A 72,089-nucleotide genomic window follows, 5' to 3' on the forward strand; every position below is an offset into this window, starting at 1 on the left:
CTCTGAGATGAAGAGGTTGGCACAGGAGATGAATTCGTGGCGGGCCGCATCAAACCAGTCAGTAGAGTGATGACCCAAAAAACAGTATTATTGTGGAACATTAATACTTTCTATTCAAGTTGTTGAAATTCATGTTTGCTTCTGAATGGGTAGCTGGTGGCAGGTGCCGGCGGCTATAAATTTGACGGTCTGTAGCCTCGTCGGGTGATGTTTGCGGATACGGGTTCCTATCGTCAATTTGTTGCTCAATACACCCTCTGCAACCCCTGTAAGTCCGTCGCAACATTTATGGGACACCCTGTACATCCGGACGTGTCCCGTGGACGCGGCGTGAAGCCAAGGAGCCGCCGACCGCGGAGAAATGCAGCGGCCGCACTAAGTGTGCCGCGCTCCCATCAAGTGGCCCATCGGCGCGGCCGCGCGCGTCTCGTCTCCAGCGCTGGAAACAGTCGAGGCCGCCGTGGAAAGCAGGCGGGCGGGCGGGCGGGCGGGCCGATGCCTGGCTGGGTGTCGACTCGACTTTTACCCGGGCCGGCGAAAGGCGAAGGAAAGGCGCAGCCAGACACGCGCTTTGCCGAGAACAGACGCAAAGCGGCCTGCGGGCGCCTTCACCTCTCCTCATCTCTCCTCACTTCACTCCACCTGCTACTGGCGTCTCGCCGTAAAGGCGCTCATTTCACGCTTCTCGACTGATGCGCCTCCCCGCTACCTGCTGCCACAGTTTGCTCTCTGCCGAGAGTGAAATTCGACGAGATACCTCTCTTCAATAAAACGTACGTGATTCGCAGCTTGGGACACAGTGTTTCTAGAACAGACTTTTCCGTTTAGTAATCTAAGAGAGTATTCTTGAGTTTTTTTTTTTTTTTTTTTTTTTTTTTTTTTTTTTTTTTTTTTAAGGAGGGGATGACACCGCCCCCACCACCACGGCATGCGGTATGGTACGATTCCCTTTCTTGTTGTTAGTAAAGGAAATAAATTTCCTGACTGAGCTGTTGATCATTTTGCATGATTGTGAATAAAGCCATCAAGATGCCTCAGCATATTAATGTGTTTATAGCGAAGATTCGGCTACAGCCTTCATCAGACCAAAACTAAAACATCGTGAAACAGCTTTCAGTGTCAGTTTCAATAAAGCTTATACTTAAACGGTTTGTCAAATCAAACAACCTGCTTAAGCATTAATTAGAATTAATTTAATACCTTCAGCTGCTGACGGGCGTTGATACACATCAACGGGAACAGGTGAAAATATGTACCCCGACCGGGACTCGAACCCGCGATCTTCAGTTTATATGGCAGACGCTCTATCCATCCCAGCCACCGAGGGCACAGAGCATAGAGCGACTGCATGGACTATCTCGCGCACGCCCCCCGCGAGACCCACATTCTCATCTTGTATGTCCACACACTACATTCATAGTGTCCGAAAGAATAGACACCATATCCATATAAGTATATAGTTCTGGCAATACCGGCCATGACCTTCTTCTTCTGTGCGGATGCACACGTATTCCCCGAACTCTTACGGGACTTGGTATGAATGTCTCCCATGAGTAATGAGTGTGTTGGTGTGGGACACTACGAATGTAGTGTGTTGACATACAAGGCGATAACGTGGGTCTCGCGGGAGGCGTGCGCGAGATAGTCCCTGCAGTCGCACTATCCTCTGCGCCTTCGGTGGCTCAGATCCATAGAGCACCTACCATGTGAGTAGGAGATCCCGGGTTCGAGTCCCGGTCGGGGCACACATTTTCACCTGTCCCTGTTGACATATATCAACGCCCGTCAGCAGCTGAAGGTCTAATTTCGTTCTAGACGGCTGCAGATCCTCAATGGTGTGGACACCATATCCATATGAGTATATGCTTAAGCATTGATTTAACTGATACTTACACTGAAAGTTGTTTTACGACTTTCGTGTTTTCCTTTGAGGATGACAGTTGAAGGGCTTATTTCAATAGTGGCACAAGTCCATTACCTCCAATTTTCTTCCTATAATGCTTCTGAAATTAATGATGCAAACAAACAGAAAAAAGGTTCATCTCTAGCAGGAAGCCATATGCTTGAATATTTCTGGTATATCAACTGCAGATTTTTCAGCGCTCATTTAACTTTGGGACTCTCTATCTCAAAATGAACAAAATGGACTTGTACCACTACTGAAATAAGCCCTTCAGTTATCAATAATTTTTGTTTAATTTATTTCGTATGGCATCAAGCATACATTACTTAGATTGAATAGCAATGGTGTTAATGGCAGTAAAATATACAGAAAGTACAACTAGCACAAATTAGATTAATTCCTGATTAGGAAACTCTTAGATTAAGTCAATAAGACAGTGTTATACACTTGAATAGAATTTAAAAGACCCTTGGATGAATTATACATAAAATAAAAACAACTTAATTTTTTATAAGCAGAATAGATATTCTAAGCCCGTAATAGATTCATCAAATATTTGCAAGAAACTGGTTATAGGCGGTTATCTAAAGTTTTCATCCAGGCTTCAGAAACCTCAGCCGGCCGAAGTGGCCGAGCGCTTATAGTCGCTACAGTTTGCAACCGCGCGACCGCTACGGTCGCAGGTTCGAATCCTGCCTCGGGCATGGATGTGTGTGATGTCCTTAGGTTGGTTAGGTTTAAGTAGTTCTAAGTTCTAGGGGATTGATGACCTCAATTGTTAAGTCCCATAGTGCTCAGAGCCATTTGAACCATTTTAGCCAGAGACCTCATGAATGCTGGACATAGTTCCAGCATGTTTCTGTAGAGGACATTCTGTGACCATGTGCTGTATTGTTTGTCGCTGGTGTCGGCAGACACACTTGGCACTTTCAGCGATTTTCCATTTCAGCTTCAAGCCCTGGCATCTTCCGTGCTTGGCGTGTACGGGATTTTGCGTGGTCCACAACCTCCTTGGTAGGCGGAATCCACGGGGGGCCCGTGTAGGATCGACAGTGAGATCTTCAGAGTCAGAACTGGCTGCGAACCACTCATCCCGACACGCTGTTTTTACCTGGAATCCGACATAAGTGAGCCTTTGCCAAATCTCCAAAGGATTTGCTAGAGTTAAGTCGTTGGCTTTCAGTGACATTACAGTCCTGGTGTAGAGGCAGCTCGGGATTTCTGGAAAATTTCTCCCATTCCCTTTTCAACGCAGCTTGGCGTCGTATCTTCGGTGGTTCTGTATTAGACAGAACAGGTAGCCATTCTGTGGGTGTGGACTACATTGTGCTAGACTCACTTCTCATGGTCACATTCATTTGTGTATCACCATGTCTGCTTGAGCATTATTCAACGATACTGGTAAGCAACATTCACCAACTAAACACACAAGTGAGAGGGCAGTTGTTTTCAGAACTGACGCCTCAGCTCCCCAACTTGTTCCAGAGAGTTTGTGTAATGTGTTGTTTCTGGTTCTCATTTTTGAGGCTGTTTCAGTTAGGTGTTTTCTGTACGTTAGGGAGCGATCCAGGGTCACGCCAAGATATCTTAGGAATGTATTATATTGACAGCAAGTGATATCTGAATGCAATTTGCGGTTTATAGCCAGCATGCTTGTTACTCAGACGGAAGGTCGGAGGTTCAGTTTTCTTTTCCTTTACTTTGAATCGCCATACATTAAAAAGCTCATCTAGACTTCGCAAATCCAGAGTGAGAGTCGTTTCTGAAGTTGTAAAACCATTAGATTGCGTCGCCAAGGCTGTATCATCAGCGTAGATAAATGTTCTTGATTTCGTATTTGGTAATCCAGCAGCATATAAATTGAAAAGTAATGAGGCCTATACGGATCTTTGTGGTAGTCCGTCATTTAAATCGTACACCTTGCTTACTTGACCATTTAGGTGAACATGGAATTTCCTGTTAATAAATAAATATATTAAGCAATATAAATGCCCATATTCACATAAATTCATCTCAGAGTAGCCACTACACCCAACATCCTCAATTGTTTGTGGTATGCCATATGCAATGCAATTTCTGATTTCCTCTGCAGTTTTTGCCTTTTGGGTCCCCCTGTTATTATAACGTTAATCGACAAAAAATATGATGATACTAAAACTGACGCGTTCCGGAAGAGCAGTTATCCATATTCTCATCACAAAGATCTTAATACCTCAACGAATAATATATAGTTATACACTCCTGGAAATTGAAATAAGAACACCGTGAATTCATTGTCCCAGGAAGGGGAAACTTTATTGACACATTCCTGGGGTCAGATACATCACATGCTCACACTGACAGAACCACAGGCACATAGACACAGGCAACAGAGCATGCACAATGTCGGCACTAGTACAGTGTATATCCACCTTTCGCAGCAATGCAGGCTGCTATTCTCCCATGGAGACGATCGTAGAGATGCTGGATGTAGTCCTGTGGAACGGCTTGCCATGCCATTTCCATCTGGCGCCTCAGTTGGACCAGCGTTCGTGCTGGACGTGCAGACCGCGTGAGACGACGCTTCATCCAGTCCCAAACATGCTCAATGGGGGACAGATCCGGAGATCGTGCTGGCCAGGGTAGTTGACTTACACCTTCTAGAGCACGTTGGGTGGCACGGGATACATGCGGACGTGCATTGTCCTGTTGGAACAGCAAGTTCCCTTGCCGGTCTAGGAATGGTAGAACGATGGGTTCGATGACAGTTTGGATGTACCGTGCACTATTCAGTGTCCCCTCGACGATCACCAGTGGTGTACGGCCAGTGTAGGAGATCGCGCCCCACACCATGATGCCGGGTGTTGGCCCTGTGTGCCTCGGTCGTATGCAGTCCTGATTGTGGCGCTCACCTGCACGGCGCCAAACACGCATACGACCATCATTGGCACCAAGGCAGAAGCGACTCTCATCGCTGAAGACGACACGTCTCCATTCGTCCCTCCATTCACGCCTGTCGCGACACCACTGGAGGCGGGCTGCACGATGTTGGGGCGTGAGCGGAAGACGGCCTAACGGTGTGCGGGACCGTAGCCCAGCTTCATGGAGACGGTTGCGAATGGTCCTCGCCGATACCCCAGGAGCAACAGTGTCCCTAATTTGCTGGGAAGTGGCGGTGCGGTCCCCTACGGCACTGCGTAGGATCCTACGGTCTTGGCGTGCATCCGTGCGTCGCTGCGGTCCGGTCCCAGGTCGACGGGCACGTGCACCTTCCGCCGACCACTGGCGACAACATCGATGTACTGTGGAGACCTCACGCCCCACGTGTTGAGCAATTCGGCGGTACGTCCACCCGGCCTCCCGCATGCCCACTATACGCCCTCGCTCAAAGTCCGTCAACTGCACATACGGTTCACGTCCACGCTGTCGCGGCATGCTACCAGTGTTAAAGACTGCGATGGAGCTCCGTATGCCACGGCAAACTGGCTGACACTGACGGCGGCGGTGCACAAATGCTGCGCGGCTAGCGCCATTCGACGGCCAACACCGCGGTTCCTGGTGTGTCCGCTGTGCCGTGCGTGTGATCATTGCTTGTACAGCCCTCTCGCAGTGTCCGGAGCAAGTATGGTGGGTCTGACACACCGGTGTCAATGTGTTCTTTTTTCCATTTCCAGGAGTGTATATACTGTGTCCTTATAGGAGCGATTTGTAGGGGACTGTAACAATTTCTTAGCTTCCTCACTGAATATTCTTCCTAGAAACTTTGTTATCAGGCTTTAGCGGCGGGACAGATTGTGTCGATTGTGAAGCACACACCATTCCCGGTTTTCCAGCACTTTCATAACGCTTTTCCTCCGGCCAAACCTGTCACCGTCCGTATTACCCTTCTCCGCACACATACGTGAAGTTACAATTGGCTGCCAGGTTATTAATATACAACACGAGCAGGAACGGTCCTAACACACTTCCCTGGGGCACGCCTCAAGTTACTTCTACACCTGTCGACAACTCTCCACCCAAGACGACATGCCGCGTCCTCCCTACCCACCTACCTCAATCCAGTCACGAATTTCATTTTATACCCCCTAGAGTCGTACTTTAGTTAGTAAGCATTGGCGTGCTACTGACTGAATTGCTCAGTAAAAGCTCCATGAGAATTCGGAAGGAAGATCAGGCTTTAACGTCCCGGAGACGGAGCACAAGCCCGCATTGTTTCAAGGGTAGGAAAGGAAATCGGCCGAACCCTTTCTACATCTACATATATACTCCGCTAGCCACCAAGCGGTGTGTGGCGGAGGGCACAATTTGCGCCAAAGTCAATCCCCCCCTCTGTTCCACTCGCGGATCGTGCGAGGGAAAAACGACTGTCTGAACGCCTCAGTAAGAGCTCTTATTTCCCTTATTTTTGAATGGTGATCATTGCGCGATTTGAAAGTTGATGGTAATAATATATGCTCTACATCCTCGGTGAAGATCGGATTTCGGAATTTAGTGAGCAGCCCCATCTGTTTAGCGCACCGTCTATCTGCAAGTGTGTCCCACTTCAAACTTTCTATGAGATTTGTAACGCTCTCACAATGGCTAAATGTACCAGTCACGAATCTTGCCGCTCTTCTTTGGACCTTATCAATCTCTTGAATCGGATCCAACTTGTAACGGTCCCATACAGACGAACAATACTCTAAGACTGGACGAACTAACGTATTGTAAGCTATTTCCTTTGTTGAAGGACTGCATCGCTTCAGGATTTTACCAATAAATCGCAATCTAGAGTTCGCCTTACCCGTTATTTGTGTAATCTGATCATTCCATTTGAGATCATTTCGAATAGTCACACCCAGATACTTGACAGACGTTACCGCTTCCAAAGACTGGGCATTTATTTTGTACGCGTACGTTAATGGGGATTTTCGTCTTGTTATACGCAATAGGTTACACTTACTAATATTGAGAGATAACTGCCAGTCATTACACCACGCATTTATTCTCTGCAAATCTTCATTGATATGTTCACGACTTTCGTGTGATACTACTTGCCTGTAGACTACAGCATCATCGGCAAACAGTCTCAGGCTGCTGTCAATACCGTCAACCAAACCGTTTATGTAAATCGTAAATAGCAGACGACCTATTACGCTGCCCTGGGGCACACCTGAAGTTACGCTTCTTTCAGTTGAAGTCACCCCGTTCAGGACGACATACTGCTCCCTGTCTGTTAGAAAAATTTCTATCCAACCGCATATGTCATCGGATAGACCGTAAGCGCGCACATTTTGTAGCAAGCGACAGCGCGGAACTGAGTCGAACCCCTTTTGAAAGTCGAGAAATATGGCGTCAACCTGGGAGCCGATATCTAGAGCATGTTGTTTATCATGCACAAAGAGGGCCAGCTGTGTCTCGCATGACCGCTGTTTCCTAAAACCGTGCTGGTTTCTGCAGATGAGCTTCTCAGAGTCTAGAAAGGTCATGATGTCTGAACACAAAATATGTTCCATGACTCTACAACAAATCGATATCAGTGAAATTGGCCGGTAATTATGTGCATCCGATTTTCTACCCTTTTTATAGATTGCTATGGGCTGGGCCTTCTTCCAGTCCCGTGGAACTTTCCGCCGTTCCAGTGGTCTCTGTTAGATGATGGATAAGAATGGTGCTATATTTGTAGCATAGTCAACATAAAATCTTACGGGGATACCGTCTGGGTCAGATGCCTTCCTGACGTCTAAGGATCTTAACTGTTTTACAATCCCAGATACACTAAACACTATGTCAGCCACCCTTTCGTTTGTTCGATAGTTGAAAGGGGGAATGGTGCTGCAGTCCTCTATCGTAAACGAGTTTTCGAAAGCTAGGTTTAGAATTTCGGCCTTCTGTTTATCATCATAAGTTACATTACCCGTACTGTCAGCAAGAGAAGGTATTGAATTATTTGTAGCGTTCATAGATTTCAAAGGAACCATCCCGGCATTTTCCTGGAGTTATTTAGGGAAATCAGGGAAAACCCAAATCAGGATGGACGGACGCGGATTTCAACAGTCGTCCTCCCGGATGCGAATCCAGAGTGCTAGCCACTGTGCCACCACTGAGGTTTCGGGATTGCAAATGGACGGCGTCGACATCTCGTCACAAGATGGTGGCAAGCTGTTGACATAATCCGGCTGCAATCCCGATACCTCATATTGTATTCATTGTACTGGGGAAACTTCAAGAATTACGCCAAGAACTAGAGCCTCTTCTACCCGACTGCAGTAATTCATAGCTTTCAAGATGACTTCTGAGAAAAACGCGAGTCGAGTTTCAGAATCGGTTCACAAAAGTTAAAAAAAATCATACTATATTCTCTTCGTGAATTGTCCTTGGAAGTCCTCTTGCTGGTCACCATGTAATATTTTTAGTATCACCTGACGTAATTCCACTACAGTCCGTTAAATTTTCTTACTTATAGAGTTGCGTACCGCAGTCCGTAAAAACAGAACCATTACGGGATCGCCTTGTTTCCCATCCGTCTGCCTGTCCGACTGTTAAAAGCCCTTTCCCTCAGCAACAGGTCTACGCATCAAGTTGAAATTTATGTCGCACACTGAGGTTTAAAGTCCTCTGGTGGTGTAACAAGTTCAATCTTCTAAGTCAATGAAATCAAAAGATACGGCCAATTATGCCGCATATTTTGATCCTCGCTCACTCATCAAAACTTATAGTGTGCTTTCCACTGATATAGAATAACAAAATATGGCAAGAAGTAAGATTTCATAGTACAACGAAAGGAAAAAATCCGAACATGTTAATTTGTAATTATAACACAAGAAATTTTTGTTGTTGTTTGTCTTCGGGCTGTTAGTCTGTCCGTTTGTCTGTTAAGACCCATTTTTCTGAGGAAGTGGTAGACGTATCAATTTGAAATTTATGTCTTTAGACCCTTGGCGGTGTACTAATGTAGGCTTCTACCTCAATGCAGCCAAATGACACGGCCATTTACGTCACATATTTAGATACTCGCGAATTCACTCAACACCTATAGGTTACTTCCTGTTGACCTAGAATGATGAAATTTGTCGAGAAGCAAGGTTTACCAGTACATGTAAAATAAAAAAGACCGAGAAGTGTTATTTTGTAATTATGTCCCAAGAAAAACGCATTTTCTTGTCATTTGTTAGCCGACTTCTAACTTAAAACATTCTCGAAAGTCTTGGGAGTCACGGGAGTGATATCTTGCCAGTAACATTGTCGATAACAGGTAAAAAATCGTCCGGATTTTCGATTTCCGGGATGAGCGAACTGTCTGTATGCATGATTAAGTTGGTACAGAACCCTTAGTACACGTGTCCTACTTGCACCTGACAAATCTTTACGCGTGTTTACGTTCACACTACGGACAAGATTTTTTTTCCGCTTTCCTCATGATAAGAAAATCAGAATAAGTAAGTAGCTGGACTCTTTCACGCAATCAGCTCACACCAAAAAATTAAAAAAAGGGAAGGTTTCTAAATTACAGTAATTATTGCAACCTGCAAGTGAATACAAGGTGGGTGCATTAAACTCTGTAGTGAGAGGCATATCCCAGCGGTATCCAGCTCCAGCGTCTTGTATAACGAGTGTAAATTATTTATGCCAAGCTGAGAGCGGAGGCGACGGAGCGTGGACAAGTTAGATTAGCCAACTTCTGGAGATCTTCAAGTGCTGCATAACAACAGCATTTTCTTCCCATCTTAAAACTTATCTGCTTCTTTGTGGGCGGTTCAGTCAAATACGCTAAGAGCACAATAGATCAAATACATGAGTGTGAGGCGATGAAGCAGTATCTACACTGCCATAATTTACAATGTTCTCTCTTCTTGTGAAGTCAAAAGATTTCCCGCTTTCGCCAAACGATGGCCCACGCACGCACACCATTACACTACGGGATGTTATCACTTCACTCAGTAAAGGAAGCATTTTATTGGCAGTCTCAGGCCAACCACATTCTGCTGCATGCATCGCAATACTAAATACACACGAGACTACGTTTTTTTTTCTAATGCCAAATTTGGTCTCTATTGAGCTTTATCGATACCTTCTCTTCTTTAGTCTTCTTAGACGTCCTCTACTACTACTACTACTATTATTATTATTATTATTATTACAGTCATGGGTCTCCTGACTGGTTTGATACAGACCGCCACAAATTCCCCTGCTACGCCAATCTTTTCATCTCAGAGTAGCATTTGCAACCCGTGTCCTAAATTTTTCTGGATGTATTCCAATCTCCAATCTCTGCAGTTCCCTCTGGAACCATGGAAGTTATTCTCTGATGTCTTGGCAGGTGTCCAGTCATCCTGTCCATTCCGCTTGTCAGTGTTTTCCTCGCCGATTCAGCGAAAAACTCATTCCTTCCCTTATCAGCCAACCTGATTTTCAATAGTCTTCTGTAGTCCTCATGCTTCGATTCTCTTATTTTCCGGTTTTTCCACGGTCCATGTTTCACTAATATACACTGCTGTGCTACAGCTATACATTCTCAGAAATTTCTTCCTCAAATAAAGATCTACTTTTGATGCTAGTAAACTTCTTTTGGCAAGGAATGCCCTTTTTGCCAGTGCTACACTGCATTTTATGTTCATCTTGCTCCGTCCATGATGGGTCGTTTTGTTGCCTAGGTAGCAGAATTACTTAACTTCTTCTACTTCGTCATCCCCAATTTGGACGTTATGTTTCTAGCTGTTCTAATTTCTTCTACTTCTCATTCCTTTATTCTTTCTTCGATTTACTCTCAATCCATATTCTGTCCTCATTAGACTGTTCATTCCATTTAATAGATCCTGTATTCCTTTTCACTTTCACTGAGAACAGCAACGTCATCAGCGAATCTTGTCGTTGATATCCTTTCACCACAAATTTTAATTCCGCTCTGGAACCTTTCTTTTATTTCCGTCATTGCGTCTTCGATGTATAGACTGAGCAGCAAGAGTGAAAAAACTACATCCCTGCCTTACACCCTTTTTAATCCGTGAAGTTCGTTCTTGTTCTTCCACTCTTATCTTTCCCTCTTGGCTCTTGCACATAATGTATATTACTCGTCTTTACCTACAACATACCCTTATTTTTCTTAGAATTTCGAACATCTTTCACCTTTTTACATTGTCGAAAGCTTTTTACAGATCGACAAATTCAATGAATGTTTCTTGATTTTTCTTTAGTCTTGCTTCCACTATCAAACCCAACGTCAGAATTGCCTTTCTGGTGCCCTTATCTTTCCTAAACCCAAACTGATAGCTTCTCGGTTTTCTTCTCATTTTTCTGTTTATTATTCCTGTCGGAAACTTAAACTGATGGCGCAATAACTTTCGCACTTGTCGGCTCTTGCAGTCTTCGGAATTGTGTGGATGTTACTTTTCCGAAAATACTCTTTCCAGCTATATGTTCTCTCCTCTGCATTTAACAGTGGAATGGCCGCCCCGATCGCTGAGTGGTCAACGCGACGGACTGCTATGCCAAGGGGCCCGGGTTCGATTCCCGGCTGGGTCGGAGATTTTCTCCGCTCACGGACTGGGTGTTGTGTTGTCCTAATCATCATCATCTCATCCTCATCGACACGCAAGTCGCCGACGTGGCGTCAACTAAAAAAAAAAAGATTTGCACCAGGCGGCCGGCCTACCCTACGGGAGACCCTAGCCACACGACATTTCATTTCAACAGTGGAATTCCCATTGCACTCTTAATGTTAACAACCTTTCTTTTCAGTTTCGCCTAAGGCTGTCTTAGTTGTTCTATATACTCAGTCAGTCCATCCGACAGTTATTTCTTTTTCGATATCTTCATATTTTTCATGTAACCATTTCGCCTTAGCTTCCCTGCACTTCCTATCTATTTCATTCCTAACAGACTTGTATTTCTGTACTCCCAGGTTTCCCTCAACATTTTTGTACTTCCTTCTTTCGTCGATAAACTGAAGGATTTCTTTTGTTACCCATGGACTCTTCGCAGCTACCTTCTTTATACCCACATTTTTCGTTCCCACTTTAGCGGTTGCATTTTCAGGGATGTCCATTCCTTTTCAATTGTAATGCTTATTGAGATATTCATTATCGCAGTATCTGTAGCCTTGGAAAATTTCCAGTGTATCTCTTCATTCCTCAGTATTTCTGTGTCAGATTGGTACAATGATTCTTCTTGACTAGTTTCTTAAACTTCGGCCAGATTAAGCTCCTGTTATTATTAAATCTAGAAACCATTATTTACGTTTATAATTATGTAATTACAATGTATGATATTTGCAAATAGTTGTTATTCCTAGAATAATGTGCACATGTTGTAATGCTGTAAATGCATATCCTCCTATTTCCATCTATTGTACTATAAATTTTTTTCCTTTATTTGTTACCTGAAGATATGACGTTTCTGTGTCTTTATATATTGTAATTGTTTTACTATTTGTATATAATATTTATGCATTTATTTCGATGTATAATTGATTTGTTGTGTAAATATTATTTGTATTTTTACGCTGGGTCTTGCCTAGGCAAAACTATGCTATCGAACGATTACATGGAAAGGTCGTGTGAAGAACCAAAGTGTGTAGGATCTTTGGTAGTGTTAACTCTGCCGCGTAGAGCGCGGGCAGAGCAGAGTCGGGCTGGAGTAGGGCGGTGGAGCAGGTGTGTTGTGTGACGCCCCCGCGAGTTGCCGCACTTTCGGGGTTTGGCAGCATGTAATTGCGCTCGACTTGCTATGTGAGTTTCTGACATGGTGTCGCGGACGGGAAGCATTAGCTAGCGCACATCAAGAGCCCGTTTCGCCTGTCGAGAAGAAGGCGCGCCAACATCCAGCTTCTGCCATAGCGATGGCCGACAATGAGTGACTGTCGCCACCTCCTCGATAGACGACTTCAAACCTTCAATCAACCAACAAGGAAGACTGGAAGCACGTAAAGTTTTAGAACTGTATGGCAGACCTCAGCTTTTCAAACTGTTAAATTTTTCTCACTAAATTACAGCAAAGTAGCATGAACCTTTGTTGCTCATTGTCCCAATTGCATTACCAAGCAGGGTCCCTTCCTTTTCCGGAATGAACCCGAGTGTCGTTGAAATTCAAACGCCAGCATTAAAGTAATATCATTCCATTTCACTGCTTTAATTTCAAAGTTCAGTTAAAGTATTCATAGCTGGCTACAATATTTAGATTACACAAGCACAAATTAAGAGTGCGAGTTTCGTTACCATATTTTAGCTTACCTGTGACTGCAGCTCAGCTTGGTACGTACTAAATTTTACTTTTGTTAATTAGAATCATTTAATTCAAGTTCAATCTCTTATTTCTAAATTGCGTAGATTCAAGTAGCTTTTGAGATGATTGTTGAGGTAGCCCAAGACTAACCTTATTTTATTGAATTTCGTAGTGCTTCAAAAACAAAGTTCATTATTAATTTCAGTCACTAAATTAACTTTCAATTTTCCGGTTTTATTAATTCTTTTGCTAAATTAAGTCAGAGTGTAGCGAAATTTATTACTTCTGAAAAACATTCAGTTTTCACACAACATGTGTCAACCTTCAGTTGCCACGCTTTTAGTGCTAATTATATGTGCAATAACCTTTCCTTTTCAGTTATTATAGTAGTTGACCATAGGACTGGCGACTGCAATTTTCCCCAAATCTCAAACATCTAATTAACGCGAATTAATTGTTAACGTAACGACCGCACATTTACTTTCTTTATTAACTTTACCCCTTTCCAAAATTAATTTCCACCAATTTCATTTCAATTTTTCCTTTCATTTAGATGTAACCCTTTCCTCCCTCTTTACCAACAAATTAACTTCGGTGACAATTGCTTTTCCCAAATTTCCATTAGGCGCACGCAGTTTAATTTTTCACTGTCATTGAGGTCGATAAGTGAGGGGGAGGTTACAATATACTGCGGCTCCCCCCATCGGAGGTTCGAGTCCTCCCTCGGGCATGGGTGTCTGTGTTGTCCTTAGCGTAAGTTAGTTTAAGTCAGATAAAGTAGTGCGTAAGCTTAGGGACCGATGACCTCAGCAGTTTTGTCCCATAAGACCTTACCACAAATTTCCAAATTGCACATGTACTGTTTTGCCACTTGTTCCTCTTCAGTGATTACGTAGATCGATGACTATCCGATGAGCAGTTGAGAATATCATTTGAACACGATGAACTGAAGCAGGAAGGCATCAGCGACTGAGGTAAGCGCGAAGAAGCAGTGGCAATTTGCTGCGAGCAGTCACTCAGTGCAGACACGATGGTCAAGAAATGAGACAGCGCAGCTGTACAGTTCTGTCTATTGTAGTTCAGAAGTCTGCAACGCTCGATTGTTATGAAGCAATAGACTCAATGAAAACGTCTACACTACTCTTCCATCAACGATTATGAGAGAATTATGTGTGACCGACATGTATATAGGAGCATGTGGACTATAGCCCTGGCCTTGTCTCACTTTCTGCTGCAGCCAAATGCCTTTGTACTGAGTGGTATACAAATATTGAATGGAATACAGAAATAGACAACTGTATTAAAGTAAAACAAAATGCTTATAATTCGTATTTACAAACACGGACGAATGCAGCCTGAGAAGTATATAAACAGTAAGGACATAAAACAAAAAATTAACAAATAGTACCATAGTGAATTCTGGGAACGGTTCGTTGCATATGTTGAACATGACATTCACGGAAGACAGGATATAGCGTTTAAACTAATGAAACACATGAATAAAACGGAGAAAGATATTGCAAACATTAATATAATAACAGAAAAACTTTGGAAGTAACACCCTATATTTCGCTCCCGTCTGGATCGTGAGGACAAGATTAATAATTACGGCACACACATACGCTTTTAAACAATCATTCTTCCTGTGCTCCACACGTGAGCGGATGTACCATTTTCCGCACAGTTCATAGCGGGTTGCAGAGTATGGATGTAGATGTACAAAATGTATGCTGTAAAGGAGACCGTGAAGAAATTTATTTTCTTAAATCTGATAATAAGTCTGTGGATCAAACAGACACAAAAGAATTAAAAGAAGCCCTCAATATAACGAAGAATAGAAAAGTTACTGGCCTAGATTGAATTAATGCTGCATTCCTCAAATATGGAGTATCATTTCAGAATTTTGCTTTCTGCATTTTTTAAATATTTGTTGGAAGAATTGTTCTATACCTGGAGAAAGGAATGCAACTCAAGTTATTCCTAAGTGAAGTGGGAAAGATACAGGAAATTATAGAAGAATTAGTTTATTAAATGCGGAATGTAAAATTTATGAGAAAATTGCTAACCACTGCTATCGCTGTCACTGACACATTAATTTCTGAAGAACAGTCATGCTTCAGGAAAGGATATTCGTGCAATGGTAATATGTTTATAAGAACACAAATAAATGAAAAATGGTGGAAATTTGGCTTGGTAATGCATTTACCATATTTTATTGATTGTGAGTAAGTCTTTGATAGGTAAAAAGACCCCTTTTGTCGAAAATATTAGAAATAGAAGTTTTTCTAAAGTCCTTATTAACAGCAAAATGTATCTATACGTAAATACGAAAGTACTTTCATTTTATGATTCAAAAATGTCGGACGAAATTTTAATAAACCAAAATACTCGAGAAATGTGTAGTGTAACGCCCACGTCATTTGATTTATATATTGACTACCTGTTTATGAAGTGGAAAGATGGAATACATTTATGAATTAAAATAGGATTCATAATGCCGCTAAATACTCTATTACATATTGATGAGCAGAGGATTATACAGTAAAAGAGAAGATAATTTACAAATAGCGTTATATAGAATCAGTCAAAACGCAATATAGTACAGTTTATCTCTACCGGCAGATCAGACGAAGATAATGGTTTTCAAAGGGAAGGGTCCAACCAGGTCGAAAACAATGATAAATGAGAAAAAATTTAGACCAACTATCCCACTTAAGTTATCTAGAATGTGATATTAGTTTAACAGTTACTGAGAGCCAGATTAATAAAGTTCAAGATATCTGCGGGACAACTGGAAGAAATTTGGGAGGAAAAACAAGAAATGAAACACAAATGCAATTCTATAAAGTGATGGCTGTGCCTTCTCTTGTATATAGTTCTGAATCATGGACAGCAACAAAAAAGTAAAATCACGGATACAGGTAGCAGAGGTGCCTCTTTGCCTGCCTTCCACGCCGACCGTGGAGCTGTTTCTTTGTTCTGTTGTTTGTAATGGATGCTTACAGGCCAGGTAGATTGTACGGAGACTGCTGCATACTGCCAGGTCGACAAAACCCTCGCAATTGATTCCACAAAGGCAGCGTATTTCTACAAGGCAGTAGTTGTAGGTATCTGTAGAGCATCAACTGATACGCAAATCGCATTGTCCCATTCAAGGAAAGTGACGCAACGCGCTCTTTTGAAATGTATTGGACTACAATGGTCAAAAAATTACTGACACACAGGATTCCAATCAAAAGAAAACACAAACAATGCCAGTCAGCAGTGTTCTGAAAACTTTTTTTTTTTTAACATATCGTTAACATTCTTCATGACAGCGGCTGCAGAAACCAACATATACACACAATAAAAAAAGTTTTGAATCACCCCGGTTCCCAGAACTCCTGATGATAGACGTTGACTATGGGTATTGTATCACAGGCACAGTCCCTTTGACTGTTCAGAGATGTCACTAAACCCACCCAAAGATGTAAACAACCATGCATGAGCAGCGCCTATTAGACGGAGGGCTCCGACAGACCATCAATTCCATTCATTCCACCAGGAAGGAGGTACACGGCTCGTATTGTCTGCAGTTCAACCATGCCTAGACGGTCAATACCGCGGTTCAATCGCGTCCGTATTGTTACTTTGTACCAGGAAGGGTTCTCAACAAGGGAAGTGTCCAGGCGTCTTGGAGTGAACCAAAGCGATGTTGTTCGCATATGGAGGAGATACAGAGAGACAGGAACTGTCGATGACATGCCTTGCTCAGGCCGCCCAAGGGCTACTACTGCAGCGGATGACCGCTACCTACGGATTATGGCTCGGAGGCACCCTGACAGCAACGCCACCATGTTGAATAATGCTTTTCATGCAGCCACAGGACGTCGAGTTACGACTCAAACTGTGCGCAATAGGCTGCATGATGCGCAACTTCAGTCCCGACTTCCATAGCGAGGTCCATCTTTGCAACCACGACACCATGCAGCGCGATACAGCTGGCCCCCACAACATGCCGAATGGACCGCTCAGGATTGGCATCACGTTCTCTTCACCGATGAGTGTCGCATATACCTTCAACCAGACAATAGTCGGAGAGGTGTTTGGAGGCAACCCAGTCATGCTGAACGCCTTAGACACACTGTACAGCGAGTGCAGCAAGGTGGAGGTTCCCTGTTGTTATGGGGTGGGATTATGTGGCGCCGACGTACGTCGCTGGTGGTCATGGAAGGCGCCGTAACGGCTGTACGATGCGTGAATGCCAGCCTCCGACCGATAGTGCAACCATATCGGCAGCATACTGGCGAGGCATTCGTCTTCATGGACTACAATTCGCGCCCCCATCGTGCACATCTTGTGAATGACTTCCTTCAGGATAACGACATTGCTCGACTAGAGCGGCCAGCATGTTAACCAGACATGAAGCCTATCAAATATGCCTGGCATAGATTGAAAAGGGCTGTTAAGGAGGACGTGTCCCACCAATCACTCTGAGGGATCTACGCCGAATTGCCGTTGAGGAGTGGGACAATCTGGACCAACAGTGCCTTGATGAAGTTGTGGATAGTATGCCACGATGAGTACAGGCATGCATCAATGCAAGAGGACGTGCTACTGGGTATTAGAGGTACCGGTGTGTACAGCAGTCTCGACAACCACCTCTGAAGGTCTCTCTGTATGGTGGTACAGCATGCAATGTGTTATTTTCATGAGCAATGGAAAGAGTAGAAATGATGTTTATGTTGATCTCTGTTCCAATTTTCTGTACAGGTTCCGTAACTCTCGGAACCGAGGTGATGCAAACCTTTTTTTCATGTGTGTATTGTTCAAGAGTACCGTTGTAGTTTCTCTCCGATGCTATTCACTTTGTGCTCTGCACAGTAAACAAGCTAAGAAGCAATATCAGAAGGGAGTTAAAGTTCAGGGAGAAGATAGAAAAACTTTGAGGTTCACCGATGACATTATCGTTCTGTCAGAGGCGTCAAAGAACTTGGAAGAGCAATAGAATGGAATGGATAGTATCTTGTAAAGAAGTTATAAGATGACCATCAACACAATTAAATGAGGGTAACGGAATGTTGACGAATTAAATAGTCGGTACAGATGGAATCAGATTATGAAATGAGACACTAAAAGTAGTAAATGAGTTTTGCTATTTGAGCAGCGAAGTAACTGATGACGATCGAAGTAGAGACGAATACACTGATTATCCAGAACATTATGACCACCGTCCTGCTACCGATCGTCCAGGGGCACCTGGCGAGGAATGACTGCTAGTCAGACACACGCACGGTCCTGTAGTATCAGTGAGTGTGCTGTATGTGTTTAGAACGGGGAAAGCGCGCGATGTATCTGAATTTGCTGAATTTGACGGAGGGCAGATTGTGATGATCGGGAGGCTCCGCACGAGCATTTGAGGAACTGGACGAATTGCCAGGTGTTCCAGAAGTGCTGTGGTGAGTGTCTTCATCATGTGGCGAAACCAAGATGAAATCACCTCCAGACGTCGTGGTATTGGGCGGCCATCGCTCATTACAGATCTCGAACTTCGTATGCTGGTGAAACAGGACAGGCGCCGAACTGTAGCAGAACTAACCTCAGACTTTAATTACGGGCAGAGTAGGAATGTGTCTGAACACGCAGTGCATCGAACACCTCTAATGATGGGCCTCCATAGCTGACGACCCATGCATGTGCTACTGTTAACACCACGACATCGGCAACTACGGCTGAAATGGGCACGTGACCACCGGTACTTGTCGTTGGAGCAGAGCGTTGCATTGTCTGATCAGTCCCAATACTTTCTTCATGCTGCCGGTGGGAGGGCGCGTATCCGTCGTCTTCTAGGGGAACAATTCATTGACACCAGCACTGCTGGATGGTGATAAGCTGGTGGCGGCTCCATTAACGTGGGCGTCCAGGAGTCCAGTGGAGCTCATGCAAGGCACCACGGCGGCCAGGGGATAACATACACTGGCTGCGGACAACGTACACCGCTCCATGGATGTTTCCCGACAGCACTGACTTTTTCAGCAAGATAATGCGCCATGTCACAAGGCCAGGAGTGTGATGGAGTGGTTCCAGGAAAACAGTGTCAAGTTCCAATTATTGTGCTGCCCCCCACCTCCCACCTTGCCAGATGTGAACCCAATGGAAGACATCTGGGATGTGATAGAACGTGGCGTCAGAGCTCATCGCTCCCCTCTCCGGAATTAACGGAAGGTCAGGTGACTTGTGTGTGCAGATGCGGTGCCAAATCCCTCCAGCGACCTACCAAGTCCTCATTGCTTCGATGCCACGACGCGTTGCCGCTTTTATCCTTTCCAAAGACAGACATACCGGCTATTAGGTAGGTGATCGTAACGTTCTGGCTGATCAATGTACACTTTAACACAAAAAAGGCGCCCCACGAAGGAAATATCCGAATAGGACGGAAATTGGTAGATGTGATACGCATTTACAGAAAAACAAATGACAGCAGTTTGAGAAAAGTTGGACGACTTATTCGAGAGAATGAGCTTCACAAATAACGCATTGGTTCACTTATGGCCCTAATGCAAGCAGTTATTCGGCTTTGATTGGCAGGCTTATTGGGTGTCATCCTGATGGACATTGTGCCAATTTCTGTCCAATTGGAGCGTTAGATCGTCAAATTCCCGAGCTGGTTCGAGGGACCTGTACATAATGGTCCAAACGTACTCCATTTGGGAGAGATCCGGCGACCTTGCTCACCGAGGTAGGGTTTGGTAAGCACGAAGAGAAGTATTAGAAACTTTCGCCGTCTTCGGGCGGGCATTTTCTTGCTGAAATGTAAGTCCAGGATGCTTTGGCATGAAGGGCAACAGAAGAGGGCGTATGATGTCATCGATGTACCGCTATAATGTAAGGGTACGACGGATGACAACCAATGTGGTCCTGCTATGAAAAGGGCCCTGTGATGACCGACTGATTCGTATCCGACCGCTGTCTGGAGCTTCTCCAAACACGTCTTCGGCCTGTAATCTCAGTGACTAGAGTAGAATTGTCTTCAATGATGAATCCCGTTTCGACTGAGCCTCGATGACCAGCGAAGACGTGTCTGCTTACGCCCCGGACAGCAACGGGGTACCAGCCTGATTGTCGCCCACCATACGGCCCGACAACGAGGAGATTTGATCGGGGGTGCCATTTCTTTTCGTAGCAGGACACCCTTGATTGTCATCCGCAGGATCCTTAGATCACAACGGTCGGTCGATTACATTCTACGCTCCGTTTTGTTGCCCTCCGTGGCAAGCCATCCCGGGCTAACATTTCAGCAAGAAAATGCCCCCCCCCCCACCCCCCCGTTACACGGCGAAGTTTTCCCATCCTTGTCTCCGTGCTTACCAGACCCTACCTCGGCCAGCAAGCTCGCCGGATCTCTCCCAAATTCAGAACGTTTGGAGCATTATATACAGGTCCCTCCAACAAGCTCGGGATTTTGACGATCTAACGTTCCAGTTGGATAGAATTTGGCACGACATCCATTAGGAGAATATCCAACATCTCTATCAATCAATGTCAAGCCGAATAACTGCTTGCTTAAAGTCCTTTTACCGGCGCGTTTTTTGTAGCAAATCAGCAAAGATAATTTTTTGCTATCTTATTACAACTGTGGTGAACTAACTATATTTATTTTTTTATAATTTTATTATTCTCATTTAGGACCAAAAACTGCAGCTGTACATATACCACCATGGCACTCTTGTGAGGCATTAAAACTATGGTGGTGAATGGATTTTCCACCTTCCTTTTGTCAGCTGTTACGATTTGCCATTACACGTAAAAAAATAATGGACAGTGGTTTTTGTTTTTATTTTATGCTTTCTTTTACGTTATTTAAAAATATTTTTTACCGGTATTAAAGTTTACTTACCACAACGTGCAAACAATCCTAGAAACTTTGTCACGTAATAAGGGTATGAGCTGGTCAGGTCACAGTAATGTATATTGCAGTAGTGACAAAATTTGATCCCACGACAAACTGATTGTTGTAGCAGTTTTCATACACGTGGTGCAGTGTACTACCACAAGATGACGGGTGTAGACAGAGGTGGTAGAAGCTTCAGGATACCCGTAAGTCGGTGCTAAGTATCCTTCCCAAGGACCAGAAATGACAGATTAATTTTGTGGTAAGTACACTTCCCAAGCCCACTCCAGAAACTACTTTGATGGTAACCATATTTCCCGAGAACCATTAAAGCAACGTTGTTTGGTTGGCTGTATGTATTTCCCACAGTCCCGAAGGCTATATTTCACAAGAAATACAAACCACAGCTGGTGCAGCGGACTGCCACTAGATGCCTGGAGCGTACAGAAGTGATAATACATATTCTCTTAAAACCTGTAAAGAAATACGTTTAGTGGGAACGGAAAGTACAGGTATACACCCCACGACCCGCGAAAGGGTTAAGGGCCAGAGATGGAGCACCGCGTTATTGACTTGCTCAGTTTGTGAAGCTTCTTCTCTTGGAAAAAGCACCGAATTTTGCTGAAATTGTAGCCATTTGTCTGTCTGTAAGTCAGATCTACCGATTCCCAACCCATTCGGATAATAGCTTCATGGTACGTCTTTTTTTGTCCTATAGTGTGAAAAGCCTTCCTGAAAAACAGGATTTTATTAACATCTGATACAAATGAAAGTGTTACGAGTATAGCCTTTTGCAGAAGTAAAACGTGGAAGATAAGCAGTTCAGACAAAGAAATGATAGAAGCTTTTGGAATTATGTGTGGCGGAAGGATGTTGAAAAGTATATGAGTAGATCGAGAAACTATTGAGGCGGTAATGAATCAAGTCAGGGAATAAAGAAATTATGACGCAACTTGAGTAAAAGAAGGAACCGGTTGATAGGACACATATCGAGGCATGAAGGATTTGTCAGTTTGGTAATGTAAGTGAGTCTGTGAGGTAAAAACTGCAGAGGGAGACCAAGACTCGAGTACAGTAAGCAGGTTCAGATGGACGAACGTTACAGTTGTTACGCAGCGCTGAAGATGCTTTGCACAGGACAGACGAGCGTGTCGATCTGCATCAAACCAGTCTTCGACTGAAGATCAGAACATGGAAGAGTAAGCGAAGTACCGATTACATGGCAGATTTTAGACGTAGCTTCAACCACATGTTGAACAAGTTCACCATATACGTCAAAAGCTTTCCTCCGCAAACCACTTTACTGTCAGTGGCGGGCGATAATTCGTGTCACACCAACATGTCCTCCACTCGCCCTAATTACTTAAAGCACTCCCATCCCTCTGCTTAATGGATTGGTGTACGTGCTGGGCCCTCTGCTACTGTAGTATCTACATTACTGTGACGTCAGGACGAAGGCAGCCAAGTCCGACCCGTCTGGTTGCTGGCAGCTGACACCACACGCTACCGCCACACGTGTTTGAAGTGTAGCGTTTCAAGGCCCGCCACAACATGCACCTCAATCCTTGCATATGAACTGAGGGGCTACGTAATGGTGCTTTAACGTCGTCTATAGTGTCACTAACCGGTGTTTTTATAGGGTTTATGCCCAAGAAAGACAAGTGTGTTGCTGCTTTTCATCACTGTTGTTCAAAATGTGTGTGAATTCCTAGGGGGCCAAACTGCTGAGGTCATCAGTCCCTAGACTTACACACTACTTAAACGTAAATTAACTTATGCTAAGGACAATACACACATACCCATGCCCAAGGGAGGACTCGAACACCCGGCGGGAGGAGCCGCACTATTCGTGACATGGCGCCTTAAACAGCGCAGCCACTCCGTCCGGCCACTGTTGTTAAACTTGTCCGTCGAAGACGCTACAAAGGAAGAGAACGAATATTTAGATACACAAATGGGAGTTAAAGGGAACAGATATTGATGCTGATGTTTGCAGACATAGCCTTTTTGGCCAGGTGTAGGGGAGATTTAGAAGATCTGTTCAAAGTAATAGACGACATACGGAGCACGGAATATGGCTTGAAGATAGACAACGCTTCTGGAAGGGAAATAGTAGCAAGGATAGTAAGGAGTTGCTTACGACGAAAGCTAGGAACGAAGCAGTTGTGGAAAAAACAAAATTACATAGCTTTGCCGCAACAAGGAAATGTCAGAAAAAGGCACGAGGTGAGGAAGACGTTCTTCAGTAAAATAGCTCACTGGTATCTGATACCGATATGGAAATGAGGAGGAACTTCATGATATTGTATGTGTGGGACATAGCATTGCATGTAAGTGACAAGTGGGTCATCCAAAATGTGCAGTTTCGGCAGATGATGCAATTGTGTTTAACGAAGTACTGTCTGAAAAAAGCTGCACAAATATTCTTTATAGGTTTTCAAAGTGATGCAAAGATTGGCAACTTGTTTACAACGTACTGAAACGTAAAACTGCGCATTACACAAAATGAAGAAACACACTTTTCTATGGAAGGAAAAAACGAAAGATCGAGAGCGAGGGAGGGGCAGCGAACAGGTGGATGGATAGAATCAAGATTTCCGGTCTACTCCTCATTAGGCTCTAAGAGGAGCTGGTGACCGTCTGGGACGGAGACGCGATGTCCAGGAATGAGCATAATAGCTTATGACGATGATGATGATAGTGATGATGTTGAAATCACAGTTAGACTCAGTAAACGCATACAAATAATTAGATGTAACCATTTGTTGGGATTTGGAATGGAATGACGCAAAGACTCAGCCCTATGTACGGCTGTTGGCAGACTTCTTTTCGTTGGGAGAATACTGGGAATATGCAGTCAGTCTAAAAAGCAGACCACTTACAAATCATTTGTGTGTCCCATCGAAGAGTATTGCTCAGAACCTGAGCCATATAGGACTTGGAGGGATATTGGGATACACTACTTGATACACTACAGGATAAAAGTAAAAATACTGACGTATGTAGGCACATAAACGTGGGCACGACTGTAGTGGATACAATCGAAGCAAAACTATTGAGATGGTATGGGCATGTATGCCATTTGGGACGAGGACAAGTGGTCTAAAAAGATGATGGACTGGACTCCAATTAATACAAGAGGATACCCGAAAACAACTTGAGAAGGTCAAGTGAGCAGAGTTATGTCAGAGAAGAATTTACAGGCGGAAACTTGCAAATGTAGAAGACTTTGGAAGGTAGGATGCCGGCAAAAAGTGGAATGTTATATTAAATCGCAATAAAAATTGGGAATCTGAACGTATGCAAAGAAGGACACCACGAATGGTCACAGGTATGTCTAACTCACATGAATGCTGAGAAGCCTGAATTGGTAGACCCAAGAAATTAACCCGAGAAAGCCTAGCTGCAAAGTTTAAAGCACCAGTGTTAAGCGAAGAAACTAGACATACTCTTCAGCACCCAAGGTTTTGCCCCCGCAGAGACTGCGAAGACGTGATGAGAGCAATCACGGCGGGCGCAGAGGCGTTTGAGTAGTCAGTCTCCCCGCCTCGTACGAGACTAGAACTGAAAGAAAGCTTACGATGTGCAATTGAACGTACCCTCTGCTATGCACCTCAAAGTCGTTTCCAGTGCAGGTATATTGATGCAGATGTAGAAATCAAGAGAGGAAGAAATACTGAAGCATTACAAATGTGATTCTGTCCAGAAAAGTTAAAAGTTTAGTTGACAGAAAAAATAAAAAATGAATTACTGAAAAGAACAGGGGAGGGTAGATGTCTACGGAGAACACTTAACAGAAGAAAGGACAAATTAGTGGCGCATCGGCTACGATATCAGGGAATACTTAGCCCGGAAGGAGCAGTACAGAGGAAAAATACGCTGCCTGACAAAAAAAAGGGGAAGCATCCAGAAAACATGGTTGGATATCAATGTAACTTCGTACACGCACACACCACTGGTATGTTACGATTATAGAATGACATATAGAACAACCATCAGAGTGCATTAAGTGGTTATTGTTGTTTGCAGGACTAGTAGGGTGTATAAGGGGTGTCAGATGTTCTGTGATATCTGAAGGACACAGAGATGGCACGTACTCGTGTGAGACAGCGCTATCAGCAAGTGACAGTTTGAAAGGTGCCTCATGCGTGACTGCATTTCGCCAGTTGGTCGAATCGTGTAGTGTCCAAATTTTTGGCGCGCTAGGGTGTGGCAAGACTAAAGAGAAATCTAGACACGTTCATAGTATTTGTCGACCTAGAAAAAACATTCGACAAAGTAAAATGGTGCAAGATGTTTGAAATTCTGAGAAAAATAGGGTAAGCTCTAGGGAGAGACTGGTCATATACAATATGTACAAGATCCAAGAGGGGATAATAACAGTGGACGACCAAGAACGAAGTGCTCGTATTAAAAAGGGTCTAAGATAAGGATGTAGCCTTTCGCCCCTACTATTGAATATGTACACCCAAAAAGCAAAAGTGGAAATAAAAGAAAGGTTCCAGAGTGGAATTAAAATGAAAGGATATCAATGATACGATTCCATGATGACATTATTACCGTGAGTGAAAGTGAAGAAAAATTACACGATCTGCTGAATGGAATGAACAGTCTGATGAGTACAGAATACGGATTGAGAGTAAATCGAAGAAAGACGAAAGTAATGAGAAGAAGCAGAAATGAGAACAGCAAGAAACTTAACATCGGGATTGATGGTCACGAAGTAGATGAAGTTAAGGAGTTCTGCTACCTAGGCAGCAAAATAACTAATGACGAACGGTGCAAGGAGGACATCAAAAGCAGATTATCAATGGCAAAAAGGGCATTCCTGGCAAAGAGAAGTCTACTAGTATCAAACAAAGGCCTCAATTTGAGGAATAAATTTCTGAGAATGTGCGCTTGGAGCACAGCATTGTATGGTAGTGAAATATGGACTGTGGGACAACCGGAACAGAAGAGAATCGAAGCATTTGAGATGTGGTGCTACAGATGAATATTGAAAATTAGGTGGACTGATAAGGTAAGGAATGAGGAGGTTCTGTGCAGAATCGGAGAGGAAAGGAATTTGTGGAAGACACTGACAAGGAGAAGGGACAGGATGATAGGACATCTGTTAAGACATCAGGTAACGATTTACAGGGTACTAGAGGGAGCTGTAGAGGGCAAAGACTGTAGAGGAAGACAGAGGGTGGAGTACATCCAGCAGATGATTGAGGACGTACGTTGCAAGTGATACTCTGAGATGAAGAGGTTGGCACAGGAGAGGAATTCATGGCGGGCCGCATCAAACCAATCAGAAGACTGGTGACCAAAAAAAAGCATGTGACTGTGGCCCGATGTTGGACTGCATGGGAACGTGAAGGCACGCAAGCCCGTCATCAACGTTCCGGTCGACAACGCAAGCAGGATCACCTTACTGTGCACCAAGTACATTGTAACAACTTCATATCTGAGCGTGCCACAAAGAACAACTGCTGGACTCGGTGTAACATTTTGTGTCATTGCGCACTATCGGTTGGAGACTAAGGAATTACCGTCCCATGCGTAGCCTGCCGTTGACGCCACAACACAGAAAGCTTAGTTTAGTGTGAACTGCTGACGAATGGCGTTGTTCTGTGTTCAGAGGTGAACTGCGGTTCAGCGGTATCACGGGTGAGCATCCTTGGTGTATATGGCGGTGACCTGAGGGGATCTCCCAATTTTCCAATGTTTTTGAGAGAGAAAGAGGTGTTACTCCTGGTGGCATTGATTAGGGAGCCATCGAGTATGACTACAAGTCACGTGTGGAAATGACTGATGGTACCTCACGAGCATCCTGCGTACTTGTATGTCATTTCTCAAGTGATTGTTTCATGGTCCCATTTTTCAACACGGCAATGTTCAACCACGTACGGCACGTTATTCCATGAACTGTCTGCTTCATGTAGTGATACTCCAGTAGCCAGCAACATTGCTATATCTGTTACCTGCAGAACATGTAAGTGACCAGCTAGAACATAACTCTGCCCCAGTATCTGTCTCCAAGGTACCAAGGGCTCGTTAGAACACTACAACAGCTGTGGGCCAGCTTGACTCAGGAGAGGCTACAACGGCTTTACGGCACTCTTACCGACCGACTCAGTGCGCAGGTCCAGGCCATAGAGGGTAAAACGTCATACTGGCAAGTGTACTCATTCTGTGAAATGCTTTGCAAACTGGACTATATTGTGATCACCGAAATAACATCACATACCCTCTTAAAGGCAACAGAGGATCAAGTACGTAAAAATACGAGGATTAGTTGAAATCCTTGGGTAACACGGGAGATACTGAATGTAATTGATGAAAGGAGAAAATATAAAAAATGAAGCACGTGAAAAGGAATATAAACGTCTCAAAGATGATATCGACTGGAAGTGCAAAGTGGCTAATCAGGGATGGCAAGAGGAGAAATGTAAGGATGTAAAACCATGTATCACTAGGGGTAGATAGATAAAGCCTACAGGAAAATTAAAGAGACCTTTGGAGAAAAGAGTAACACCTGTATGACCATCAAGAGCTCAGATGTAAAACCAGTCCTAAGCAAAGAAGGGAAAGCAGAAAGGTGGAATGAGTACATCGAGGTTCTATACAATGGCGATGTAATTGAGGACAATATTATCGAAATGAAAGAGCATGTAGATGAAGATGAAATGGGACATATGATACTGCGTGAAGAGTTTGACAGAGCACTGAAAGACCTGAGTCGAAACAAGGCCCCGGGAGTAGACAACATTCCATTAGAACTACTGATAGCCTTGGGGGCGCCAGCCGTGACAAAACTCTACCATCTGGTGAGTAAGATGTATGAGACAGGCGAAATACCCTCAGACTTCACGAAGAATATAATAATTCCAATTCCAAAGAAAGCACGTGTTGACAGGCGAGAAAATTACCGAACTATCAGTTTAATAAGTCATAGTTGCAAAATACTAACACGAATTCTTTACAAACGAATGGAAAAACTGGTAGAAGCCTACCTCGGGGAAGATCAGTTTGAATTCCGTAGAAATATTGGAACACGTGAGGGATTACTGACCCTGCGACTTATCTTGGAAGATAGGTTAAGGAAAGGCAAACCTACGTTTCTAGCAATTTGTAGACTTAGAGAAAGGTTTTGACAATGTCGACTGGAATACTCTCTTTCAAATTCTAAAAGTGGCAGGGGTAAAATACAGGGAGCGAAAGGCTATTTACAATTTGTTCAGAAACCAGATGGCAGTAATAAGAGTTGAGAGGCATGAAAGGGAAGCAGTGGCTGAGAAGGAAGTGACACACGGTTGTAGCCTACCCCAGATGTTATTTAATCTGTATATTGAGCAAGCAGTAAAGAAAACAAAACAAAAATTTGGGGTAGGAATTAAAATCCACGGAGAAGAAATAAGAACTTTCAGGTTTGCCGACGACTTTGTAATTCTGTCAGAGAGAGCAAAGGACCTGGAAGAGCAGTTGAACGGAATGGACAGTGTCTTGAAAGGAGGGTATAAGATAAACATCAACGAAAGCAAAACGAGGATAATAGAAAGAAAACGAATTAAATCAGGGGATGCTGAGATAATTAGATTAGGAAATGAGAGACTTAAACTAGTAGATGAGTTTTGCTATTTGAGAGCAAAATAACTAATGATGGTCGAAGTAGAGAGGACATAAAAATTTAGATTGGCTGTGGCAAGGAAAGCGTTTCTGAAGAAGAGAAATTTGTTAACATCGAGTATAGATTTAAGCGTCAGGAAGTCTTTTCTGAAAGTATTTGTATGGAGGGTAGCCATGTATGGACGCGAAACATGGACGATAAACAATTTAGATAAGAAGAGAGTAGAAGCTTTCGAAATGTGGTCCTACAGAAGAATGCTGACGATTAGATGGGTAGATCACATAACTAATGAGGACGTATTGAATAGAATTGGGGAGAGGAGGAATTTGTGGCACAATTTGATTGGAAGAAGGGATCAGTTAGTAGGACACGTTCTGAGGCATCAAGAGATCACTAATTTAGTATTGGAGGGAAGAGTGGAGGGTAAAAATCGTAGAGGGAGACCAAGAGATAAATATACTAAGCAGATTCAGAAGGCTGTAGGTTGCAGTAGTTATTCGGAGATGAAGAGGCTTGCACAGGATAGAACAGCATGGAGAGCTGCATCAAACCAGTCTCTGGACTGAAGACTACAACAAGAACACCCTCTAAAATTTCATTTCGTTTCCTACGGCGATGTAGTAGGGCAAAGTAAGACAGTAGTATGGAAAACAGACAATGGAATATGTTGGTTGCAACAGTTACGTGAATACAACAGTCTCATAATACATTTACTTTGTAATGAAGTCTGAATGTGACTCGATTGTTCTGTTGGAGTCACATTATCAATCCAGGCCTTAGCCTTCAGTCGACGTAGTGTAGGAGGTTCGGACTCCTTATTATGCTCCCCTCCCCCCCCCCCCTCCCGCCCTGTAACTGGAATGGTAAATCCGCTGGAGGTCCTCTAAGAGGACCACGCCAAGTAAAGCACTGTGGTGTCCAAGTACGAGAATCTTCCCATTGAGAAGTGGTTGACATATTTCGTATTATTCTGTTCACGGACGGTTACCATTCGCCACCTTTTGATTCATAAGGCTTGGGAAACCTTTTACTGCTTACGGCAACTTTTATTGAGGTATAGTGAAAGTGGCGCGGCACAACTTGGCTGCCTTTGGCGGCTGTAGAGCTACAGATGGTGGCGACGTGGGCGTCTGCCGGCGGCGGAAGTGTGCGGCCGCCTGCGGCTGCGTGGGAGGGCGGAAGACGGCGCGGCGCCTGCCGGAAGGGCGCGCCCTCTGAGGGCCCCGGAGGGCCTCCGCGCTATCTCCTGGGGGCGAGGGGCGGCAGATAGGGGCTGCCAGTTCACTCCGCCCTTTCGGAGCAGCAGCGCCGAACCTGCCGCGTTCAAGTGTTGCAGGACAACTGTGAAGGGCGTGCCGAACCATTAGCGTCAAAACCACACAGATGGCACAGGATTCTAACCTGAGTAAACTGAGATAAAGAACCAACTGACCTAAACGAATACAGCTAACTTGCTATTATTCGGATTAATGCGAATCCGAGACTGCACGGACAACCGGAAAAAACACACGGATAATAGGAAATTAGCACGCGATTCAGTCCGAGAGGCTACAGTTCTTCCAGTACAGGCCAGCTTCATCGAAGTTATAAATCGGTCCCAAAAAAACCTCTTCGGCCTAACTCAATAACTCTTCGCAAAAAGGGAAGAGCTGTGTTTTAAAAAAAGTTACTTCTGACCTGAAGGCCATACAGCCGTCTGTCAGTGTTTTGGAATTTGATACTATAAGTTTATATTTATCTCAAATTTTAGTAATTACTTTAAAATTAATATATTACGAAGGAGAGTTGCTATAATATTTGACAGTGGTTGACGAGATCTGATTAAACGTTGTATGAAATCAATTTGTTGGTTTGCGTACACTAAATTCGAAAAAAAGTGTGATCGATATCTCCTACTGTTTTATTCCAGCACATCCACAATAAGGTTCATCTCGAACACATATGCGGTAAAGATGGCTAGGTAATGATCTATAATTAAGTCTCATGCCAATTATGGAACTTCTTATTCGCCTTAATTGTGTGGAACCGGCGCTTCGAAGGAATGCTTGGCTCCATTTGACCATATTATTTCCATTTGACGCCTATTGACAATTCTTCATCTCGTTGGCATCTTATTCTTCTATATACCGTAGTCATCCTGTCTGATGGCGGTAATAGAATGGTTTTAAAAGTGCCATTTTGAGCGATGGCTTCCGCTAAGTCATCGACCATTTCGTTATATTTACACAGAAGTGACAAACGTCATGGAATACCTCCTAATATCGTGTTGACCCCCTTTTGCCCAGTATAGTGCAGTACATCGACGTGGCACGGACTCAAATCGTTGGAAGTCCCATGTGACCTTGTGCACGCAATACTACCGCCGTTTGTATATGTGCGTATACCTATCCCATGACTTTTGTCACCTCAATGAATCTTCGGAAGTCGTTGCAGAAATATTGAGCCCCGCTGCCTCTATAGCCGTTCATAATTGTGAAAGTTTTACCGATGCAGGATTTTGTGCACGAACTAACCTCTCGATTATGTCCCAGAAATGTACGGTGGCATCCACGTCGGGAGATCTGGGTGGCCAAATCATTCTCTCGAATTTTCCAGAATGTTCTTCAAACCAGTCGTGGACATCTGTGGCCCAGTTACATGGCGCATTGTCATCCATAAAAATTCCATTGTTTGGGAACTTGAAATCCATGAATGGCTGAACATGGTCTCCAGATAGCCGAACATCCGGAGGATCCAGTCTGTTCCATGTGTAAGTAGGCTGTTTAGGTTTTTTTAATGGTAACGACACGTAGCGCTCTGTATGAAAATCACTGGCTGTGCTGTGTGCAGCCTGTGGCTGGGTGGCATTGTTGGAATTTGCCATTGTAGTGTTGGGCAGTTGGCTGTTAACAGCGCGTAGCGTTGCGCAGTTGGAGGTGAGCCGCCAGCAGTGGTGGATGTGGGGAAGTGAGATGGCGGATTTTTGAGAGCGCATGATCTGGATGTGTGTCCATCAGAAACAGTACATTTGTAAGAATGGATGTCATGAACTGCTATACATATTATGACTTTTGAACACTATTAAGGTAAATACATTTGCTAACTATGCCCATCAGTAGTTAGAGCCTTCAGTAGTTTGAATCTTTTATTCAGCTGGCAGTAGTGGCGCTCGCTGTATTACAGTAGTTCGAGTAACGAAGATTTTTGTGAGGTAAGTGATTTGTGAAAGGTATAGGTTAATGTTAGTGAGGGCCATTCTTTTGTAGGGATTTTTGAAAGTCAGATTGCGTTGCGCTAAAAATATTGTGTGTCAGTTTAAGAACAGTCATGCATAATTTTTCTAAGGGGACGTTTCACATGTAAACGCAGCCTACACTATTATGGAACCACCACCAGTTTCCACAGTGCCTTGTTGGCAGCCGGCCGGTGTGGCCGAGCGGTTCTAGGCGCTTCAGTCTGGAACCGCGTGACCGCTAGGGTCGCGGGTTCGATTCCTGCCTCGGGCATGGATGTGTGTGATGTCCTTAGGTTAGTTAGGTTTAAGTAGTTCTAAGTTCTAGGGGACTGATGACCTCAGATGTTAAAGTCCCATAGTGCTCAGAGCCATTTGAACCAACCTTGTTAGCAACTTGGGTTCATGGCTTCCTGGGGTCACACTCGAACCCTACCATCATCTCTTACCAACTGAAATCGGGACGCATCTGACCAGAAGACGGTTTTCCAATTGTCTTGGGTCCAAACGACATGGTCACGAACCCAGAACAGGAGCTGCAGGAGGTGTCGTGCTGTTAGCAAAGGCACTCGCGGCGGTCGTGTGCTGCCACAGCCCATTGACATCATATTTCGCCGCACTCTCCTAACGGATACTTTCGTCGTACGTCTCCCATTGATTTCTGCGATTATTTCACGCAGTGTTGCTTGTCTGTTAGCACTGACAACTCTACTCAAACGCCGCTGTTCTCGCTCGTTAAGTGAAGGCCATCGCCCACTGCGTTGTCCTTGGTCAGAGGTAATGCCTGAATCTGGTATTCTCGGCACAGTCTTGACACTGTGGATCTCAGAATGCTGAATTCCCTAATGACTTCTGAAATGAAATGACCCACGCGTCTAGCTCCAACTACCGCGTTCAAAGTACGTTAATTCCCATCGAGCGGCCGTAATCACGTGCGACACTTTGTCGCATGAATGAAATGAGTACAAATGCCGGCTCCGCAAAGCACTACCATTTTATACCTTGTGCACGCGATGATACCGCCACTCGTATATGTGGATATAGCTATCCCATGACTTTTGTCACCTCAATGTAGTGTTAGCGCGTCCTTTGACCCACATAAATTTTACCTTCTTTCCGAGAATTTCGTTTTCCATGGTAGCTTTCAAGATGTCCATTATCACTGGATTAGTTTTCTTCAGAAGGGCTGGTGTCAGCATATCTTGGAGCAAGCTTCTACAATCCATTAAAATCAAAATGTTTCTTAAAGTGAGGTTCTGCAAGTAATTTAAAGCAGCGAGTATAGTTGTGACTTCTGCAGAAAATCTAGAAGTTTCACTGGGAAGCGAAGACAGTTCGTTGCAGCCTGTGCTTGGACATACGAACGCGCAACCCACTCAGCCATTATCTGCGTTTTTGGAGCCTTCAATACAAATCATGAAATACTTCGGGAAATTATCACCAATCCAGGTTTTTAATAATTTCTCTGCTGCCGCGTTTACTTTTGTTGGCAAGTACAAAATGCCAGCTGCTGAAGGTATTTCAGCACTAAGTTTCTCGCCCTTCACAGCAGTTTCTCAAATCAAGCAACGATGTTTAAATCGAGTCAGACAGCCTGTTGAAGCGTCAATTTTTTTTTTTTCAGTGTTCATTCATGGAGTATTCCTGTTTTCTCTATTCACGCTGGATCCGATACCGGAACTCTTTCTGTTCTCCCCTGCTGGAAACAGTGCTCCATCTACTAGTAGTTGAAGTTTTGGAGCACTTACGCTGTGATTGTTCTTCTTGATTGTCAGCTTTGGCTGCAAAATTCAACAGCTTTTCTATATTTATCTTTAAGTCTTTCTTTACTTGCGTACCTCATAATTCTGAGAAAGTTACTCCAGATTCGCGTTTTCTTACATGTTTATGACTTTTAATTTCCTCTCGGTTGTTAGAAAATGACGTTTCCATTTATCTGTCGTCCTCCTAGCACATATAAACAGTCTGTAACTTCAGTAACCGCATGAAATTTAATCTTTATTAACACTCATTGTCAATGATTCTTGTTACAAGGTACAGTATTACTGAAATCGGTCCGGTGCTACAAAAGTACGAACAACACCGTATTCGTACCTGTGACTTGTAACAGTATGCTTCCGTTTAGTATCAACACAGAGCAAGAATTCTGAAGGAAACCGCTCCAGAAGAAGACCTAAATCATTTTCTTTTACAGTTGGCTTTAAGTAAAGTCGCCATTACCGACCTTTAGCTTCTAGGAAAAGAGCTAAGCGAAGACACAGTCTGCAAATCGGCCGTGGACGTGTTACAGGGGCAAAGTCCCCGCATTTATCTGAAGGTGAGGTGGTAAACAACGGAAACATGTCCGACAGCAGGATGTCCGACAGCAGGATAGGGGTACGCATCGTCTTCCGGCGGTAAAACGAATCACGTGCATAATACTGTATTCTAGGCGAAAATATTCGTTCTAATTATAAAAGAATTTTATTTCTTTGAAAATGGCTGACATAGTTTACGGATAACCCGCAAGCCGGATGAACTGCACCTCGAGAATCGAGAGCTAACTGTATTTACATTTTTCAGAAGTAGCGTTTCAAACCTCTAGGAGGTACTAAAGAACTATTTTTTTTATTTACGACTAGTTTCATCGACGGATACTATAAATATTGTGTGGAACGGCAGTTCACCAACAACAGACACACACAGGGGAGATATAAGAGCCCAAAGCATTGAGCGTCGTGACTCAATAAATACTCCAATTAATCGCTGTCGGGTGTACGAAATCGTTCTGCGTATGCACTATATTGGCTCTGGATAAGCGAATACAAGCTTCAAGGCCTTTGTTATACTAAAATTGAAGCCTGTTTTCGTGCAACCGCTGTTGGCTTCAGTCAGGTGACCGTGTGGAGAGATGAGTACACGCCAGGCGGTACGACCGCCGACAGCAAGATTGGAGCTCTTCATACCAACCAAAGGTGGCCTCATCCGCTGTCGAGCCAGCAGCGTGGAGTGAAGTTTTTCTTCACCTGACTCAGCTAACACGTTGCCTCCTCCTAAGCATATCTCGCAAAAAGACCGCGAAGGTAAACATTAGAGAGGATTACCAGTAATCGTTCTTCCCACTAACCATTCACTACTGGAACAAGAAAAGGGGGAAATGGCAGTGGTAGTACCCTCCGCCACACACCAGACAAGAAAGCGAGTTAATACTGCATTGTCATCCAGTTCCGAACAATTTTGAAAATTACGACTCTCTAGCTCATCGGAAAGTTAGTTTAAAATCATCTGCAAAATTTGTACCGAATCGACAGGGAGACAAAAGTGACCTTTCAAAAAGTGATAAAAATAATCCTTTTCAGACAGGAAGAGCAGCTTCGTCCACTTGTTCTTGGTGGTAGCAGAACCTCTTGGTGGTAGCAGAACCCGAATAACCTTTCCGCGGACCGTAATTTCACCGTGCCAGAAAGAAAGGTACTTCAATATACCATTATGTTGCTTTAGCTTGCTATGAGTGCACCTTAAAAATTTGTCAGTTGTTGTATCCTTCCGACGTTAGTGTGCCTGTTTCATCAATCAGTATGCAACGACAGGTAGTTCGGCAATCAAATCAACAAAGATCAAATGTCTGTGTTTTTGATGTAGTAACCCTTCCACCCATCTTTCGTTGGTCTGCCCCTTAGACCAATTAATTGCTCATGCATCACTCAGTACTTCGAGCGACAGTGGCAATATGGTGAAACAAACAAAAGATGGTTGCCAGATTAATGTTACTTGACGATTCCTCTGAAAGAGTAGCAGGTCACATTAAGCGAGATAGCATTCGTAGAAATGCTTTGGATCAAATGGCATCGATTTGATCCTACTTGCAGGGTAGTACAGCAATATTGTAACCGTGGATAGATTCCATAACCGCAATATTGGTGGGGATAACAACATGCAATCTATTATTTGGGTTGACCGTGCAAGAAAATTAACGAACACAGGTATCCTGGTAAAAAAAGAGCGTATATTCTTAACGAAATACAGTGCACAGGCTGTGATGATAAAAAGACACAGAATTCCGTTGGACATGGGCGAAGTCACAAGGAGAACTGCCCCAGGGTTTGCTATGCCCGGAGAGTTTAGCTTCTTTCACAGTGCAAAGTGGTTTGCTGCGGTGACAGTTGCCTCAAAGTGCAGGGACCCCGCGTCGGGAGAGGAGGTTCTTTTTCGGAGACGGTCGCACAAAACGCCTTCTCCCTAACAGTTTCCGTCTGGATGCGACCTCTTGTTCGACCACCAAAACCGTTGGACTTTCTTCGGAGGCTGGCTTCAGAGAATCATATGTAACGGCTCCTTCCATGTTGCGAATCCGTTAATCTTGTAAGCACGTTTCTCCCATAGGAGCGACTGAAAACTGTGCCTCTGTAAAGTTTGTCGGCATGGTCGATTTTGCACGAACCCTGCGACTAACATTATCGTTGATCTCTTCGCTGTCAATTCCTGTACAGCCAAGCGCCCATTGTGCAAACTCACCCTGTCACGTGACCTACAGCCTTCAGTCGCCAAATGAACGCCTTGCTGTCCCTGTGTGATCTCCCTCGCTCCGTCATTGGCTGGTTTAAAACTACTTCTACAAGTACTTAATAGAGCCTAATTAGCACACAGGTGAATCAAAATATTGTTAATCATGCTTCATTCCATTTGCAGGGATACATAAAAGAAATCGTCACAAAAAATTGAAAGTTGTTTGTTTTATCATTTCTGATGCACCATAGTTTCCACTGTAAAACTAAATTTTCAGAAGAGACTGATGATTATTTTGCAATACACTGACAAGGGAGGACACAGATACCAAGTCTATACCGAATTACTACATATAGCCAACAAAGGAAGAAAACTAAGCCAGTTAGAAGCACTTGAGATAAACAGAAAAAAATGGTTCAAATGGCTCTGAGCACTATGGGACTCAACATCTTAGGTCATAAGTCCCCTAGAACTTAGAACTACTTAAACCTAACTAACCTAAGGACATCACACACACCCATGCCCGAGGCAGGATTCGAACCTGCGACCGTAGCAGTCCCGCGGTTCCGGACTGCAGCGGCAGAACCGCTAGACCACCGCGGCCGGCTGAGATAAACAGACATTTAGCTTAAAAATTCCCAACTGGTTCTAAATGATCAGTTGAAGTTGAGCACATCCTCACTTTTAAGTTTCACATGATGCAGTCAACCAACCAAGTACCCACAAACCGCCACACGACACATACTGCTACACAAAATTAAAACACAATAGAATTTCCTATTACTTACCTTGCCCATCCTACAAACTTCAACAATGTAACTCGTAACATCTTAATATTGATGTTTTAGCTATGCATTGTGTTTATCATTTCCCACTGCATAAAAATGTAACTTACAATATAAATCATGCTTTTGCGAAACGTAAGTTATTAGTTCTCAGTTAGATAGCTCTCAACCAATTTCACGGCCTCACAAACTATGGCGTCATAACCATACAACCCGAAATACTGTAATATTGTGTATTTTAATTATTGTGTATAATACTGTCCACTGCCTGAAGTTTAGTTTACAATGTTCAAATAACATGTTTGTTGCACAACATAAATGAAGAGTGCTCCGTTTAACAGTTCCTCTGCCAATGTCAAGACCTCACAAAATTTAGCATCATAGCCATTACACCTGTAATACTGTGTAGCTTAACGACTTATTGGGCTTAAGAATATCCATTGTATAAACTGTAATCTCTCTTGTTAAAAAACAAGTTTGATGTGCAACACTCTATGCAAGTGGTTTTATCTTTACTCAGTACTTTTGGTGACCTAAGAACTAGTACTCCTTTCAGACGGTAGTCGATTCTTTCCTGAAGACGACCCAATAAACCGAAAACTAGTTTGAAATAAACAAGAACCAACAGAACAAAACCAGTGTACTTTTTATTCAACCTTAAATATGGAATTGTTCTACCAAGAAGTAAAGGAACAATTCATAAATAGGACACTGGCACATTTACAATACACTGCACTTCAAGAATCACGACTAATTAGCTCCCCCATCATTGAGAAAGTATGCCGTTTCAACAATACCAAACCCACACGTAAGTTCGAAAGGGAACAATGTCTTTGCTTACAGGCCTGATCTCTCGTTTTGTAGCAACAGCCTTGAAATTCGGAAAGGCTACAATTCTTTTCATAGCTCTCACTGTATTCTACAAGGTGCGACTGGAAAGTTCGTTGAATGGTCTCAGAGAATTAAGAGCACACGAGCTACAAATAAAATACCCTTACTGGGCTTCAGAGTAATCACCATTACCTTAAACACACTTCTGACGTTAATCGTAAGGCCGTTCGAAATTTTCAACAAACATCTCTTATGTAACTGCTCGAAGTACTGCGATCTACATTTTCATCTGCATCGACGCGTTGTAGGATATCCGCAACGTCCTGTCCTCAGCTTTATCACTCAGTTCAAGGTAATTGGTTCCAAGCACCCTCCTTATTCTTCAGATTTGGCACCAGCTGATTTACTTTTTTTTCCTCCACCTTAAATTAGCCCTGAAAGGCTTATGTATCTCAGACGTTGCATGGGACCACGGAGTTTCTAGATATTCCACAAAAAGTGCAGACAGTTTCCAGCATCTTTACAGCCTGAGTCACGAGTATTTGTAGCTAATGGTGGTTACTTTGAAGACCTGTAAACATATTTCATTTGGTAACTCTCGTCCTCTTCATTCATAGAACGTTTCAGAGGGACCTTGTGACAGTTCTTGTAACATAATACTTTGAATGACACTGTTATCTGACAGCACATCGTAATTAAACACATCAAAAACAGTTTTGCATCACCTCGGTTCCGAAAGTTCCGGAACCTATACTGAAAATTGGAATACAGATCAACATAAACATCATTTCTGCCCTTTTCATCGCTCATGAAAATCACACATTGCATGTTGTACCACCTTCAGAGATGGTAGTCCAGATTGCTGTACACACTGCTACCTCTAACGCCCAGTAGCACGTCCTCTTGCATTGATGCATGCCTGTACTCGTCATGGCATACTATCCACAAGTTCATCAAGGCACTGTTGGTCCAGATTGTCCCACTCCTTAACGGCGATTCGGCGTAGATCGCTCAGAGTGGTCGCTGGGTCATGTCGTCCATAAACAGCCATTTTCAATCTATGCCAGGCATGTTCGATAGGCTTCATGTCTGGATAACATGCTGGCCACTCTAGTCGAGCGATGTCGTTATCCTGAAGGAAGTCATTCACAAGATGTTCACGGTGGGGCCGCGAATTGTCCTCCATGAAGAAGAATGCCTCGCCAATATGCTGCCGATATGGTTGCACTATCGGTCGGAGGATGTCATTCATGTATCGTACAGCCGTTACGGCGCCTTCCATGACCACCAGCGGCGTACGTCGTCTCCACATAATCCCACCCCAAAACAGCAGGGAACCTCCACCTTGCTGCACTCGCTGGACAGTGTGTCTAAGGCGTTCAGCCTGTCCGAGTTGCCTCCAAACACGTCTCCGACGATTATCTGGTTAAAGGCATATGTGACACTCATCGGTGAAGAGAACGTGATGCCAATCCTGAGGGCGTCCATTCGGCATGTTGTTGGGCTCATCTGTACCGCGCTGCATGGTGTCGTGGCTGCAAAGGCGGACCTCGCCATGGACGTTGGTAGTGAAGTTGCGCATCATGCAGCTTATGCGCAGTTTGAGTCGTAACACGATGTCCTGTGTCTGCACGAAAAGCATTATTCTATATGGTGGCTTTGCTTTCAGGATTTCTCCGAGCCATAATCCGTAGGTAGCGGTCATCCACTGTAGTAGTAGTTCTTGGGCATATCATCGACTGTTCCTGTCTCTCTGTATCTCCTCCATGTGCGAACAACATCGCTTTGGTTCACTCCGAGACGCCTGAACACTTCCCTTGTTGAGAGCCCTTCCTGGCACAAAGTAACAATGCCGACGCGATCGAACCGCGGTATTGACCGTCTAGGCATGATTGGACTACAGATAATACGAAGCGTGTACCTCCTTCCTGGTGGAATGACTGGAACTGATCGGCTGTCGGACCCCCTCTGTCTAATAGGCGCTGCTCATGCATGACTGTTTACATCTTTGGGCGGGTTTAGTGACATCTCTGAACAGTCTGGGACTGTGTCTGTGATACAATATCACAGTCAACGTCTATCATCAGGAGTTCTGGGAACCAGGGTGATGTGAAACGTATTTTGATGTGTGTATATACCGTTTCGTTTTCTTTAGTATTGCTCATAATATAGAACACTTGCATGAAGCTTAAATGAAAATACTGCTTTCTATTTTATAAGGTCTTTACCTATAAGTAGATTTCCTGTCCTACTTGGAGCGGGTATAGCAGAATTTACCATGAGTCACACTGGTGATACTGAGACCGATGGAAGAAACAGGTGGTTCCTGTTGTCCATGACAGCCATAAGCGTATTCCAAAGCGTCGTAAACGTGAGTAAACAGTCCAGGGAAGCGAGCCAGGTGAAGTCAATCACTCAATTATCAATGACGCGTATCGAAGACTCCAGAGTAGAGTTGCACTCTACCAAAACTACGGTTCCATAATTTTGTTGCACTACATAAATGACGTAGTAAATTGTAGGATTACCGGTAATATTGGTAGCAGTTTTAGGGAAAGAAAGAGAGAAACTGCGAGCTGACTATTTCTTTGTTTGATTGTTTCTTTACTTTTGCACATAATTAGAACCGTACATCATTGATTGTTAGTCTACTGTGCATAGTATATCCTTAAAGAATAGAATTTGTATTTGTAAGTTATAAAAATAAGTAGATCGTGTAACTTCTGCGCTTTTACGTAACCAAAGCAATTACTTTTGATGCAAGTGCAGTTTACATGAACAAACATAAAAAATATTTACAATTATTGTTGTTATTTTGTATTCAATAGAACGTTGTTCATTATTATCAAAGGCAAAAGTTTCCTGTTATTATTGATAAGTGCGAAATTTGTTATAAAATAACAAAAACATGTTTGATATATAAAATGGGCGAGGTACTGAAGCTATATTTGATATATTTTCCTTTGTGTTTTTATTTTATTTTACCTTATTGTTGAGGAAATTATGTTTTCTTGTGCTATATGATAAATATGTATTGTTTCCTTTATTTTTACTACCTCTGTTTCACATCAGAAATCAACAACTTTCGAATAAAACCTGTTTCAAATACTGGCAAGTTAATTTTGCTATAAATACTGTTTACAGGATAACCATGTAGAACAGAAATGTTCCATGGGTTATGTGCCCCTAAATACAGCCTCACTCAATTCACAGACGATTTACAGCTTCCAGTTGTTAGTGGGATCTAGTTAAGACAATGACGGCGTATTTAAGAAAGCGTCGTTATAAGATAACGCCTGATAGGTATGGAACACACCTAACATACAGGTAACGTGGGTACAACCTTAACTGACTAAAGCTAATAGGAAAACTACCGCAGTCCACGCTTACTTATGATAGTCTACAATAGCATATTATAGCTTTACAACTCTGATCCAGAGAATGGCGGGCACTGCGAGGGCGCAGTATTTACGAACATCGTCGCTCCGTGGATGGGCTCACGTGACCTTCCTGCATAGGCAGCGCCGCCATCCGTAGTATCAAGATGCGGCCGTGGACTGAAGACCGAGAATCTGTCACCTGTTATCCGTATCGATACTCAGGCTGGCCGGGGAATCCGAATCATTGCCTGATATTAAAGCGAATAGGTAACGTTAAGTAATGAAACAACCTGTGTTGTTTACTATCGTGTATGACGAGATTTATGAATAGACACATAAAGTAGTTTTAACGGGAAATAGAGTCTGCGCCATTCACTGGTTGCGAACTGCAGAAAAACACGACGGGCATTCAATAAATAGTGCAACACTTCTTATTCTCCTCAAATTTCGGCTGAAAACATGCGAAATTTGTTTTGAGATATCTTGTAATATTGCTAATGCCTCTAAAGTTTCATGCAGTTCCGACAGACGGTGGCGCTATAGTAGCCTCCAAAATGGCGTCTGTAACGGAGGTGCGTTGCAAGAAGAGAGCTATCACTGACTTTCTTTTGGAAAACCAGAGCATTGTAGAAATTCATAGGCGTTTGCAGGATGTCTACGGAGACCTAGCAGTGAACAAAAGCGCGGTGAGTTGTTGGGCTAGGCGTCTGTTAACATCGCAAAAAAAAAAGTGCAAACCTGTCAGATCTCCCGCGTACCTTTCGGCCGCACAAAGCTGTGAGTCCTACAGTGTTGGAACGTGCGGACACTCTCATCCGAGGTGATTGACGGGTCACAATGGAGCACCTCATTGCTTGACTGGACGTCTCTACTGGCAGTGCTGACGCACACATCCGCCGGTTGGTGTACTCTGAGGTGTGTACCCGCTGCGCTCCCCGCTGCCTATCAGGAGACCATAAAGAGCGAGGAAGGACCGTCTGAGCGGAACTGCTTGCACATTACGAGGCTGATGGTGATAATTTTTAGTCGAGCATCATCCCAGTCGATGGAACAAGGATTCTTCACTTCGAACTGGAAACATAACAGCGATCCATAGAGTGGCGCCACACCATTCTCCTCCAAGGAAGAAGTTCAAAGCCACACCCTCGGCCGGTAAAGTCATGCGGACGTTCTTCTGGGCTCTGAAGGGGTCAATCTGTTTGATGCCGTCCGACGTATTGCAACGATCAACTGTGAAGTGTATTGTGCTACTCTCAGGAAATTGAAGAAACGACTTCAGCGTGTTCGCCGCCACAAAAATGCAAACAAACTTCTCCATGATAAAGCAAGACGTCATCGAGTCTGCGCGCCCAGGAGGAGCTCACAAAACTTCATTGGAATGTTCTTCGTCATCCACACTACAGTACGGATCTCTCGTCTTCCCACTTCCATCTGTTTGGCCCAGTGGAGGATGCACTCCGTGGGAAGCAGTGTGCCGATGAAGGTGAGGATAGTGATGTAGCAAGATGTTGGCACTGACGTCGACCAGCAGACTGGTACCAACCGGGCACAGAGGTCCTCCCAGTGAGATGGTTTATGGCCGCCGCATAGAATGGAGTTTATGTTGGAGAATAGAGTTTTGTAGCCAAATGAGTCGAGAATATTAGGGACGACCGCGGTGGCCGAGCGGTTTTAGGCGCTCAGTCCGCGGCTGCTACGATCGCAGGTTCGAATCCTGCCTCGGACATGGGTGTGTGTGATGTCCTTAGGTTAGTTAGGTTTAAGTAGTTCTTAGTCTAGGAGACTGATCACCTCAGATGTTAAGTCCCATAGTGCTCAGAGCCATTTGAACCATTTTCGAGAATATTGTAGTGTCCTGGAATGAGATTTCCACTCTGGAAGGTAGGAGACGAGGTACTGGCAGAAGAAGTAAAGCTGTGAGGACGGGGCGTGAGTCGTGCTTGGGAAGCTCAGTTCAGCCGTAACTCAGCGTGTTCGGTTAGAGGGTTAGCTGCCCTCTGTAATAAAAAAAAAAAAAACTGAGTTGGCGGATCGACGACGAACTGAAACGGGTGTCTTGCGACGTCCGCCCCGAGCAGATAAAACGAACAAAATGAGATTAAAAAAAAAAGTTGGTAGAGCACTTGCCCGCGAAAGGCAAAGGTCCCGAGTTCGAGTCTCGGTCCGGCACACAGTTTTAATCTGCCAGGAAGTTTCATATTATAGTGTGCTGGAGTCCTGAATAAAACTAACCTGCTTTCAGAAAAAAAATGTGTTGCATTATTTACTGAACGCTCCTTGCAGATCTGTAGAGCTACTGAGAGCAGTTTACTCAGTAACGTGAACGCTCGTGATTCCTCGGTTGCAGCACTGTGCGTTACGCAATCTCTCGTCGCCCGCACTTGGCTCGTTCCAGATATGGGCGCCACTTTGGTCTATGACGGACTGCGACGCTTTCGCTCCTAAAGCAGACGGCATTATGGTCCACTGCGGGCGCTAAACTCGCCACACAGAGAGCGTTGCGCCCCCCTGTCTGCCGCTTTACGGCGAGCGGCCGCTTAAGGACGTCCCGTGTCGACAGATGGCTTCCCCGAATAAGGCGCGAGTTAGCCAGCCGGTAATTTGCGTCTCCGGGAACGGGACGGGTGCCGTCAGCCGTTGCCTGGGGGAGCAGCACCTGGCAACGGGAAAGGCGGGAGCCGCGACGACGCAGCGGGCGGATACCACAGCGCCGCGCGGCACGGTCTAGAGAGCGCCGCTGACGCCCGGCCGCTACGGCTGCACCTTCCTATTTGGTCGCGAGCCGAGGCGCCGTAGGCCCTTTAAGGGGCGTCCTAAGAGGCCCCCGTCTGTAATTACACGCCGCATATCGGGAGCAGCTCCGACTCCATTCCCGGACACGGACCGTACGCGTGGTAGCGCGTCGCTGCCGACGGACGCTCCAAAGAGCTTCAGCAGCGAGAACATTCCACTCGTTTCTGATTTCGCTACGTCACAGAAGATAATGGAAAAGGGGGAGGGAAGAGAGAGCAAACCGTGAAAGAGGCAGAGGAGGAACTGAATTTGGAATTCGAATTAGAATCAGATGCGGAGTAGCTTGAACTACCAGACTTAGAGGAAGTGAAGATGCATCGAAAACTTAAAGAATAACGAAGGAGTAGGAAAAGACGGCATAGAGACGGTACTATTAACATTTTGAGGGGAAGAATTGAATCTGAATTTGATTTATTGTTCATTTAGAGACGTGTTGCCTTACATTTTACTTTGAAGAGCCAATGAATCTAGTACATCTGCCTAACGTCTTGTAGGGCCGCCGCGAGCGAGCAGACGTACCGCAACACGACGTGGCATGCTCTCAACTAATGTCTGGAGGGTACTGACACCGTGAATCCTTCAGGGCTGTCCATAAACCGCAAGAGTACGATGGGATGGAGATCTCTTCTGAACAATACGTTGCAAGGCATCCCAGATAATCTCAAAAATGATCACGTCTAGGGAGTTTGGAGGCCAGCCACTCTGTAGAAATTCTGCACGTGTGGGATGTCGCATTGTCCTGCTGGAATTGCACTAAGTCCATCGGAATCCACAATGGAAATGAATGGAAGCAGTTGACTAGACAGGATGCTCGCGTACGTGTCACCTGTCAGAGTCGTATGTAGATGTTTCAGGGGTCCCATATTACTCCAACTGCACACGCCCACAGTATTAGAGAGCCCCCACCACCTTGAACAGTCCCATGCTGACACTCAGGGTCCATGGATTCATGAGGTTGTCTCAATTTCCGTACACGTCCATTCGCTCGAAACAATCTCAAACGAGTCTCGTCCGATCAGGCAACATGTTTCCAGTCATCAACAGGCTAATGTCGGTGTTGACGGGCCCAGGAGAGAAGTAAAGATTTGTGTTGTGCAGTCATCAAGCGTATACGAGTGGGCCTTCGGCTCTGAAACACCCCCGTTATGTCCTTTATTGGGTTTTGTGTGATTACCGAAGCCCCCAAACAGTTAATTATTATAACTATATGACCGTGTGCTCAATGGATGAAAGGCTATCGGTTTTTCTGCTGTGGTTTCGGGGGTATTCCAACCAAGTGCGGCTGTTCTGAGACGGAATAGCTAATGACTGAAAGTTTGTCTATCATAAAAGACCATAAAGGTCGCGATGTACAAACTGATATGTATTTTCTACTGACACACAAATTCTGTGGCAGTTGCTGCCTTCGCCTTCCACGTTTAATTACGGTTATATCTTTTTACTGGTTGCTGATTTGAAGTACTTCGTCACACGCAATGATGATGGTTAACATTCACAACAATCCTCACTGCAATCCATGGTTGTTGCTGGCCGACGCGGTTGACGCGAAACACGTAATTCGGCACTTGTCACTTTTGGTTTCATATCACTCGCGAATCGAATCGGCGAGGGTCGACCCTACGACGATCAGGGGGACGCGCTCATTTGTCATACTCCGGTGAATCTGCCGTTTACTACTCACTCGACCACCAGTCTTGCCCGCCTCTCCAGCACTACTGCCCCCTCGACACTAGTCTCACTGCCTCCTGCAGCGCTCGACAATCGATTACTGTCTGCTATCGACCTGGGTGTCGGATACTAATATCTATGTTCATGGGATCACAGATCCCTTACAGCTCCGAAAGCCCATATCGATCATTTTTTGAAGCACATCATCTTTAGGCCAGTGACTGTTATAAGTTTTTATTACACTATTGCAATTTCGGCCTTAGGCCATTATCAAGTGATATTATGGCTTACATTACGTTGACATGGTTTAAAGCCATAATATCACTTGATAATGGCCTAATGCCGAAATTGCAGTACTGTAATAAAAACCTATAACGGTCACTGGCGTAAAGATGATATCCTTCAAAAAAATTTTTATGACTATGAATCCCAGCTACAACAAGTTTATTCATACCGATCATGTTCCGTTGAATGGTTCGCACGCTGACACTTGGTGATGGCCTAGCATTGAAATCTGCAGTAATTTGCGGAAGGGTTGCACTTCTGTCACGTTGAAAGATTCTCTTCAGTCCCCGTTGTTCTCGTTCTTGCAGAATCTTTTTGTGGTCGCAGCGATGTCGGAGATTTGGTGTTTTACCGGTACACTCGTGAAATCGTCGTACGGGTAAATACACACTTCATCGCTCGTCCGCCGACTGTGACACCACGTTCAAACTCACTTAAATCTTGATAACCTGCCACTGTAGCAGCAGTAATCGACCTAACAACTGCACAAGACACTTGTTATATATGCGTTGCGGACCGCAGCGCCCTATTCTGCCTGTTTACATATCTCTTTATTTGAATACGCATGCCTATACTAGTTTCTTTGGCGCTTCAGCGTATTACAGGTCGTTTATTTTACAACTTTTCATGCACATTACAAAAAATACTCCATATTACAAACATCAATTATTGTTGTCGGCAATTGCAATGGAAGTAATAATAAATTAAAAGTACATTAGATATTGAAAGAAGAAAAAACACAAAAATATTCAAATTTTAAGAAGATATGATTATATGATGATAGACGACAGGATAGACTTGGATAGAAAGAGAGAGAGAGAAATGCTACCCTATCTGAGCAAGCCTGGTCTGAAAGCCTCAGAACTGCTTCGGGCCTTGCAGTCCCTGTTCGCTACAGTTTACTTTACGGATTAATATTTCTAAACACTGTTTACAAAAGCACTATTACTATTATGTACATTGTGGAAAGCGCGGTGGTGTGTGAGTGTAAAGCGTGTCATTTCTTGGAGTTATTAATTAACCTTCAGTTCCTGTATTATGTGTCTTGAATTTTACCCACTATGTTGCTTAACTGTTCGTTGCAAGTGCTACATCCCAACAGCAATATAATGACCACGGGATGGGTATGCCTGCTGTTTATACTTAATCTGGAACAGATATACAGGGTTGATTGCATTGCACTGTTTATTCTAATATAGTTTAATTATTCCAGATGTAGTGTAAGGTTGTCGGCGGTACGTGTTGATGAAAATATTCGCTGTTTAAGTGAGTCTTTGTTTCGGTACTGCTGTCTGTGTTGGTGTATAAATTGGAACTGCTGTGTTAAATGCTTCTTGTATGTTGCAGTCTTCTGTTATACGGACTTGTCTGTCTGTATTCGTCATGTAATATCCATGAGACATCATCAGCGATTTTATTTAATATCTCCCACTCGTCTTTGTCTCTTATTGCCCGTATCACGTCACTGTCGAATTGCGTTGGTGTTTGGTGTGCTGCTCTGTATCGGTGACAGCGAAAAAGTATGCGTTCTGGGGATCCACGTTTCCCACATGTACAAGTAGCACTCAGGCTGCGGCCTACGCGGTTTAAGTGCGCAGGGATAGTGAACCATACCCCGGCTGGTATTGATATGGCTTAGTCTCAGAGGTTGCCTGATATGCGGGAAGAAATGATATACCCTACGTCCCTTATCGCTTGACTCCCATTCCCTTTTGCAGGTATCCAGCCGTCTTTTAACGAGTTGGCGCTTCTCGGTGATTTCCTGTCCGGTAATCTCGATTGCCTTATACTATCTCCCCCTCCTCAGCCAGTACACCGCGGCCCGAAACCGAATGATTATGTAGGTAGGGATGGTTCCAACAACCACGAAGAGGTGGAGTTGAAAGTTCCTGAAAGCCTTTCCAGGGCACTTCTGTGCCCTCGCCGCACGATGTTCCTATTCGTCACTTGGTGGGCCCATGCACTGGCTGCAAAACAGACCACAGACTAAAAGAGCGCACAATGGTAAGTGGGAAATAGGATAGAGACGGCTGTTAATGAATTAATAAAGGAAATACATATAAAGGAAGAAATGCGTAAGGACTGGAGCATGGGAATAACCTGCCCATTACATAAGATTGGCTGGATTACTGTCTTAGATACATGAGGTATTTTTTCTTTTCTAAAATTTTATCCGTATTTTGCAGCTCCAGATGTGAATGTGTTCAATACACTGGAAGTATAAATTAAAAAGAAAACCGTCTTCAGTCACAGCTTTTCGTGTTTTATTAAGTACACGATGCGTTCCGGACCCGGTGGGTCCACCATCAGGTGTAATTGTCTTAATACATGATTTATTTTTTCTCTTGAGTGAGGTGAAATTATATGATAGGTTAAAACCTAACATTAATCCTCTTCATAACAGGAATATGAATTTCATCTCATTCAGGAGAAAGAATAAAGCTTGTATTAAGAGAAATTACAGCTGATGATGAACCCACAGGTTATAAACTAACATCAAACCATTTCATGACTGGAATATGGATTTCACCTCATTCAAGAGAAAAAAGTATACCTGATTATGGACTCACAGGGTCCGAAAGCATCGTATACTTAATAAAAAACGAAAAGTTGTGACTAAAGACTTTTTGTTTTTAATTCATACTTCCAACGTATGAGGTGTTTCTTAAGATTTGAGCATCTTAGCTAGAATACCAGATGGAAACGGTGTATGTGGATTATCAGACTGACTTTAGGAGAAACAGATCCAGAACGGACCAGACATTTTCATTCAGACAAGTGCTTTATGAATACGATAAGCATACGACAGCCTAGACAGGAATAAGATTCTACAGTACATGACAGATTTTAGAATTCCACTAAAGTTAGTGAGGATGACGGTAATGACAACGAAAGCAAGAGTTTGCAAGGTCAGAATAAAGCAACAGTTGTTACGGGAATTCCATGTGGGTAGAGGTCTGCGGCAGGGAGGTGCGATCCCTGCGCTAGTCTTTAACTTAGCACTAGAGACGGTAATACGGCAAATACCAACAAACCCAGGACGAGCAATATTTAACCGGCAGGCCCCGGCGGTGACATACACTGATGTTAACTGCAAGGACTAAGAGATAATTGTGCTGCATTGGAAGGTGCAGCGAGGAAATTAGGACTAGAAGTGAATATAAATATACACCGATAAGTCACAACATTATGACTACCTGTTAAATAGCGTGTTGTTCCACTTTTCAAACACAGCAAAACGGAGCTTCTACGAGTCCTTGACAGGATTCCAGGAGTATGTGGCACCAGATGGCTATGTGCAGGTCAAGCAATTCCCTCAAATTACGGGATGGTGGTTTATGGGCTCGCAACTGGCCCCCGATATTTGTTCCAGTGGGTACAGATCAGGCACATTTGCTGACCAAACCATCACTGTGAGCTCACTATAATGCCCCTCAGACCACTGTAGCACGATTCTGACCTTGCAAGACGAACAGTTATCCTGCTGGAAAATGATATCACCGTAGGGGGAGACTTCAAGCATGAAGCGACGCAGGTGGTCCGCAATAATGTTCACGCAGTTCACTGCTGTCATGCCTTCGATTACCAGCGCAGATCCCGTTGAAGCCCAACTCATTGTACCCCATAGCACAGTTCTGCCTTCACCGGCCCACATCTGAGGCGCGGTGCATGTTTCGTGCAGCCATTCGCCTGGATGGCAGTGTGTAAGGACTCAACCATCCACATGGCGCAACAAGAAATGGGATTCTTACGACAGGCGACACGATTCTATTGATCCACAGCGAAAACTCAGTGACACTGTGCCCACTGAAGTCATAATTGACGATGGCGTTGGATCGACACAGGTAGACGTAGGTGTCGTGTGCTGTGGAGCTCCATGTTCAACAATGGCCTTTGAACGGTGTGCGCCGAAACACTTGTGCCTGCACCAGAATTGTACTCTGCCGTCAGATCTGCCACAGATCGCTGCCCATCCTGATTTACACAATGGGGAGTCCTCTGACCTCTACTTTTCGAGATGAGACGTGGTCGTCCAATACCATACGGCCTACTCGTTATTCCACCATCCTTCAACCACTTTCCACAGGTACTCACGACAGTACTATGCCAACAGGTGACCAGCTTCGCCGTTTCAGAGACTCTCGTTTCCAACCTCAGCGCCACAACAATGTGCCCTTTGTCATAACCGCTTACATCAGTGGATTTTCGCATTTGCGGTCCTTATCTTCGCAATAATGATTGCCCATTGGTCTCTCTTCCGCTTACATTCTTTCCTTACTGCGTCACGTGACCGCAACACCACCAAGAGGTATTCAGTGTCGCAGTGGGCAGTGTAACTGAGGGGGAATAAGGGGAACCAGCCCGCATTCGCCGAGGCAGATGTAAACCGCCTGAATAACCATCCACAGACTGGCCGGCACACCGGACCTCGACACTGATCCGCCGGGCGGATTCGTGCCGGGAACCGGCACGCCTTCCCGCCCGGAAAGCAGTGCGTTAGAACGCACTGCTAAACGAGCGAGCAAGACAGAGGTTGGAATACATCCAGGAAATAATTGAGGACGTAAGTTTGCAAGTGCTGATCTGAGACGAAGAGGTTTGCACAGGAGAGGAATTTGTGGCGGTCCGCATCAAACCAGTCAGAAAAAAAAGTGACAACAGTTTCGCATAGATGGATTTTTTATCTGACAACGTTGATTTTATACCTCCCAGTACGATGTTGTAAATTCTTTTATGAATCTTGTGATGGTCTATGGGTCGGAACATGCAATAAAGAATTTTTATCAACAGCTCTTAGGTGTAAATCACGACATTCTTCTATTTACGAGCTGTGCGGCACCGCCATCTGAAAAAGATAACTTTTTTATGTAATGGTAATAAATCCGCAACTCTTATAGTCCCAGCTGCTAGATTTTAACATAGGATGTGACATAACGTTAAAAGAAGTGTTACGTGCCGCAATAAAATTACAAATAGTTCTATGTATACAGACTGTAAAAGACAATGTATAAAAGAGTCAAGTAACAAAAGGACAGAAACATAATTACAAATATGGACAGGAAGGGCGTAGCCATTTTTATTACTATAAAAGGAACCATAAAAATTATTGCTAGTAACATGTGATGCTTATAGCATCATGGTCACAGCCCATTCTCTAAAATTGGGCATGGACATTTTATGACGATAAAAAGGAAGCAATTTTATAATGACTATTAACACGTGACACTGAAAGCACCATAGTTCATCAGTAATTCGATTAGGATAAAGAAAGTCAACCGTCAGTCACACCTACCGTCAGTATGTGCATGGTTTGGTTTAGCCCACTTTCATTTGGATGGGTTCGTCAATAAGCAAAAATGGCGCACTTGGGGGGGGGGGGGGGGGGACTGAGAATCCGCATTTGGCGATCGAGAAGTCTCTTCACCCTCAACGGGTGACTCTGGGGTGTGCAATGTCCCGTCACGGAATAATCGGTGCGATATTCCTTGATGGAACGGTGACTACCGAACGATACGTGAAGGTTTTGGAAGATGGTTTCCTCCCAATTATCCAAAGTGACCATGATTTCACCAAGATGTGGTTCATACAAGACGGAGCTCGAAATCATCGAAGCAGGGGAGTGTTTAATATCCCGGAGGAACAGTTTGGGGACCGCATTCTGGCCCTGGAGTACCCAGTGGCCACTGGCATGGGCCTCGATTTGCTGCCATATTCTCCGGATCCGAACACATGCGGCTCTTTTTTGTGAGGCTATGTTAAAGGCAAGGTGTACAGCAGTAACCCCAAAGTTATTGCTGAGCTGAAAACAGCCATTTAGGAGGTCATCGACAGCGTCGATGTTCCGATATCGCAGCGGATCATGCAGAATTTCACTACTAGTCTGCGCCACATCATCACCAATGATGGCAGACATATCGAACATGTTACAACCTAAACCTGAATATCTGTAGAGGCGTTTACATGTTGAATAACGTGTGTCGATGCCGTGGTTTTAATTTAAATTTTTTCATATAGTTCAATAATAATTCTCACTCTGTGTAATAGAAGATGGCAAAACACCGCCTTCATATGTATATTACAATTACAGAGCAACGTAGAAGAGCTGAAGAAGAAAGAAACACACTGAAAGTCATCAGAAAGAGAAAACGGAATTGGATTGGATATTGAGGAGGGACTGTTTATTGGAGGAAGGAATAGAGGAATGGTGGAGGGAAAAAGGGAAAGAGGAAAAAGAAGATATCAAATTCTGGACAATATCCAAGGAGACAAATACTCAGAAATTAAAAGACTGGCTATGGACAGACAAAAGTGGAAGAGGCTTAATCCATGACAAGACCTGCCGTAACATAGAATACCTACTAACAAAAACGTAGAAACGATAAAAGTGCAATTCAGATGGATTTAAAACGTTACATGCACTCTGTGTAATAGAAGATGGAAAAACACCGCTTTCATATGTATATTGGAAGTACAGAGCAACGTACAAACGATAAAAGCGCAAGTCACATGGATTTAAAATGTTACATGCACAATGATATCTTGGGAAACATCGTTTAGCGGTGGTCTAGCGGTTCTAGGCGCTCAGTCCGGAACCGCGCGACTGCTTCGGTCGCAGGTTCGAATCCTGCCTCGGGCATGGATGTGTGTGATGTCCTTAGGTTAGTTAGGTTTAAGTAGTTCTAAGTTCTAGGGGACTGATGACCACAGATGTTAAGTCCCATAGTGCTCAGAGCCATTTGAACCATTTTTTGAAACATCGTTAGGTAACATTTGAAGTCCATCCGACCTGCACTTTTATCACTCGGACGTTGCTTCTCTAAAGCATACTGTATTAGCGATCGGACCCAGCTTCTCACGGGTAGCATTGAGTACCTTCGGCCTTTGTTACGGGCCATTGCATAGTGTTACGGATAAAATTCAGAGGAGAACGGGAAGTAAATAAATATCGTTCCGTGTTGAACTGGCGTTCGGAGTGGCATCTCATGGCAGTGATGGGCGCACGTTGTGATGTAAATAAATGTTTGCAACCAACGTAAATATTGTATGCAAATCATGATTGTACGTCTGTGTGTGTGACTGATTCAACACGTATCGTAGGCTGGCTGAGGTGCCACAAATAAATGATAAAATGAAAAAAAAACCTTGCATGATGTACGAGCATGTTTGTATCGTGCTACAGCACTCCTCTTGTGAAGTTTGGTAAGCACTGCGATGCAACGTTGAGACTCATTGCCGCAACCGTTTCTCGTCGGCTGCTTATGGCAGGCTTCTTCCCTGTTTCACCCAAAGAATCGTGAGCGAGTCTAGATTTGATTCAAGGAACGCAGAAAGTTGAAAGTCGAGTCATCTGCTGCGCTGCTGAAAGAACGCAGGTATCGTATAAAAACGAAGCAAATTGATGAGGTACTTTTTCGAAAAACGTTTTACTCGTAGCATAAAAAATGAAACACCACATATTTTGGGTTATTCATATGTGTTTACGCTATGGAATTGTTCTAAAATGATTATAGGGAAACTGTTGGTTGAAAAATTTGATTATTTCGAATAGTAAATCTGACATCACAGCCTGATAACGCGGTTATCTTTCCTTTATTGATCATGTTTATTACGACACTACAAACTTAAGTATCTCACTGCACCTAGATCGAAAAATTTCCAGTGAATTAAGAGTGCGAATTGCGATTGCTAATCTCTGGGAAACAGAAATTGGCAGTCTGAAATTCTCATCATATTTCGAAATGCGTCCCTCAACCATCTGTAGAAGTATTTCGAAATGTTCTGAATTCATCCGCAAAAAATTTCTGAATCCCACTCGAGAAAATAGACCAATGTCTTTACTACATTTAAAAGGCCTAAATCTCTTTCTCGCCAGTTTAGCCTGAAAGCGTCCGAACAAATTATATCTTTCGCCCCACTAAACAAAGAATCGTGTTCAGATCTATGTTTGGCTCAAGGAAAGTATAAAGTTGTAAGTAAAGTCAATGTTACGCTGTTGCAGAATTTTCTTTACATGAACGAAGAAAAGGGTCATCTCACGCTGAAGTAGATTTTCTGAGAAGATTTTACGTCATGCAAAATGAACTGGAAACCGTACGTTTTCGATTCGCATGCTTTTTTCACTATACAGCTGTTCTAAAACAATTGGAATCAACTGGATATCACTTAGGCGGCTTGCACGCCCCTAACCAGTTATCCAATAGGGGGAAGGGGAGATATAGTGTAACGCGAAATCAGAGCCACGTTTCGTTTTTGAAGAATCTCCACATCAGTAACAGGTGAAGGCTAGGTTAAAAGCCAGAATGAAAAAAAGTGACGGAGCCAATACTAGACCACACATCATCTCGATTTCCAGGCACATGCTCTACCACTAGTCCATCAAACCATACGGGAATTTGACTTTGCTTTCTGCACTCTTTTGTCACTGCTGCTCAGTCGATTTATGGCGGCTGTTTGCTAGGTAACAATAGTATCGTTTGCACATCTCATCTTTAACACATCGTAATTCAGACAATTTTCACGAAATATTTATAAATGATATACAAAAACCTTACTCGTGAACCAGTGAATTTATTAATGAAAACCGGATCAAAATCCCTGCAACAGTTCCTGAGATCATCCTGCACATACAGACAGACGCGTAAAGGAGACAGTGTATATGCAGTGTGGGACACAGTGCGTCCCCCCCCCCCCCACCTCCCCCGACAAATTTTAGGGACAGGGTCCTCACAGGAGCTATGAGCACCTGTTGATCTTCGCTAGTTGAACCATCTCTTCTATTGAACAAGTGTTCACAGCTCTTAAGATATACATTTTAGAGCCGATGTTTCTTGTTCTGGTCCACTACTTCCTCCCAAAATATGAACAGAAAGAGCTTGCAGTAGAAGAGATGTGTTTCACAGTATCGAAAATGAACAAATGCTCATATCTCTTAAGATATGCGCTGTAGAGCCCTTGTTCACTAGACTTTTTTTGTAGCACCCTGTAGAGAGATCTACACTTATAGTGTGCCTATGTAAGCCTTGTTTTTTCATCTTCTATTACAGTCTTTATTTTACATTGCAAGTACAATAGTAAGCGATGTTGTCTGCTAAAACCTTTTTATCCTTTCTTTGTTTTGTAACATAATCGTTCTGGCAACTGACAACGTGTAGTCACATTTTTTTTGCTACGTTCTTTCCTTTGGCTACGTGACTGTTTCTTTTTCGTACACAGGCTTCAGCTGTCGAACTATACCTCCCCTGCCGCATCGTGCTCGTTCGCGGCTGATCCCCACCACTATCGTTCTTGCCACCCGCACAGTACCGCCTGTACAGGTACTTAATATTTTATTTTGTGCACACACTACAGTGTGGGACAATAGTGTACAGTTTTTGTGGTGTCTGTACTAACGTACATCTCCTAAAGCTAGGACCGAATACACAGTGAGAGGAAACATCTCCTCAGGCAATGACACTCCAGGTGACCCCAATGACAGTTCGAGAGACTGGACGGCCGCTCCGCCTCTGTTTTCTCTGTCAGGACTATAACTCCTTTATGTAGCAGACATTTGGAAGCAGCTGACAAGGTTTACGGTTGAACATGAGTTTGAAGGTAATGCTAAACTAAGCATTACTCAAGGATGAAATGTTTTAGGAAAAGGACGTTTTTGGCAAGTATCAGTTTCGTTTAGTACGACAAGTGAACAGTCGTTGACACGTATTTCGACTGACGAGATGAAGAACCCGAGATGACCAATCCGGTGTAGCACAGGTCCAAGGAAAATTTTGCAGAACACTGCAGGGAGACATCCTCCTACTGTGGGACTCTTTCCTGCAAAGCGTGATCGTCTCTGTACCACACGGTGAGATTCGAGCTGAAAAAAGTGCATCAGAAATACGACTGTAGGATCTAAGTGTCTTCGGCCGCATACTGGGGGAGGAGGTGGAATTGGAAGAAATAAAGTTGATAGGCACGGAAACTATAAACAAGTTTTCTTTCTTACTTCACGTAAGTTCTTCTTCATATTCCGGTTAAGACGACCATAGGACTTACTCTTTGCAGCAGTTTTGCCAAGGCACTGATCCATAAACAAAACAGAAGTAGTCTGCTAGGTGTTCTCTGACAAACTCTGTGCGCTTCTGTTACGTCTAATCATGTCACGGACATGTCACACCGTCCTTATTGTAGCAACTGTCGACAAGTCTCAGATAATTGTGAACTACGAGACATGCTGAAACTATAATGTCAACATCTGCTGGACGGTGCAAAATCCGCTGCTGAGAATGACATCAAATTTGGAAGCAATAAGGGGAAAATGTCATGAAAACAAAAAAAAATTAACGTTGATTTTTCCAATAGATGGCGCTGTAAGCATCTAACGCGAGTGGGTTCGGCTACAAACGACAGATGAATCGCAATACGACAGATATGGCTTGAGCTGCACGTTAAAGCTACCGTACTTTGGAATCTGCATGACCACACAAGCTTGGCATTCAACAGCTGTGGCGCTGTTAAGTAATCCCACCCACCACGGCAAGGTCATACGGCATCGGTTGGGAAAAAATCAGTTTTTAATTGTCCTAAGACCAAAATCATCAAGAAAAGCGACAATAAAATCTGCTTTTAACTGTCGTGAGACTGGCGAAAGACATGTTCATTAAGCTGTCCACAATTTTCTGCTACAAGTCGAAATAGAGAAACAGAATCTACCAGAACAGACACGAATGCCGCAGGGGTCAATTTCAGGACGCGTTGCACAATGTGTACTTTCAGTTAAGCTACGTTCGCACTTGGAGCTCTAAACACAGCATCTATCCGATAACCGCCCAGCCAGAACTGACACGGACTAAGATCAGGTGATCTGGAGGGGCACGCTACAGGGAAATGACTGCTGAAAATGCCTCTGCAGCAGCTGCTTTAGTGGTGTGCAATGTGCGGAGGAGCGCCATCTTGCACAAAAATGATCCTACCCATACATACACGCTGTTAAAGGGGTAAAATGATATTGCGCGTAAAAGACTCTCGTGGCGTTTACCAATGACAGTACAGGTAACAGGACCCGCAGGACTCATTTCCTCGAAAAAATATGGCCCTACGATAAATGATTCCGTCAAACCCAGTACCACACAGCTACCTCTATAGAATGAAGGCGTGCCGGTGTGCGAGCGTATTTCCCGTTGCTCACATACTGTATTTCTATGTATTGACAAGCCCTTGGAAATGAACTTCGTCCGCCCACAGAATGTTCCATGACTATTCACTGTAAGCCGGCCGCTGGTGGCCGAGCGGTTCTAGGCGCTTCAGTCTGGAACCTCGCGACCGCTACGGTCGCAGGTTCGAATCCTGTCTCGGGCATGGATGTGTGTGATGTCCTTAGGTTAGTTAGGTTTAAGTAGTTCTAAGTTCTAGGGGACTCATGACCTGAGATGTCAAGTCCCATAGTGCTCAGAGCCATTTGAACCATTTTATTCACTGTACACTTCTTTGCAACAAATTCCAGAGCGAGCAATGTCTTGCTGGCTGGTCAGCTTGAAGCAACTCCTCAACATGGATAATTTTGTATGGATAGCAATGCAGGATATTTTTTGTAGAATTTTAAGCGCCATGCTCACGGGCATGTCCAACGTTCGGGCAACTCCCCGTGCACTGCATGTCTGCACACAACCGCTCGCCCATCTTGCAACTCTGTGGCGACATCTTCGACAGACGTCTGATGAACTGCTTTCCTCCCTGTACCACATAGCACTTCAAAAGAACCTGGCTTTTCGAATTTTGTAATCATTTTCTCCAGACACTTGACAAGCATCAGATAATGCCTATTTTTTAATACCCCTGAGTGTCCGGAACTTCTGTTGGCGCACAGTCACCGTTCTTGTAAAATATCTTTACCAGCAGTGTGCTCTCTCGCTTTGAGACAGTCATGCCGAGTGCCTTAGCAGTAAACTGAGGAGTAGCCGTGTACCCGCTTCTTTTATTTTGCATATTCTGCCGCTTCGAGTGCTATTTAGTGGTAAAATTTTCGTTACTTTTTTATTTCTGTAACATTTCACCCTTCTTCGATAAAATTGCTTTCAAATTTGACTTCTTTCTGCGCAGTCATTCTTTATTTACAGTGTTTCTAAACTGCAACTCTAATTACAAGCACCCTCTTCTTGCTAAAATGCTACATGCGCTTCTGAGACAAACGCCTAGCTCTATGATTATGTGTAGATGAAGACATTTCTTTTGGACAAGTTTTTTCTGAAAATGGAATTAAGAATTTTTCACGTAAGACAAATGCCTCGACAGCGGCAAATACGAATGAAAGAGGTGTACAGTAAGACAGTTTGCATGAGGTTTAGGTTGAGGAAAATTTATTGTATGTGCATATTTCTTTTTTTTTTCACTACGTCATTGCCTTGACGAAATTTTAACTCCTTCGTGGGTATAGCCTTCCACATCAATGCACCGGAAACATTTATGTATCTTTGCAGATGGGGAAATGCAGCCCCCAAATAATTGTTAAAATGAAACTTCCAGGCAGATTAAAACTGTGTGCCTGACCAAGACTCAAACTCGGGACCTTTGCCTTTCGCGGGCAAGTGCAATTGCATGTTACACACTGATGATAGGATTCTAAGGGCATAACATGCTGATGACATTCTATTTGCAAGTATATTTGTGTGTTCACACAACTTCAACTGAGAATCATTATTCATTCCTAGAAATGTTGCATTTGTTACACAGTCAATAAAGGTACCATCTACATTTAATTTAACATTGTCATTTTCTGTCTTCAAACTGAAATTCATGGCATTAGTTTTCTTTATGTTCAATGTCACTTTATTGGTTATTGACGAACCGTAAACTTCCTTGAGAGCTTCATTTGTTTTCTCTGCAAGGAGTTCTCTTGTTTTCCCAGTGACTATAATATTGCTGTCATCAGCAAAGAGAAGTTATACACCATGAGCAACACTACTGGGAAAGTCATTGATGTATATCAAGAATAGTATTGGTCCTAATATGCTACCTTGCAGAACCCCTATATTAATGTATTTTGGTTCTGATAAGTGTTTTACTAAATGTTGAGATCTATTTGAAGTATGTGTTTTCTCTACTCTTTGTAGCCTATCTGCTAGGTATGATCGAAACCAACCATTAGCTACCCCTCTTATTCCTAATGCTTCTAATTTATTTAATAGAATCTTGTGGTCAGCTGTATCAAAGGCCTTAGAAAGATCCAAAAATATACCTGTGACACACTCATCTTTGTCAAGAGCATCAAGTACAACCTTTGTGAAATCTACTATGGCTGACTCCGTATTTTTGCCACTTTGGAAACCAAACTGTGGTTTGCTTAAAATATTGTATTTATTCAGGTAATTCATTAATCTGTATTTCATAATTGCTTCTATTATTTTTGAGAATGATGATAGCTGGGAAATGGGCCGGTAATTTTCTATGTCTTCTGCATTACCTTTCTTAAGCAAAGGTACACCTCTTGCCCGTTTTAACTGCTCTGGAAATATCCCTGATGTGAAGGATTCATTTATTGTGTTTGTTAAGGGGCCTTGTCTAATATCTATGCATTGTTTCAGTACACACAGTGGTACCTCACCTAAGCCTACTGCCTTTTTTTTTTTAGTCTTTGGACCGTTTTATTGACTTCATTCTCTGTGGCTGGAATTAACATCATTGTATTTAGTGCAACATTATTTACCGGTGTTATATTTATTTTGGGGACTTTTTTATTGTAACTGCTCTGCAGTACTTGAAAAATGCTCATTTACATAGTTTGCTAAGTATTGTGGATCATTTATTCCGCGACCAGTCATTAATGATGCACAGTTAGACCATCATGGCAGGTGTGCTATGACTGTGTTGTACACGACCGGAACAACGCGATTTTTATGAGCCGAGATAGTTAGCAGTGCGCGTCCATAGCGAAATTTGTCCTCATTTATGGTTAGAATCGCGTGGAAATTTTTGTTCAACTAAATATAGAAATTCAGCAAAGGACAAACGAAATGTGTGTGTGACTAGGGCCTCGAGTCTACATCTACATCTACATCTACATGGATACTCCGCAAATCACACTTAATTGCATGGCAGAGGGTTCATCGAACCACCTCACAATAATCCTCTATTATTCCAGTCTCGAACAGCGCGGAAAAAACGAACACCTATATCTTTCTGTGCGAGCTCTGATTTCCCCTTTTTTTTTTTTTTTTTTTTTTTTTGTTTTGTTGATCGTGCCTTTCTATGTAGTTCGGCTTCAACAAAATACTGTATGTTCGAATTCGGAGGAGAAAGTTGGTGATTGAAATTTCTTGAAAGGATTCCGCCGTAACGAGAAACGCCATTGTTCTGATTATGTCCATGCCAAATCCTGTATCATGTCGGTGACACCCTATTTCGCGATAATACAAAACGTGCTGCCCTTCTTTGAACTTTCTAAATGTACTCCGTTAGTCATATCTAGTAAGGATCCCAGACCGTGCAGCAGTATTCTAAAAGAGGACGGACAAGCGTAGTGTAGGCAGTCTCTTTAGTAGATCTGTTGCATTTTCCAAGTGTTCTGTCAATAAAACGCAGTCTTTGGTTTCCCTTCCTCACAACATTTTCTGTGTGTCATTTCCAATTTAAGTTGTTCCTAATTGTAATTTTGTAATGTTGTTGCTTTAATTTGTTCTGAAAGCGGTGCTGATATTCAAGACCATATAAGTGGGTTAAAAGCTGTGAGCTATCTGAGGAAGTTAACCTTGCATTACTGAGCAACTGTTTCACCAGGTATCCAGTCTAGCTTACCAAATTCCCAACCAGACTAACATTAATTATAATCTTTTAGTATTCATCTTAATATATATATAAAGACAATTTAAATAAAAAGAAATAGATCAGTTTATATTTGGAAATTAATTTTAACATTGATCATTGAAATTTCAGCATATTAAACTTGATTCATAACTAAACTGGTGCCTTATTTAGGATTGTGAAAATGTGAATTTGTAATCTTATGGAACACATCAAATAGGGAGCCAAGATTGGGAGACTGCATACAACACTGAATTCATAAAATAACACACGAAGAACGTTGAAACATATGCAAGAGGAAATTAACAACAACCAACCGATTCAATTTTCACCCAAAGAAGTTACGTTCGTAGCGCAATCATGTCCGTCATGTAATCACCACACACTGGTATACTAAATTCATACTAACTCTCTGTGAAATCTTCCCGAAAAGAATAGCTGAGGGCTACTTTGATGCTTACACCACATGCTTCATGTGGTCAACTTCGTTTACACAAAGAGTGTAACTCCACAATAATTTTGATAATTAAAATAAATTAGATCGAAAAGCAATTTACAAAAGAAAAACCTCGAACTGGTTACTATCGTCTTACTATTAACCTGATGCGTCAAACAATTGTATAAGCACGTGGTACTGGTCTCACAAAGTACACCCCACGTGGGTTGAACATAGAGAAAAGTTGCTATATTGAAAAATATTGTCAAGACGAGACGTTATAATCTCACGCACATTCGCATTTAAGATTGATGATCTTAGTTAGAGTTACTGATCAACGCGTGGTTCCACTTTACTCATAAAGTAGTGACAAAGCAGCTACCGGAAGATATTCTGAACTGTGACTCGAATTACACTGCGTTGCAATTTAAGATAACATTAGGTATTTTAGAGCTAAACGTGAAATAAAGGTGATTAAATTTTCAGTTAGGCTGAACTTAAGAAATCCATTGCCCTACGGACTTAGCAGACACGCACTTAGCCGGAGATCTTACCACTTCAGACGCTCGCCGTGGACAGACTGACCTGGGCTCCTACCAAGGGTGCTTCCGTATACAAAACGGAAGTGACCAGAGAGGCAGCTTCCTATACCAACATGACAAGGGACGGACAGGACCATACTAAGGATAGAAACCTCTTTGCTTTTAGAAAGCGTAGCTACCTGTTCCGACGTTGGTCCTACTGTTCTCTAGCAGACAGGCTTGTCTGCTACGATCCAGCATGCATCTAGAAATACATTTGCTCATTCATTCTTTCACACAGAAGGGAACGGGAATGACAGTATCTTAACATATACAGTATATAAAAGAAAGCGGACGTAGGTTCCGTATGAGACTGTGTGACATGAATTACATATAAACTGTGTTTTAAAGTGTAGTAGTGTGACAGATCGTTCTTGTTTATATGTAAAAGTAACACGTTCCACTACTCAGTCTCCTCCCAGATAGTCAGAAACACCACAGTAAATTTAGAAGAGGAATTTATGCCGTAAATGACAACAGATTTAATAAATTAGCATGAAAGGAATCCAACAGAGACCTTTCAATTTCTAGGTATATAGTTTAGTTTACGGTCTTTAGATTTGAGTGATTTACCGTGTAACTGAAGTTTAACGGATTCCTTTTACCACTCATGTGGATGATCTCACACTTTTCATTACTTAGGGTCAATTGCCAATTTTTGCACCATACGCATACCTTTTCTAAATTGTTTCACAGTTTGTTTTGATCTTCTGATGACTTTACTAGACAATAAACGACAGCATCATCTGCAAACAACCTAAGACGGCTGCTCAGATCGTTTCCTAAATCGTTTATACATATCAGGCACAGGAGAGGGCTTATAATACTGTCTTGGAGAACTCGATAACTTTTCGTCAGTTACTACAAACTGTCACCTCTCTGACAGGAAATCACGAATCCAGTCTGGTAACTGAGACTATGTTCCATAAGCAAGGGCGAAACTTTCCCTTGTTACAACAGACTATGTATCTTGTAATATGTATTTATTTTAAGTGACTCTGTTTCCAATGTGAGACTCTGTTTCCAAAGTGAGATCAGTTCAAAAGTTCGCAGTGACAGTATAACTAAAAACATAACGCTCGGAACATATAAGGTCTCCAAAAAATTGTAAGTTAATACACTCCTGGAAATGGAAAAAAGAACACATTGACACCGGTGTGTCAGACCCACCATACTTGCTCCGCACACTGCGAGAGGGCTGTACAAGCAATGATCACACGCACGGCACAGCGGACACACCAGGAACCGCGGTGTTGGCCGTCGAATGGCGCTAGCTGCGCAGCATTTGTGCACCGCCGCCGTCAGTGTCAGCCAGTTTGCCGTGGCATACGGAGCTCCATCGCAGTCTTTAACACTGGTAGCATGCCGCGACAGCGTGGACGTGAACCGTATGTGCAGTTGACGGACTTTGAGCGAGGGCGTATAGTGGGCATGCGGGAGGCCGGGTGGACGTACCGCCGAATTGCTCAACACGTGGGGCGTGAGGTCTCCACAGTACATCGATGTTGTCGCCAGTGGTCGGCGGAAGGTGCACGTGCCCGTCGACCTGGGACCGGACCGCAGCGACGCACGGATGCACGCCAAGACCGTAGGATCCTACGCAGTGCCGTAGGGAACCGCACCGCCACTTCCCAGCAAATTAGGGACACTGTTGCTCCTGGGGTATCGGCGAGGACCATTCGCAACCGTCCCCATGAAGCTGGGCTACGGTCCCGCACACCGTGAGGCCGTCTTCCGCTCACGCCCCAACATCGTGCAGCCCGCCTCCAGTGGTGTCGCGACAGGCGTGAATGGAGGGACGAATGGAGACGTGTCGTCTTCAGCGATGAGAGTCGCTTCTGCCTTGGTGCCAATGATGATCGTATGCGTGTTTGGCGCCGTGCAGGTGAGCGCCACAATCAGGACTGCATACGACCGAGGCACACAGGGCCAACACCCGGCATCATGGTGTGGGTAGCGATCTCCTACACTGGCCGTACACCACTGGTGATCGTCGAGGGGACACTGAATAGTGCACGGTACATCCAAACCGTCATCGAACCCATCGTTCTACCATTCCTAGACCGGCAAGGGAACTTGCTGTTCCAACAGGACAATGCACGTCCGCATGTATCCCGTGCCACCCAACGTGCTCTAGAAGGTGTAAGTCAACTACCCTGGTCAGCAAGATCTCCGGATCTGTCCCCCATTGAGCATGTTTGGGACTGGATGAAGCGTCGTCTCACGCGGTCTGCACGTCCAGCACGAACGCTGGTCCAACTGAGGCGCCAGGTGGAAATGGCATGGCAAGCCGTTCCACAGGACTACATCCAGCATCTCTACGATCGTCTCCATGGGAGAATAGCAGCCTGCATTGCTGCGAAAGGTGGATATACACTGTACTAGTGCCGACATTGTGCATGCTCTGTTGCCTGTGTCTATGTGCCTGTGGTTCTGTCAGTGTGATCATGTGATGTATCTGACCCCAGGAATGTGTCAATAAAGTTTCCCCTTCCTGGGACAATGAATTCACGGTGTTCTTATTTCAATTTCCAGGAGTGTATACTACTTTTCTCTGGTAAAAGGTATAAGAAGGAATAGTGGTCAAAACTTGGAGAATGAAAGTTTGTATACACTAGAAACATAAAGTCCGTATTTGGACATACATGTTGTTCAAAATTTCTATTCACTTTTTGATCTACAATATTTTTGCCTTTGACGAAAAGTTTCACAAACAGAAATAAAATAATCTTGCACAAATATAGGTTATGGTGTACTGAACACATTCAAGAAGCAATCTTTAGTCGGAGACAACATTGTCATTTGCAGATATTTACTCCCTGCTCACAAAACAGTTGACTGTGAATGACTATTACACACATGGTGACCAACTCCACATTCGGAGTAAAATATGAACAAGAAAAAACAAATAGTGATAGTACATAGAGACGATAAAGAAGTAGCCGTAAAAGTAATTGAAGAAACAGCAATTTTCTGAATGAATTACTGCAGTTATTGCATGCCAACGTTTACCAAATGGAATTTAGACACAATATGAATTATGGTTACAGGCAGTACCAACCCCGGGAAAAATGTGCCCTTGAGCATAAAAGGTATATTTTTTATTTGCAATTTTTAAAACTTTCAACATATAAATGTACACTATGGTGCAGTCCTTCATAAGGTGAAAGACAAATAGAAAAAGGCACATAAAAGTAGAAGGATGCTTCTTATGATTAATTTTAATAAAAGGAAAATGTATGGGCAATTACTGCAGTTCGAAGGTTAATACAATTATCATATTATTCTTTTTTTCATTATTAGCGTGTGCTGGAAATACGGAACTTTTTATAGAACAAGTTTTGCAGAAGGATAACTGCAGTTGATTTAGACAGGGTAAAGAAAAGTATAAATTTAAAGGAAATTAAAGCCAAAATGTTGACACATGACAGAAAATAGCAATATAATGCACAGTACCTTTGTTTTTACAATGTTAATTGTCTGCTCTTGTAAGTCTGAAGCAGACTAAAGTGAACTGTCACCTACAGCTAATGAGGAAATGATATCTCAGGCACCTCAACATGGATCTTGACGGCTCGAAAGGTGTCTTGCTTGTTAACAAATATCTCTGTTTCTCAGTGAAGATGGATGTTTTCCTTTGCATTTTGCGAACGTGAGTCGGCCATGGGTTCCGACATTAGCTAAAATGGATTTCCCCACCGCCAAGCATATCGTGTGTCGACACACTTCCTCTTGCGAAGGCTCCCGCAGCTTGCGCTGTGTTCGATGCCAAAGCCTGGGTGTCTGTGACCCCGGGCTACGGCTGGTCTCCAGAAGACTGCCCTGCCCGTCTATCACCGCCTGGAGCCAGCTGCGGAACGCATCGACACAGCTGACAGTCGCACCGCACACGCTGGAAGCTCCGGTTCGCCGACCCTCAGGGCCACGTCGGGACTAAGCGAATATCATCTTATCAGAATCATCCTGGCACCAATCAGTAGACATTACTGTGGGGCGTGTCCAGCCTTCGCCTTTATGACGGCTTGAGTTTCGGTGTGGACACTTTGAATGGGCAGTATGAATATCTGTGGAGGAACGGCAGCCCATTCCTCATCAAGGGCCGAAACCAAACGAGGTCTGGAGTCCGCATCGAGAGCGACGTTATTACTCACTCCAGTCGTGTTCCATTCATATATAAAGCTAGAATTGACTTTTTAAGTTGTAAAGGTTAGCTTAGGAAACGAAGCTAAAGCTATCCATATTTATTTTTAAGAACTCGTGTTGTTTTAATAGGGTTATTTAAGCAATTACCGTTTAACTTTACATTCCGGTGAGAAGAGCGCTAACAACAATTTTATTTTATTCATCTTTCAAGGGGATGTGATACTATTACAGCACGATTGTTAAAAGAAGTTTGAGCAAAGCTGTACGGCGAAGAAATATTAAATATATGGTACAGCTTTAGTGTATTCCATTCGTCTGATTTGTGTCCACATTTCCGAAATCGAAAATTTAGTATACTCACGTTTCTTTTACTGATTATGAAAAAGCATTTGACGAGGAAACAGTACGAAATTACTGAAAAAGGATTTTCTGCGGCGTTTGACAAGACTACTATAAAGCGTGTATGACAGAAAATATATTAAAATTTTTAATGACATGACGCAAGCTGATATGACACAAAAACTTAGGCAAGTGATCCCTCTATCACCCATTTTCCGTGATTTTTATGTTGACTATTTCTTAAATAACTGGCCAACATTATTACCAAAATACTTTAAAATAAATAACACTATTCTAAACAGTAGGCTCTTTTCAGACAACCAGACGATTTTAGCTGCAACGAAATATGATCTACAATAGTGGCTGTACCTGCTTATGAAAGTAGCGAATGATGTAATTTAAATATCTGTACAACAAAAACAAAAATGATGGGATTTAGATAAGGTAATGTGAATCAGTTAGAGCCAAACTAGCTATTAATAAAGAAACCAACAAAGGAAAATAAAGGATTGCCTTATCTTGGGGGAAGGGTTGATACTGCTTACATATCAAATGGTGGTGCGAGTAGAACGCTGCATAAATTACAACATCTGTTGCAAATGTTGGATGCTTACTAAACAACGGATCAAAAGGGAAGAAGAGAAACCTGTAACAGCTATCAAATGAGGCCCAAGTAGAATAGTAGGAGTTTGGATTTGTAATAAATCCATAACATAGTGAACGGATTTAAATTAACATTTTTAAATCATATTTGTGGCTGGGTGCTGTTTTAAATTATAAATGGTGTAAGAGACGAGATTTCTGAGAGCAGCAGCTGTGGCTGTACGTTACTTGATAGCAAGCGAAATGAACAAATCACGAAAAATTAAACATATTTAATATGAATGAAGAAATGGTGAAGTACAGGAACAAATAGAAAGAGAATGTAACAAAAATGGTACACAGCAGAGTACACCAAAGTCACTGATGTACTACTAGCCAAAAGAAGGAAGACTGATCAACGGAGGAGATGGTGGACAAGGCAAAAATACTTGAAGATGGAACAAATCACATGTTGATAATGATGATGATGTATTTTGTTGGTGTTACTGCCTTGTCTATCGCTAGCAACAGAAGCGTCATGTCGAACTGAGGACATGTTAAAATATGAGTTGTTGAATTATTCTGCATTCACACAAGGGCTTGCACGTCTTCTAGTACAAGGTGTTTCCAAATGAATATCAGGGTTTTAAAGCTTTGTAGCATTTATTACAGTCAACTTACAATTATAAATAATACATCAAATGAAAGAGCAAGTCAAAGAGTTTTATTTGTGTATCTACGGGCATGCTCATGCACGGTTTCCTGTATCTCCCGTTAGAAAGCGCTAGTAGCAAAGATGGCGACTAGGGAACAAAAAGCTTTTTGTGTTTTGCAGTTTGCAAAGGCTGAATCTGTTATTACAGTGCAAAATGCTTTCTGTATTAAGTTCCATTATAATCCTCCAAGTGATAATAACACATGTATATGGTATCACTAGTTTGAAGACAAATGAAAGAGTATGCACTGACAAAGGATGACTGAAGAAGGTGTTGGATGAGAGAGAGAGTTTTGCAAGCGTAGCCCCAAGAAATGATTTCGGACGGCTAGTCATGAATTAGCAATTCCAGTGACGTCTGTGTAGAGACATTTAAGGAGACGCTTACAACTATGTCTTTATCGTTTGCAGCTGTTACAAGCTCTAAATCCTAGAGAGCATGGAATAATTGTTGTAACAAGAGCTTTAGTCCTGTTTCTTAAGTCGAGTACATCAGTTGGAGGTGGAGGCTCATACACATGATCCTTTTGAATCCCCACAGGTAAAAATCTCATGGCGTGAGCTGGGTGAACGTGGAGGCCATGCGAAACATGTTCTGCCATCCGGCCCCTTGTGGCCAGTCCAGCAGTCAGATATAAAGTCGTTTAATCCATCGCATACTGAGGTATGCCAATGAGGATATTGCTGCAAAATAAAGTTCAGTGGTTCAGCTTCTTTCAGCTGGGGAAAGGACAACAGTTCTAGCGCATCAAGATGAAAATGACCAGTTACAGATGCTTCACCGAAAAAGGAAGGTCCATAAACTTTCCGTCGGAATATGGCACAAAAAACATTCAAATTAGGGGAGTCTCGTTGCAACTGTGCCATCTCGTAGAAATTTGCTGACTCGCAGATGCGCACTTTATATGTCTTCACATTTCCACTCATGTGAAATGTCGATTCGTCACTAAGACAACGCGATCCAGAAAATCTTCTTCGTCATGCAGCAACATGTCGTTCGCGAATGTCTGCCTCTGACCATCGCCAACAATGTTTGTAGTAAGGGTCATTTTGTTGGAAGATTTCTTTACCTCTGTAAATCTACCTCTGATATCCTCGTTGCTCCGTTTGTCCATTTTAATCTTGAATCCCACAGAGGGCGAATTCTTTTAATTCCCAATTTCATAAAGAAATTGTTACTTCTTTCTATTACTCTTCATAGTAGGATTATACAGCCAACCGGTTGCAAATAAATGTTTGGTGCACTGACCTAGGTTTCTACCCCTCTATGGATGTTTTCATCAGAATGAAATTTTGAGAAACCGTAAAATTACATTGCGAGAAAGCAATGATCAGAATTAAGAGCAGATATGCTCGAGTCAAAAAACAAAATAAAACACTTCACAGCCTTTGGCAGATGTGCCTAGCTAGTCGACTTGGCCACTGTTTCTATGTTTCGATACAGTGTATCGATACATGGAACTGTTTCAGTGTTACGGAACGGTTGTGGTTCACTGTTTCGAAACAGTGGTGTTTCATTCCGCCCCTGTCTCGGATAACCGGACCAGATTCGATCTCGAGCCAGACACAGAAACTGTATCGTTGTTTCAAAATAAGGCTGTTTCAGTCCACGTGTGCTTAGAACGGACTAATTGTATCGAAACAGTGATGTTTCATTCCGCTCTGTGTCGGACGAGATTCGGTCTCGGCACAGGTACTGAAACACAACATAACACTTCATGAAACACTTTCAAGAGTGTCGCGTTCTTTTTGACAAGCAATAGCATGAAGCTTAAGATATCCAAAAATAAAGCTTCGTTTCTAGCTAACTGTCCTATTCCGAAATGACGTAACATCTGCTTTATAAACACTAACCAAACAATAAAACAACGCATATTATTCACATTCAAAATAAGAAATATGTGAAAATCATTCAGTTAAATTACCCTTTTTTTATAACATACGCTTCTCTGTTCATGTACAGTAATCATATTAAGAAACGCAAGTAAGCCTACAACATTTTGAATAAAAAAAGGCGTAGAGTGACAGTTATTAGACATATACATAAATTTTATGTAGGTATAATTGCAAGCAATCTGTTTGAAGTATCACTGATAGTGCAATGGTGAACGGGAAGGGCTGGGAAGCATGGTGAATTTATAGTAACGGTTCGGAACACCTTGCAAGACAACATTTTTTTTCTGTTATATTTTGTTATTTATTCGAATTATTTGGCGTTATTTGTGAGTCTACAGTCGCTGTGCCTACTATCCACAATGATTCCCTTAGTGTGCGTGGAAATTTGCAGGATGGGTATATTACCCATACTAACGGAATGTGGGAATCCCAGTAGCATATCAGTTGTTTCTGCAGTTTGCTCCCATCTCCAGTTCCGTTCGTGGTGGTTCTTCTGTCTTCAGCTATGGCTGTCCTCAGCCAATTGAAAAGTATGAAATTCACACACCACGAAAGCAGCGCATTTGCTGTAGGAAAAACGAAACTGCCAAGACGCCTAAGTGATAGTTTCATACTTTCTGCGATATGATTTGCGCTCTCGCACCTCATTTGTGTTTATATGGGCATACTTATACAGTAGACATTCAAGATGATGAAATGTGTAGGTTTATTACATTACAAAACACAAACTGTTTCACTGTTTCGAAACAGCGTATCGAAACATTTTCATTGTACTGTTCCATTTGTTTCGAAACAGTTACGTGTTTCAGTTTGCCCAGCTCTACTAGCTAGGAACAACATCAGACTCAGAAACTGAAGTTGTGCCATTGGTTACACGTCTCGGTCACCTCTTGTTCGCATTGACGGCACTTTGAACAGTAGACGTTACATTTCAGATGTGTTACGACCCGTGGCTCTACCTTTCATTCGATCCCTGCGAAACCCTACATTTCAGCAGGATAATGCACGACCGCATGTTGCACGTTCTGTACGGGCCTTTCTGGATACAGAAAATGTTCGACTGCTGCCCTGGCCAGCACATTCTCCAGATATCTCACCAATTGAAAACGTCTGGTCAATGGTGGCCGAGCAACAGGCTCGTCACAATACGCCAGTCACTACTCTTGATGAACTGTGGTATCGTGTTGAAGCTGCATGGGCAGCTGTACCTGTACACGCCATCGAAGCTCTGTTTGACTCAAAGCCAAGGCGTATCAAGGCCGTTATTACGGCGAGAGGTGGTTGTTCTGGGTACTGATTTCTCAGGATCTATGCATCCAAACTGCTTGAAAATGTAATCACATGTCAGTTCTAGTATAATATATTTGTCCAATGAATACCCGTTTATCATCTGCATTTCTTGTTGGTGTAGCAATTTTAATGGCCAGTAGTGTATTTACAACTGTACATTCCTATACTAACGTCTTCGCGTCGTTCTCCCTTAAGCCATATTCTATGCTATGCAGCCCGTGGTTTTCAGTAGTTCTTCTAGTGTCTTCCCTTTTTCTTTTTTTTAATAAACCTTTTGTCAACCTTAGCTAACGTATCCGCACCCTCTCTAGACTTATTTCCCCCCTGAAATTTTGTCTCATTTCCTTCGTTGCTTTTTCGACGCACGAAAGCGTGCTCAAAAGTAAGGCCGCCGAATTTTTTATCCTGTTCTCAATACTGAATGAGGTATTAAATGTAATCCTCATTACTCGGTCGACTTTCTCCCTTCGCTGACGCAAATTTCAACCCCCTGCCGCTAGTGGGCTCGGAATTGTAGCGTGTAACGTGGCGGTGGGTAACGTGACTGTGTCGGTGCACGAGACACCTTCAGAAGACTGAAAGCACTAATTGGAAAAGTCGGTCCACACATGGAGCACCCTCTCCTTCAGCATGACAGCACCGGACCACACACGAGCGCTGCGACATCTGCAACAATCCGACGCCTTTGGTTCACTGTCATCGATCATCCTCCATCCGATTTTCGTCTGTTCCCGAAACCTAAAGAACATCTTCGAGGACTTCACGCTGATAGCGACGGAGCGGTGCAGGCAGAGGTGACGTTGTGGCTCCATCAACATGGTCATTCTACGGTGACGGTATCAACTTGTCTCTCGATGTGGGACGTTGACTATGTTGAGAAATACACTCCTGGAAATGGAAAAAAGAACACATTGACACCGGTGTGTCAGACCCACCATACTTGCTCCGGACACTGCGAGAGGGCTGTACAAGCAATGATCACACGCACGGCACAGCGGACACACCAGGAACCGCGGTGTTGGCCGTCGAATGGCGCTAGCTGCGCAGCATTTGTGCACCGCCGCCGTCAGTGTCAGCCAGTTTGCCGTGGCATACGGAGCTCCATCGCAGTCTTTAACACTGGTAGCATGCCGCGACAGCGTGGACGTGAACCGTATGTGCAGTTGACGGACTTTGAGCGAGGGCGTATAGTGGGCATGCGGGAGGCCGGGTGGACGTACTGCCGAATTGCTCAACACGTGGGGCGTGAGGTCTCCACAGTACATCGATGTTGTCGCCAGTGGTCGGCGGAAGGTGCACGTGCCCGTCGACCTGGGACCGGACCGCAGCGACGC

Source organism: Schistocerca nitens, chromosome 2 (assembly GCF_023898315.1).
Source record: "Schistocerca nitens isolate TAMUIC-IGC-003100 chromosome 2, iqSchNite1.1, whole genome shotgun sequence".
Lineage (NCBI taxonomy): Eukaryota > Metazoa > Arthropoda > Insecta > Orthoptera > Acrididae > Schistocerca > Schistocerca nitens.